The sequence below is a fragment of the Myotis myotis genome, unplaced genomic scaffold, assembly GCF_014108235.1.
Source record: "Myotis myotis isolate mMyoMyo1 unplaced genomic scaffold, mMyoMyo1.p scaffold_m19_p_3, whole genome shotgun sequence".
Taxonomy (NCBI): Eukaryota; Metazoa; Chordata; class Mammalia; order Chiroptera; family Vespertilionidae; genus Myotis; species Myotis myotis.
The window spans coordinates 165,332,914-165,404,817 of NW_023416335.1; the positions used below are offsets into that span (position 1 = coordinate 165,332,914).

Genomic DNA, 71,904 nt, shown 5'->3' on the forward strand with positions numbered 1-71,904 from the left:
CACTTAATTTAATTCTCACAACAGCTTTTCGGGAAAAGAAGAGTGACATTAATACCAATTTGATAGATGAGGTTAAGGCTCTAATATGTCACCAGAAGCACAGCCAGAACTAAAAAACCAACTCTTTTATTTTAGTTCTTAGTTTAGTGCTATTTCTAGCACATCTTTATGCCCACTATTTAATTTAGCAGTCTTTTTTGTTTTGTTAATCCTCACTAGAGGATATTATTTTCCACTGATTTTTAAGTGAGAGTGGAAGGGAGGGACAGGAAGAAAGAGAGAGAGAGAGAGAGAGGAGAGTGATCAATGTGAGAGAGACACATCGATTGGTTGCCTCCTGCACGCACACCAACCGGGGTCAGGGATTGAACCTGCAACCCAGGTACATGCCCTTGACTGGGAATCAAACCTGAGACCCTCTGGTCCAGGAACCGAGGCTCCAACTTCTGAGCCACACCGAGTCTTTTTAATTATAAATGTCCTACTTAAAGAGCACACAATAAACTGTTACCATCTTGTAAGGCCACTTCTTCCCTCCCCCTCAATATCAAGGACAGGAGGATTTAAATGTGAGCTACAGAACTTGTTAAGCCTTGCCACCACCACCACCCATTGTCAAGCAGGATTTCAGAGGCCCTCAGAGCTCTGGCACTTTTGGAAAGATAGCCCCTCTAGCCTAACTCAGTCCACAATAGGATTGAAGAAGACCCACACAGCTCAGCACACTTCTGGTGAAGTCATCATCCTACCACACACACCTCATCTACTCAAGCCCCATCAACCTTTACACCTCACCTCACTGCTGACAAGCCCAGTCTCAAGAAGGGGGCTATAATTAGAGTGCTAATTCCAGCATGCCCTATATCTCTGCTTACAACACTCACCAGAGGAATCCTTTGCCTCCAGGCCATCCCTCACCATGAAGATTCTTGCCCTAGTATAGTCCCTACATTGCCTAATTTGAATCAAACTAACCCCCAAAACAGCCTCTAACTCAGTGATGGTGAACCTATGACACACAAACTTATTTTTTTGGTTGATTTTTCTGTGTTAAATGGCATTTAAATATATAAAATAAATATCAAAAATATAAATCTTTGTTTTACAATGGTTGCAAATATCAAAAAATTTCTATATGTGACATGGCACCAGAGTTAAGTTAGGGTTTTTCAAAATGCTGACACGCTGAGCTCAAAAGGTTCGCCATCACTGCTTTAACTCCTTCCACTGAGACCTCTGGAATTTAGGGTTGGTCATTAACACAATCCCTTGCTATAGACTGAATGTTTGTGTCTCTTCCCACCCAATATTCATATGTTGAAACCTAACCCTCAATGTGATGGTATTTGGAGGTGGGCCTTCAGGAGGTGATTATATCTTGAAGGCAAAGCCCTCATGAATGGGATTAGTGCCCTCATAAAAGAGATTCCAGAGAGTTCCCTCACCCCTTCCACCATGTGAAGACACAGTGAAAAGACGCTGAATCTGACAGCACTTTGATCTTAGACTTCTCAGCCTCCAGAAATGTGAAAATTAAATGTTCATTGTTCATAAGACACTCAGTCTATGGTTACTCATTACAGCAGCCCGAACAACAAAGACACTCTTATATTCTTCAACCTCTTTGATAGATGTTTCTTTCACCTCCATTATCTAACTGAAACCTGGCTACCCTTTGAGGACCAAGCACACTTCCCTTGCAGTCCTCTCTAGGGGTGGCTATTTTTTCTCCTACGAATTATATACCAATGCTTTACAAACATTAAATTGCTACCCATTCGTGTGTAGTATAAATGGAATACTTTTAAAATAAAGTAATAAAGTAGAAAACATTAGTATATGCTGCATGTAGTTAAGATGCATATTGTTTCATGAAAGTTTTGTTTCGATTGGATAAGTGATTGCTTTCAAATAAATATTTATATTCAAATAAATATCTATATGAAAATCACTGCTTTACACCACCTAAGGTTAGAAGTAGAGGAAGTGTTCTCTTTGCTGCCTCAAGTACCAGTTCCCTCCTTCCTCCCTAAGTAATGCTCTGCTACTTTGAAGCACATACCATCAACCCTTTCCGCACACTGCCCTTCCTTATTATTATCACCTACCATACCTCTGGTGATTCTCCTTCTTTCATTAAAGACTCCCTCAACTGGATTGCTATTTCACTCTCCACAACCCCATCATCATTCCTGGTGACTTCAATATCTATGTGGACAATTCATCTTATGCCCTGGGTTAAATTGCACAAGTGTGATTATTAAAATACTGAAATATTTTCACAGCCCTTGGCACCTCCAGGACCCGGCACCAGCGCTTTAACCTACATTCATTTTGATGGATTCATGTCCATGCTATTACCAATAGTTAAATACTTTGAATACTATCCCACCTAACTCCCTAGGGCCTAGCCTCTCAGCTCCTTGACTTTCTCTTACCTTAAATGATATTTTCCATCACTGCAGAAACTCACTCTTATAAGTCATTACCAACAACTGCAACCCCTCCCTATCTCCAGTTCAAGCACCCCACTTTGCCACCTACATCTTCAGCTCACTCCATTCCAATAGTAGGTCTACCTCATTGAGACTCAAGAATACATTTATCGCCCTGACCGGTTTGGCTCAGTGGATAGAGTGTCAGCCTGAGGACTGAAGGGTCCTGGGTTCAATTCCGGTCAAGGGCATGTACCTTGGTTGTGGGCACATCCCCAGTGGGAGGTGTGCAGGAGGCAGCTGATCGAAGTTTCTCTCTCATCAATGTTTCTAACTCTCTATCCCTCTCCCTTCCTCTCTGTAAAAAATCAATAAAATATATTTTTTTAAAAAGAATACATTTATTTTTCATCCCATCTTGGCACTGTCCATCACCTACTAAAGTCCTCTTTTCACCCATTATCCAGCTTCAATTCCTAGGTGTTATCATTTATTGAATTCTTACTATGCATTAAGTTGTTTATTTACATCACCTTATTCACTTTTAAAACAACCTGACAAAGTATGTATAATGACATCCATTTTATTAACAAACACACACACACACAAGTCTGCCCAAGATTATAGAAATAAAAAGTAGAGGTTCTACAATTTTAAATGGCTGAACCACTATTTCCTTAACCTTAAACTAGGGATAAAGATAATTTAACTCATTGAGTTGTGAAGATCACATGTACACAAACGCACTTTGTACATTGTAAAGTGTTCTACAAATGTTAGTTATAATTATTAACTACTGACTAGACAGGCCCTTAACCCTTTCTCTCCACAGGAGTCCTAACCTGAAACTTCCCTCAGCCTTCCTCTTTCCTTTATAGTCATGGACAATAGAGGAGGCAAAAATTTCCACTGCTCTGTGGATAGAAAATTCATCTCTGATGTCAAGCTTCAAACCTTTGAATGGAAGAAAAGCAGTGTCATAAATAGTGGTTAGGTCCTAATTAGTAATTGAAGGTATGGTTTCATTATGGAGAAACAAGCTTTCATAAGCCAAGCTGATAATTCATTACAAAAAATAAGACTAATAAAGGAACTTTTATAACACAATCCCAAATTGATGAACACTTTCTTATTCAAACCACATCAGAACAAAAGTTCAGAAATGAAGGAGCCAAGACTGACAGGCAAGAGACTCAATCTCTTAAGGTTTTTTCAAGTCCTGTAGAGAACTTGGAACCTTAAGTGTCTGGGGTGCTCTTCCTGAGCCCCAGGAAGAACATTGCTGTGTTCCAAGAACTCTGTATTCCACCTGCTAGAATCTGGCTATTGGCCAGTTCATCCCATTCTGTTGTTCCAAACTCTATCAGCAGGGCAGCCAAGGATCAAGAATGGTATAATTAGACCCACTGGGTATATCACTTCCTTATAGTACTAAATATAGTGACTCCCTATTACTTGACATGGCAAATAAAAATCCCTGACCCACTGTCTAATCTTTCTGTCAATTTCCCCATTTCATTTTTTTCTATAGACATCCCCACAATTCTGTTCTTCATCCCATAGCATGCCACACAGCATGTCCATTTCTCCCTTCTGATTCTATCCAAGATGCTCTTCCAACATGTTGCATTCAAAGCTGATCTTGAAACAATTCCACCAGAAAGTCTTAAAAAGATGGAATCATCTGCCTACTACTCAGTGCATGCTTAATTACTCCACCTTGTAACATTACTAGTATGTAGGAGTTTGGACTTGTCCATATGTTACTGTGAAAGGTTAAGATACCACTCTGGTGACTGGTGCACCAGATTATAAGTCTAAGGCCAGGCCCAATTCCCAATTTTGCCTTTTGGCTCACTTAAGGCCCTGAACTCATGCTGAGATATGCTGAGATAATATCTACACCCCACAGTTTCTTGATTAACAGCTAAAGAGATGGCACATTAAAAGCATAATATAAAGGTATTTCACCTCCCCCCAGTGATGTTTAAGAGAAGGTTCTGGCATAAAGTAGATATTTATTAAATATTAATGACTCATTATGGTGCCATTAGGCCAAAGCTTACTTTTCTCAGTTTTGTTTGTTTTGGATACAGTCTCACATCAGTTTATTTCCCAAAGAAGAGAGTCTATGCTGTTTCTCATATATATCTACCTGCCAGCTCTCCCCAAATATTCCTTTCAGGTAAAGTCAGATTTAGGTACTTGGTTATGTTCAATTTAATATTGTGTGGCAGAGGCAATGCTAAGTGTTCATCAAACCCCATTTCCTTTTCTACTAGGCACACACACTTCACTTCCCAGCCACCCCTGCAGTTAGGCTGGGCCATGTGACCACACACCTGAATTCTGGCTAAGGGAATAGGGTGAAAACATGCACACCATTTCCAGGGCTGGCCCCTGATACCTCAGGCACAGCTCTCCTCCCTTATCTGAGGCCTACAGATTGGATGATTCCAAGGCAACAGGGGATGTGGAGCCACAAGGTAGAAGCAGCCTGAAGTAGACACCCCACCCACCGGCCCCACTACACACTCTGACTTGTGTGAAACAGGCCTTTATTGTGTTAAGCCACAGAGATCTGGTATTGTTAGCCTGCCCTATTGTTAGTAATACGCCTTGTATTTCTCACCAGTGCTATCAATGAAAACAACCCCTGGACTTAGTTCCAGGACCTGAGATACAAATCTTGACTCTAACACTCCCCCCTCCCCCCATATCCTAGAATCTGCTCTATACCCTTTCCCAAGTGCATGTCTAGCACATTCTCCTCCTCCTCATTATGGAGCCCTCCCCACTCTTCTGCCTCAAGACTTCTGCGAGCTCTTCTCTGACCTCTCTCCCATACATGTTCACTTCTTTGCTCCCAGTGCGAAGTATATTCCTCCATTTTAGCATCCATTACATTTCATTGCAAATATTTGTTGGCTGAGTCCTTAAATCCACAGACAGTTCCTTTGCAGCCATGGGCAAACTACAGCCCGCGGGCCGGATCCGGCCCATTTTGAAATGAATAAAACTATTGAAAAAAAAGACCGTACCCTTTTATGTAATGATGTTTACTTTGAATTTATATTAGTTCACACAAACACTCCATCCATGCTTTTGTTCCGGCCCTCCGGTCCAGTTTAAGAACCCATTGTGGCCCTCGAGTCAAAAAGTTTGCCCACCCCTGCTCTAGGGTCTTTGACTCCCAGCATTTAGTTACAGTGCCTGTCACATAGGAAAAAAAATAAATATATGTTAAAGGAATGCTTGTCACCTATGACCTTAAGTGAGTTACATATTTTTGAAGTTTGTTAGATTTTACAGAGAAGTTGTGGTGAGAAATAATGCAATTTGTAGATTATAAAGAAGATTCTAATGGTAATGTGTTTATTATGTTTGCAGGCCTTTCTCATCTTTCCCAAATTCATCTTAATGCTTCAAAGTAGCTCTAATAAAAGTATAATGCAAGCCACATATATAAAATTTAAACATTGTAGTAACCACATGAAAAAGTTAAAAGTACATAAAATTCATTTTAATACGTTTTAACCCAATATATCCAAACACTGCTTATTAGCTATTTTATATTTTGTTAATGAAGTCCGCACCACAGGAGCTCAGCAGCCACATGCGGCTCGCGGCTCCGGCAAATTGGACAATGCAGCTGCGAGGCCTCTGGTCTTGGTGAAGTCACCCCGGCCACCCCCACTGGGAATGAGGGGCTCCTCCGCGGTGCTCCCCTAGCCCGCTGTTCCCGCTGTCCCCCTTTCCCCGCTGTCCTGACCCCCGGAAGGTAAGCCCGCGGGTGTCCCAGGCGGGTGGGTTGTCTGGCATAGACCGAGCGGTGAGTAATGAGCCGCGCGCGAAGAACCCGGGGAGTCCCCGGGCCGGGGCGGAAAATGGCCAGACGGGGAGCGGCCGCCGGCCTCGGTCGCCGGGACCGGGACGCCGGGGCCCGCGTCGCCCCGGGGTGGCGACCTCCGGCGGCGGGAGCCGGCGTCTGGGCCCCGCGGCCCGCCCCCCGCACGCCCCGCGCCGCCGCCGCCGCCGAGCCCCGGAAGCGGGCGGGATTTCCTGTGCCCGCCCCGCCGCGCGCGCCGGGCCGTCTCCGCCAGGCGCTGGCTCCGCGGCTGCAGCTCCGGCGAGGCGCCGGGCGGAGGGAGGGGCGGGCGGGGCCCGGAGGAGGCACCGGGCCGCGGGCCAGGCCGACCGGGTGAGTGGGGGCGGGCGGGCGGCAGTCGCGAGTGGAGGGAGGGACGCCTGGCTCCCCGGGGCGGCGGGTGGGGGCCGGTCACCCGTGGGGGCGGGGAGGAGAAGCGCCGCGGCCTCCGGGTCGCTGACTTCCCCGGGGTCTGCCCCCCCGCCCCCCGACATGGTTGCCCGCCCGCCGCCCCGTGGCCCTCGTCCCCGGCGTCGCTGTCACTCGCGCGCAGGTTGCCCGGGGCCCTTTCTCTTCCCTCGCTCTTGCCCCAGTTCTCGGGAACCCTGTCTTCTGACCCCCCCTCCCCGGCTCCCGCTCCGCCCGCCTCGGATACTCTGAAATCGGACCCTCCGGGGCACGGCGACCAGAGGAGGGAGGAAGCCACCCTACCCCGGAGCGGCGCCAGCGGCCCACGCCCGCCCGGGCCGGGGGCCAGGCTCTCCGCCGAGCGCGCTCGTCCCTGTGCCCTTGGGCTACGCGTTTCAAAACCGTGGCCCTTTCTCTGTCCAGCTGCACTGGCTGCAAAAACTAACTTCTGCAGGTGCCTGCCGCGCCCTCCTCCCTCCGCCCCCCAGATCTGTGAGCGAGAGGAGGGAGTGGAAAACCTAGAACTCGACTCCAGTTAGGCCTGGGGTCACCCTGGGACCGGGAGAAAGCAGTTAGGGCGGACACCTGAACTGTCAGGTGCGTGCTCCGAGAGAGCGAACATCTGGAGAGGTGCAGGCTGAGGACAGGCGCCTCCGCCCGCCCCCCTGTGCCGAGGTTTTTTGCCAGCACTTGCGCCGGTGTGGTCAGTGGTCTGCGGGGCCCACAGCTGGCCCCGTGGGCTCTGCGGGAGAGGCCTCCGATCCAGGGACTCTGCTGCTGGGAGATGATGGAGAAGTAGGTTTGAGGCAGGTGCCCAGATACTTAGCTCGAGGTGAAGTCCAGGGGGAGGATTTGTGAAGGGAGCTAGAGAACACGGAGGACCTCTGTGAAGAGGATGAATTGGTGCCTTATACGTTAGAAGTGGAGCGGATACAGGGGCCAGAATTCAAAGGAGAAAACGAAAATGGACGTTTCTCTTTCTTGCTTTATTGGGAATTTTCCTTTCTTAGGAGATGTCTCTGAAAAGGAAGCCTAAACTGGGACTCAGTCCAGGATGCTCCCGTGAGGCCCTGGGGCGTCTGGACTTCTGAGACTTAAGGGGAATTTGTTCCCTTTCTGTGCATTGGGCTTAGGGTTCCCACCTACCTCTTTTGTCGAAGAGAAATGGCAAGAAAATAAACAGCTTGATATCTGTCATTACCCACTCTGGGATCTTGGGTTCTTGCAAATGTTGTTGGGTAGATATGAGTGAGCCAGAGTAGTTACCAAAGCTCTGCCAAAGGAGCAAGGGACTCTGTGAAGTGTCATAGACTGTTTCTCTGCCGTAAGACAGCAAGGCCTGTATCACACAACACAGGTGGGACCTGCCCTGCTCTTAAGATGTCCAGAGAAAAGGAGAGCCCACACACCCAGTCCTGCGCACTGCTGGATTATTATGAAGAATTTTAAAAACCTAAACCTCTTCTCTCGCCATCAAAAGAAGAGATCTGGCCCTGGCTAGTGTGGCTCAGTTAGTTGGAGCATTGTCTTGTACACCGATCGATGGTTCTCTCTCACATGATTGGTGTTTCTCTCTCTCATGGATGTTTCTCTCTCTCTCTCTCTCCCTCCCTCCCTCCCTCCCTCCCCCTTCTTCTTCCCTCCTGCCTCTCTCTCTTTCTAAAGTCAATAAGCATGTCCTTGGGTGAAGATCTTAAAACACACACACACACACACACACACACACACACACACACACGAGATCTGTATAGAAATCGAAAACGTTTCTCTTTTTATTCATTGGTAGTATCATTCATTAGTCTTCCTTAACCAACACAAAACTATGTCCATGTTTAACTTTTCCCCAATGGCCATATTTCCTGTTTTCTTCACTTCTGTTTTGTTTCTGTTAGAAACAAAAGTGCTCTTGACATAAATACATGCTTTGACTGGGACTTTTACATATAGTAATAATTTCATTCTAAACTAATCAATGTGAATGGAATTTGTGGCAGAAAATCTTATAAGTGATTATATCCATTTTTGTTGGGTGCAAGTCTGTGTGCATTCCTTCCTGCATGTTTCCAGATTGTTTACTGTATTTTCAGTGGTTGGAATTAGTGGATAGCTTTTGAATTTCCAGGATTGTTCCTTTTCTTTTTTTTTTTTTTTTTTTTTTTTTTTTTCATAGGCCATTGCTCAACCCCCGAGCCACAGCAGCCAGCGGGGCTGGAGCAGGTTTTTTTTTTTTTTTTTTTTTTTTTTTTTTTTTTCTTTTTTTTTATTGCTTAAAGTATTACAAAGGGTATTACATATGTGTCCATTTTATCCCCCCGCCCTAGACAGTCCCCTAGCCTCCCCTATCCCCCAATGTCTTATGTCCACTGGTTATGCTTCTATGCATGCATACAAGTCCTTTAGTTGATCTCTTACCCCCCTACCTCCTGCCCCGCAACCCTCCCCGGCCTTCCTGCTGCAGTTTGACAATCTGTTTGAGGCAGCTCTGCCTCTGTATCTATTATTGTTCAAAAGTTTATAATGGTCTCTATTATCCATGAATGAGTGAGATCATGTGGTATTTTTCCTTCATTGACTGGCTTATTTCACTTAGCATAATGCTCTCCAGTTCTATCCATGACGTTGCAAATGGTAAGAGTTCCTTCCTTTTTAGAGCAGCATAGTATTCCATCGTGTAGATGTACCACAGTTTTCTAATCCATTCATCTACTGATGGGCACTTAGGCTGTTTCCAGATCTTAGCTATGGTGAATTGTGCTGCTATGAACATAGGGGTGCATATATCCTTTCTGATTGGTGTTTCTGGTTTCTTGGGATATATTCCTAGAAGTGGGATCACAGGGTCAAATGGGAGTTCCATTTTCAGTTTTTTAAGGAAACTCCATACTGTCTTCCATAGTGGCTGCACCAGTCTGCATTCCCACCAGCAGTGCACAAGTGTTCCTTTTTCTCCACATCCTCTCCAGCACTTGTCGTTTGTTGATTTGTTGATGATAGCCAGTCTGACAGGTGTGAGATGGTACCTCATTGTTGTTTTGATTTGCATCTCTCGGATGATTAGTGACTTTGAGCATGTTTTCATATGTCTCTTGGCTTTCTGAATGTCCTCTTTTGAAAGGTGTCTATTTAGGTCCTTTGCCCATTTTTTGATTGGATTGTTTATCTTCCTTTTGTTAAGTTGTATGAGTTCCCTATAAATTTTGGAGATTAGGCCCTTATCGGATATGACATTGGCAAATATGTTTTCCCACACAGTGGGTTTTCTCGTTGTTTTGTTGATGGTTTCTTTTGCTGTGCAGAAACTTTTTATTTTGATGTAGTCCCATTTGTTCATTTTCTCTTTAGTTTCAAGTGCCCTAGGAGCTGTATCAGTGAAGAAATTGCTTCGGCATATGTCTGAGATTTTGTTGCCTTTGGATTCTTCTAGAATTTTTATAGTTTCCTGTCGTACATTTAAGTCCTTTATCCATTTTGAGTTTATTTTTGTGTATGGTGTAAGTTGGTGGTCTAGTTTCATTTTCTTGCATATATCTGTCCAATTTTCCCAGCACCATTTATTGAAGAGACTATCTTGGCTCCATTGTATGTTCTTGCCTCCTTTGTCAAATATTAATTGAGCATGTTGGTTCGGGCCGATTTCTGGGCTCTCTATTCTATTCCATTGATCTATATGCCTATTCTTGTGCCAGTACCAGGCAGTTTTGAGAACAGTGGCTTTGTAATACATCTTGATATCTGGTATTGAGATCCCACCTACTTTGGTCTTTTTCAGGATTGCTGCAGCTATTCGAGGTCTTTTTTATTCCAGATGAATTTTTGGAGAGTTCGTTCTAGATCTCTGAAGTATGCCGTTGGTATTTTAATGGGAAGTGCGTTGAATTTATAGATTGCTTTGGGTAGTATGGACATTTTAATGATGTTGATTCTACCAATCCATGAACACGGTATGTTCTTCCATCTGTTTATGTCTTCCTCTATATCTTTTTTCAACGTCCTGTAGTTTTCTGAGTAGAGGTCTTTTACCTCTTTAGTTAAGTTTATTCCTAGGTAGCTTAATTTTTTTGGTGCGATGGTAAACGGGATTGTTTTTATAATCTCTCTTTCTGAAAGTTCACTATTGGTGTATAGAAATGCCTCGGATTTCTTGGGGTTAATTTTGTATCCTGCTACATTGCCAAATTCATGTATTAAGTCCAGTAGCTTTTTGGTGGAGTCTCTAGGGTTTTGTATGTATAATATCATGTCGTCTGCAAATAAGGACAGTTTTACTTCCTCTTTTCCAATTTGGATGCCTTTTATTTCTTCTTCTTGCCGAATTGCAATGGCTAACACTTCCAGTACTATGTTGAACAGGAGTGGTGAGAGGGGGCATCCCTGTCTTGTTCCTGTTCTTAGGGGAAATGGTGTTAGTTTTTGTCCATTGAGTATGATGTTGGCTGTGGGCCTGTCATATATGGCTTTTATTATGTTGAGGTATGATCCTTCTACTCCCACCTTGCTGAGAGCTTTTATCAAAAATGGGTGTTGAATTTTGTCAAATGCTTTTTCTGCATCAATTGATATGACCATGTGGTTTTTTTCTTTCAATTTGTTTATGTGATGTATCACGTTTATTGATTTGCGGATATTGTACCATCCTTGCATCCCTGGGATAAATCCTACTTGGTCATGGTGTATGATCTTTCTGATGTACTGCTGGATCCGATTTGCTAAGATTTTGTTGAGGATTTTGGCATCTATGTTCATGAGGGATATTGGCCTGTAATTCTCTTTCATTGTGTTGTCTTTACCTGGTTTTGGTATTAGGGTGATGCTGGCTTCATAGAATGAGCTTGGAAGTGTTCCTTCCTCTTGAATTTTTTGTAGTAGTCTGAGGAGGATAGGTTTTAGTTCTTCCTTGAATGTTTGGTAAAACTCCCCTGTGAAGCCGTCCGGTCCTGGGCTTTTGTTTGCTGGAAGCTTTTTGATGACTGCTTCAATTTCTTCCATAGTTATTGGCCTGTTGAGATTTTTAGATTCTTCCTGATTGAGTTTTGGAATGTTGTATTTTTCTAGGAATTTGTCCATTTCCTCCAGGTTGTCTAGTTTGTTGGAGTAGAGCTGTCCATAGTATTTTTTAACAATCATTTGTATTTCTGTGGGGTCTGTTGTTATTTCGCCTCTATCGTTTCTGATTTTGTTTATTTGGGTCCTCTCTCTTTGCTTCTTGGTGAGTCTGGCTAGAGGTTTGTCAATCTTGTTTATCCTTTCAAAGAACCAGCTCTTGGTTTCATTGATTTTCTGAATTGTTTTTTTGGTCTCTATGTCATTTATTTCTGCTCTAATCTTTATTATCTCTTTCCTTCTGCTCACTCTGGGGTTTTCTTGTTGCTCTCTTTCTAATTCTTTGAGTTGTAGAGTTAGATGATTTACTACCATTTTTTCTTGTTTGTTGAGATAGGCCTGTAGAGCTATAAACTTCCCTCTCAGGACTGCTTTCATTGTGTCCCATAGGTTTTGGATTGTTGTGTTTTCATTGTCATTAGTTTCCAGGATGTTTCGAATTTCTTCTTTGATTTCATTGGTAACCCAATCAATATTTAATAGCATGCTATTCAGCTTCCAGGTGTTTGAGTATTTTGGGTTGTTTTTATTGTAGTTTATTTCTAATATTATGCCATCGTGGTCTGCGAAGACGCTTTTTATGATTTCAATCTTCTTGAATTTGGGGATACTTTGCTTGTGACCCAATATATGGTCTATTTTTGAATATGTCCTATGAGCATTTGAGTAGAATGTATATTCCCTGGCTTTCGGGTGAAGTGTTCTGAAGATGTCTATTAAGTCCATCTGATCTAGTGAGTCATTTAGGATTGCTGTATCTTTGCTGATTATTTGTCTAGAGGACTTATCCAGTGCTGTCAGTGGTGTATTAAAGTCCCCTACTATGATTGTATTGTTGTCGATGTCTCCTTTGATATCTTCCAGGAGTTTTTTTATGAATTTGGGTGCTCCTGCATTGGGTGCATATATGTTTACCAGGATTATATCTTCTTGTTGTATTGATCCCTTTAGTATTATGAAGTGGCCTTCCTTATCTCTTGTTATGGCCTTCACTTTGAGGTCTATTTTGTCCGATATAAGTATTGCTACCCCAGCTTTCTTTTCCTTTCCATTTGCCTGAAAGATATTTTTCCATCCTTTCACTTTCAGTCTGTGTGAGTCCCTTCTAATGAGGTGGGTTTCTTGTAGACAGCAGATGTATGGGTCATGTTTTTTTATCCATTCAGCCACTCGATGTCTTTTGTTTGGAGCATTTAGTCCGTTTACGTTTAAAGTTATTATTGAAAGGTAGTTGTTTGTAGGCATTTCTGTTTTTGTGTGGCTGTTTTCTTTCTGAGCTTTTTATTTCTTATTTTTATACCAGTCCTTTTAGCATTCCTTGCATTGCTGGCTTGGTGGTGATAAACTCCCTTAGCCTTTTTTTGTCTGTGAAGCTTCTTATTTCCCCTTCAAGTTTGAATGATAGCCTTGCTGGATAGAGTATTCTTGGATTCAGTCCTTTGCTTTGCATCACTTTGTAAATTTCCGTCCATTCTTTTCTGGCCTGATGTGTTTCTGTTGAGAAATCATTTGACAATCTAATGGGAGATCCCTTGTATGTAACTTTCCGTCTCTCTCTTGCAGCCTGTAAGATTCTCTCTTTGTCCTGAACATTTGCCATGGTAATTATGATGTGTCTTGGTGTGGGTCTTTTTGGGTTCACCTTGTTTGGGACTCTCTGGGCTTGTGTGACTTTTTTCTTCCCCACCTCAGGGAAGTTTTCTGATATTATTTCTTCTAATAGGTTTTCTAATCCTTGTTCATCCTTCTGTTGTTCTGGTACCCCTATTATTCGTATGTTGTTTCGTTTCATGTTGTCCCAAAGCTCCCTTAGGCTCTCCTCCTGTCTTTTCATTTTTTTCTCCAATTGCAGTACATTTTGGGTGTGTTTTGCTTCCTTGTCTTCTAAATCACTAATTCGGTCCTCCGCTTCTCCTAGTCTACTGTTGATACTTTCAATGGAGTTTTTCATTGCAGCTATATCGCTCTTCATATCTTCTTGGGTCTTACTTAAGTTGTTGATTTTTTCATCTGTTTCTTCTAGCTTCTTCCATATGTTATCGATTTTTTCATCTGTTTCTTCTAGCTTCTTCCATATGTTATCGATTTTTTCATCTGTTTCTTCTTGCTTCTTGCTGAGGTTGTCGATTTTTTCCTCCATCCGGTTTATGCACTCTAGGACCCTTATTCTGAATTCTTTTTCTGTCATGTTGCATGCCTCTGTATTACTTAGCTGCTTTTCTGGAGAGTCCTCCTTCTCTTTCCTTTGGGGGTTTCTTTGTCTACCCATGTTTGATCTCACTGACATATCTAGACGTTGAGTCGTTCAGTGGCTGCTCCCTTGGTGGCAGTGACTCCTTGGTCTGCGGTTCCTCTTCGGGCGGTTGCGGTAGCAGCTGCTCTTCAGTTGGCAGCAACTCCTCTGGTGGGTGCTGTTCACAGCTGTGGTGGCTCTTCTGGCTGGTGGGGCGAGGTTTCACGTACAGCTGCTGTTCCTCAGCAGAGGGTGTGGTGCTCAGGAGGTTGCTGTTGCTTGGATCTGCTGTGTTGATTTAAAGGCACAAAATACAACACAACAAGGCACCACGTACCAGGCACTATACACAAATATATTCACGATATTAATAACCCCAAATAAAGGTGACCACCTGAATTAAGAGAATTAGGGGATAAGGAAGAAGGAAGAGAAAAAGAGAAAAGAGAAAAAAGAAAAGAAAATTAGGGACCAAAAAAAGGAGTGCAAAAATGAAAGTGGGAAAAAGGAGGGGGGAAAGTAAAAGCGAGAAAAGAAAGGAAAAGAAAAAAAAAGAGTGAAAAGAGAGAATGAAGTGGAAGAGGGGAAGAGACTTTTTATATGAGGAGAATGCTCCTATAGAACAGCCATTAATCCCAACAAATTCCAGCAACAGCTCCCTGGAGATAAATGCAAACTAGAAACAACCAATAATATAACGATGAAAATAGAATGGAGAACACTAATCCCAAAATAAAATAAAGAGAAAATAAAATGGCACTTTAAAAAAAATGGTAAAATGGTAGCAGTAATAATACTGGTTAAAAATAAGAAGGTAGTAATTAAAAGGGTAAAATCAGGTGATGGAAAAAAGAAGAAAAAAAAAAAAAAAGAAGAGGAAAAGAAAAAAAAAAAGAAAAAAAAAAGAAAAAAAATTGGTTTATTAGTTAAAAGGTGAAAAAAGAAAAAAAAAAAATATTGCAGTAGTGAAGGTCCTTCGGTTCTTCTATTCTTCAGTGTGGCTCGCCTTAGACCTGCCTGGTATTCAGGAGAGTGTTGAGTTTCCCTGCGATACACTGTTCCTCTGTGTTGTAAACCACAGTCCTTATTTTAAAGCAAGCCGCATTTGTTTCCCAGACTGCCTTATTTTGTGTTTAGCAAAGAGTCAGTTTGTGGGTCAGCCTCTGGGTGGCAGTGTCTGGGGTTGGCCTCTGAGGCTACAGGGCCTCTCTGTCCAGTGGAAGTTCACTGCCCAGAGCTGGCTGCGTAAGAGTTACCAGTGCTGTGTTGTTGCTGGGATTCTTGTTCCTTTTCTTAAATGAAGTTCTTGTAGCCTTCAGGGATATTCTATTTCTATCACAAGGTTCCCAAAATAGCCATTAGTGAGTTTGCTCTGTGGCACCTGTTCATTTCTTAGTTCCTGCAAGAAGCTTGGCTCAGGCTCAGTTGATTGGACTATATCAAGTTTTTAAAGTTCATCTTCCATCAAGCTCTTATTATCCAGTTTCATCTTTTATCCCTTGGCTGTCTCCCTAACTCCCTTAGGAATATCAACTCTTTCCATTTTCATGGGATGAATTTGTTCCAGGTCACAATTTGGGTTCGCAGCAAAAATGCTTTCAGAACAGACAGCAGCCCTAGGGCCAGGATGGGAGTCGATGAATGTCCAGCTGGATGGAGCAGAGCCCCAGGTGGAAAGGGGAAGCCAAGAGGAGGGGCCATGGAGAATGGCACCAGGGCCCCTGGAACACCTGTGCTGTGACCTTGAAGAAGAGCCACAGTCCCTTCAGGAAAAGGGTGAGAGTCTGAAGGATGTGGGTGTGGGGAGCAGAGTGCAGAGTAGTCTCCTAATCTCTGTTCAGAAAGTAGAGTTGAAAATCCCCAGTTGCCTTGAACTGAACAGCATAATCAATATCACAGCTAGTCCGTTCTTCCTTGGCCCTGGTCACAGGAATGTAAGGAGCTCCTGTATTCCACATGCCGCACAACTGGGTTTTCTCCGTTTCTTACAAAGCCACTCCCTCCACATGCTGCAAGTGCATCTTAGTGGCAGCAAATGTGGGAGACTAAGGAAGTGACAGCAACACTGATTACTATTGGAGAACACACCCAGTAAGATACACTTTACAAGATGAAAATTACATTTATTTATTTATTTATTTATTAAAATATATTTTATTGATTTTTTACAGAGAGGAAGGGAGAGAGATAGAGAGTTAGAAACATCGATGAGAGAGAAACATCGATCAGCTGCCTCCTGCACATCTCTCACTGGGGATGTGGCCGCAACCCTGGTACATGCCCTTGACCGGAATCGAACCCGGGACCTTTCAGTCTGCAGGCCGACGCTCTATCCACTGAGCCAAACCGGTTTCGGTGAAAATTACATTTAAATAATATAAATTCACACCATAGCCACTTGGTAGAGATGGATGATAGGAAAGATCTACTAAAAGCCACTCAATACTCTTACCGAACATTTTGAGCGAAGGTCTCTTCTATATTTCTGCATTTGAGTTTTACCAATGGGCATAGATAGAGAAAAACCATGACCCTTAAGCCCCTCTAAAATGGGGCCTAGGCTCTTATTTGGAAAGGATGAATGGTACACCTCTAATGGTTCCTTTTTCCCCTCACCAGCTCAGTCGGCTCCCTGGGTTCCTGCCGTTTCCCAGGAGGGGAGCACCGGAGATTGGGAGATGGCAGCTGCACTTCTTGCAGCCGGATCACAGGTGGGCTGTGTGCTGCCTTTGGCCTCTCCCAGGGGTCTCATCACTGCTGCCTTTCTGTAAGCCTTAGCATTCTCCCACTGAATTGTTATTTCACATGATCACGAATAGTATGTTCATCTTATAAGTGAATAGATTCTATCCCTTCCCAAGAGGCTCAAGATATCCTTTAAAAATGAATGAAGATATAACAAGAAGAGGAGAATTCCTAGAAGTTAGGTGTGTTGTTGTTTTTGTTAGATGGCTGTGCTATCCACAGGGAGATTTTAAAGAACAATTCATTAATATTCTTTAAGAGATAAATTTGTGAAGATTAGGAAAAGAGAACCTGAAGAAAGCTTGGAAGAGCATAAAGTGGGCAAGATTGGGTGGATGATGGGGCATTTATGGAAAAGGGCAGGAAGAGACTAAGGCACATGTGTAGGGCCATAATGCTAGTAAATGGCAGAGCTAGGAGTTATTTGGCTCCAGAATCTGGACTCCTAAACACCATACTATGCTGCCTCGGAAGATAAGGATATGGCATGGTGGTGGGTGTGAGGGTGAATGTTTTACCTATATCCTTTAAAAAAAATTTTTTTCTTTATTGATTAAGCTATTACATATGTGTCCTTACCATATCTATATCATTTTGTGCTGATAGAAAAGGAATGGTCAAGTGAGGAAGGAGAGCATAATACACAATTTTTTTCAATGGAAATAATAAGGCCGGTGAGAAGAGACTGGGCAGACACATACAGTTAAACAGAGAGAGCAATGATTTTCTGGTGTCTCCGACTTTTAGTCCCATTTGGGAGACACCTCTGGAGACACTAACCTCACTTACCATTACCTTTACCCCTCTCCTCATTTCCCCTTCACCCAGGGGCCTACCCAGGGGCCACTGGGTAATTATTTTTCCAGATATTCTCTTGCCCTCTCTCTTCTACTGCCCCATCCTTTTATATTGGGATCACATTTTCCTTAAGGAACAGCTGGTGACAGATGATGCTACATTTTGTTTCAGGGCCTGGTAACCATCAAGGATGTGTCACTGTGCTTCTCTCAGGAGGAGTGGCGGAGCCTGGACCCTTCTCAGACAGACTTTTATGGAGAATATGTCATGCAAGAAAACTGTGGGATAGTGGTCTCTCTAAGTAAGCATGATCTTCCCCAGCCACTAAAAGATTGTCCTCTGGGAGGATGAGCCCTGTGCTTTAAATATGTTGGATAGTGTCTATCAAGGGTTCTTCACTTGTCAGGGGATCTGTCTTCCTTCCACCAGAAAAAGAGCACTAGGACTAATTCAAGGAGAATAGAAGTGAGGCATCATTTTTAAAGACAGCAGCAAAATAATGCTGAATCATGGAGAAGAGAACTTTAGGCTCCTCTCAGTTGGAAATTGGCAAGTTCTTACAAAACAGAGCAGGACATCTAAGAGATAGAACTGAGTCCTGGGAAACTCAGAAACCTTCTAGGGAAAGATGGGAGTTGAGGAGGGGGAGGGATGGAGAGATAGCTGTGTTAGAGCTAAATAAATGAAGTTGTGACCAAAAAGGACACTTAAGTTGGAAATATTTGAAATATAAGTGGCAGAGAACACACACATTGGGGAATAGTGTGTGATATTCGGGGGGGGGGGGGGGGGAAAGAAGAGCAACTTAAAAAATGGGAGGGGTGAGGAGAGTGAAGCTTGTATCTGGCCTTTTATCTAGAGTTCTAAGGAATAATATAGGAAACAGCTTTTCTTAGAAATATAGGATCACACTTGTACTAATTGACATCCCTATTTTCCTTTCCCATGGGCAGGATTTCCAATTCCTAAGCTGGACATGCTTTCTCAACTAGAAGGAGGGGAAGAACAATGGGTCCCTGACCCACAGGACTTAGAGGAGAGGGACATCCTGAGGGTAACATATACAGGTAAGAACCTAGAGTGGACTTTCAGGCACGGCCTTCATCCCTCTTGGAATGTGATCATTCCATGTCCCTCTAATCCTTCCTCTGCCTTGGAGAACTGTAGAATCGAAAGGTTTAGAGGTCTTTTTTTTTCAGAAGCAGAACAGTATAGTGGAAAGGTATTAGAAGGCAGGTTTCTGGAGCTAAACTTTGTGGATTTGAATTCAGGACCTTGGAAAAGTGATTAACCTCTCTTTGGGTTCCTCACGTATATGTTATTGTGAGATTTAAATATGTTAACATAATAGAACAATACCACCAGGTACATAAAAAGCACTCAATAAACACTAGTTGCTGCTATGACTGTTGGTGGTGGTGCTGTTCAGCTTCCCACCTCTTACAGAAAGGGCTTCTGCAGTGTCTCTGGTATTGCTGACAGGTGGCCAGCCAGCCCACGATGACTGCAGCACATTCCTTAACTCTCCATTTATGCTTAGGCAGGAAGATGGTAATAGTAAAAATCAGTGGTAAATAAGTAACAGTAATAAATAAATAATCACAATAGCACAGACCATTTACTAAGTGGTTACTATGTTCAGGTATTGTGCTATCTATCTTATAATTATTTACATTTTACAAAAGAAATGAAGACTAACAGAAATTAAGTAGGAAAGCTGAGATTCAAAATTAGGTAGTCTGTCTCCTAAGCCTAGGCTTCTAACTTCTACACCTCTTGCACTGTCTTGTACAACATTAGAATCTGTTCTCTCAGTCCTTGTTGGGTGAGGTTTAGGCCCTAATAGACATCATATAACCTCACCTGTGACTTGGGTCCTGAGGTCCTCTCTGGTGACTCCCATCTTGGGGTTGGTATTTTCCCTTCTCCACAGGAGATGGAAGTGAGCATGAGGGGGATACCCCTGAACTAGAAGCAGAACCTCCCAGAATGTTATCTAGTGTGTCTGAAGATACTGTTCTCTGGAACCCGGAGCAGGAGGAGAGCTGGGATTCCATGCCCAGAAGCTCCAGAGGAATGCTCCTGGGCCCACCATTTCTTCAGGAAGAGAGCTTCTCAAGTCTTCTGTGTAGCACAGAGATGGATTCCCTGTTAAGACCACACACATGCCCCCAGTGTGGGAAACAGTTTGTGTGGGGCTCCCACCTTGCCAGGCACCAGCAAATTCACACCGGGGAGAGGCCCTATAGCTGCCTCAAGTGTGAAAAGAGCTTTGGGCGAAGACATCACCTGATCCGGCACCAGAAAACCCACATGCACGACAAGCCCAGCAGGTGTTCTGAGTGTGGCAAGAATTTCCGATGCAGCTCCCATCTGGCCAGCCACCAGAGAATGCATGCGGAAGGCAAATCCTGCAAAGGTCAAGAAGCCGGAGAGAGCCCTGGGGCTAGGAAACGGCAGCACACCCCACCGGTGCCAAAGTGCCACGTGTGCACCGAGTGTGGGAAGAGCTTTGGCCGACGGCACCACCTGGTGAGACACTGGCTAACCCATACTGGGGAGAAGCCCTTCCAGTGCCCTCGCTGTGAGAAGAGCTTTGGCCGTAAACATCACCTGGACAGGCACCTGCTGACCCATCAGGGACAGAGTCCCAGGAGCAGCTGGGACCGAGGGACATCTGTCTTCTGATTTCTGTTTTTGCTGTAGCTGTGGTCACATCTATCAGCTGGTGCTGCCAGGAGTCTCTGCCAGAGCTGCCCCTCTTCTGCCCCCGATGGCCAGGATCATGAGCCCTGGCCTCATCCCTAGAAAGGTGAGGTTTCAGCATGGGCCAGAGCATTTTTCACCACTTCTGTGAGATACCACATAAAATAGAGTTCTTTGGGCAAAATTTTTGGGAAACAATGCTTACTACATAGGCTGATATTCAGCCTGAGCCCATTCTCAAGGGTACAGTGGTACCAGCGGTTTATGGCTGAGGTCCATTCTGATGTGATTGGAGCCTATGCCATACCAGTTGTTAAATATTTTTAGTATCACCACTGTATACTATAACGCTTATATTCTCTTTACATTATATATGGAGAGAGAGAAAGACCATGTTGGCATAGTAAAGGCTCTGAAAATGTATGCAGTAAAGCAAATTTTAAGCCTCTTAATGCAATGTTTCCTAAATGTATTTGACCTCAGTATTCTTTCTATCTCACATCCCACAGAACTGGTGACTCCATGAAACGCTCTGATAACACTGGGTTAGAGTAATGAGGAAACAGAAAAGAGACCCCTTTTTTTATCAAAGTGAAAGCTGAAGGGCAGATCTCATTCCTGTGTGGGTCCATCACCTTTTCCCCAATCATCCAAATATACATCCACACCTCTCAACCCCACCTGATGAAAAATAGAAATAATAACCTTTTCACCCATGATTCCTAGTCCTTTATCCTGCACATATGTATATCCAGCTGAGAGATCATACTACCATGCTAAGATATGGACCTTATACTCCCAAGTAATCCAGACTCACACAGAAGAAAAAACTTCATCTCCTTGGACAGTTCCCCTCTTCTCTCGACTGTGTCTTTATGTGTCGATGTGTATCTGTGTGCAGGGTCTTTGAAGAGAGCATGCAAAGTGCAAACTGTAAAAGCTAGATTTTCTAGGGGCTGTGTTCTGGTGATGAGGGTAGTGGGGATTTTATGGGGTTTTTGTTTTGTTTCAAGATAGGAAGTAAGCTGATCTATTAAGGGAGCCCTAGTGGAAAGGATTATGTGATGGGTAGTGTTGTGGAAATTGAGGTATAAAGACTTCTTGAATGTCACTGAGATCAAGACCAGTGGATATATATTCCATGTCCGAATCTCTGGGCCACAGATTGTTTTTGCTTGGGGGGAGAGAGAAAGAAACATCCTCAGCGAGGTGGGCTCTTGTTGATTTCAAGCAAGATGCATATAGAAGCTTTATGCTGAGTGAGGGTTTTTTGTTTTTGTTGTGTGGTGTGTTTTCTTGTCTTGTTTTAAGTGCTGAGAAATTAGGGCAGGAGTCACAGTGCTTACAGGTTGTTTTCATTACTCTTATGTGACTTTGATGGCCTCATCAAGGGGACAGAGTTATTCTTGAGGATCTTATTCTCTCTGAAACAGAACTTTAGGGGAAATGGCTGTGGTTTAGTTTTGCAGCTGATGCAGGGTAATGAGCTTTCCAATTGGTTTTCCTCACAATTCTGGGAAAGTGACCATGCTAAGACTCTTAACTCCAGGACTTGCATAATATTCTAGCATCTGTGCGTTGATGAGTTGATCATTGTTTCTCTTTATTGATGATGTGTTAATACCAGTGTTATAATTTAAAAATTATCTTGTATGTAAGAGCAGTTTGGGATTAGGGAGGGAGAGGCGTGGAGTGGAGCAAAGAGGATGAAAGTCAGTATTTTTCTCTTTTTAATGCTTAAATTCTGGTTTTTCCTTAATAGACTTATCTTTCAACCACAATTGGTGGAATTAACCAGAGAGGTAATAAAGTGAGCTGCAACAGTCTAATTTCATGACTGTCCCATTTGCTTAGGGAACATGGGGTGAATCACAGCTCCTCAGAGCCCTGGACCCATATGGACTTGAAAATAAGGTCATTTTGCTGAATGGGCTTCTTACAGTGGATATGACTTGATCAGCCCAGTCCCTGCCTTCTGCTGCGCAGAGCAGTCTTCCTTCTTTGCCTGGAATGCACTTCTCTTGCTTGTATTGATATGACTAGAGCAAAATGGCCAGTCCTTTGTAAGGCGCCTTGTTCTAGGTTCTCATAGACAGGAGTGTTCTAGGATCAGTATTAGGAGATGCCCCAAGGAATAGAAAAGTATTGCCTTCCAGTAGTAAAACTGGACTATGCCATTTCTTTTACCTTCCCACTCTGCCTCATTCATTCATGCAAATCAGCTTTGTTAAGCAGTGGTTCAGAACCTGTTTTGGATCACATACTGTTTTGAAGATCTGATAAAAACCAGGAACTCATTTTTGAAAAAATATACATTAGCAATTCACTCAGTTTTTCATACACATTTAGTCTACCCATGGAATCACTTAAACTGGGGTCACAGAAAGGTCATTATAGTATATTTATGTCAAGAAGTACAAGGCAATGGTCACTAAATATTTTAAGTAATAAGATACCAGAGGCAGTAGGATATAAGAATAGTCTGGTCTATAATGACTAGAAGGGTATTGCTTACAATCTACTCTATTTTTTTCTTAAAGATATGGTATACTAACAAATCCAGCTCCTCACAAACATTGTTTTAAAGACTTGTAGGAGGTGACTCTCCATACTATCAGATCACACTCTTAGTAATTAGATGTTAGCCTCCAGCCTTTAATCTGTTTTAGTAATTGTAAGGCTAGAAAGTGAAGCCCCTAAAGTGTAGGTGCAGTCGTAGCACCCAGCTGAAAGGCATCGTGGAGTCTAAGGGTCTTCTGCAGAAGGGGCATCCCTTTAGGTCATTTCCGGTGTACCACTCTTCTTCTCTACCTCGGTCCAACACCACTTCCTTTGGACAAAAAATAAAATAAGCAGCAGCCATCATATGGGCAAGTAGATTTGAATGATTTTTCCCACAGAGAATCAGCCTCAAACTCCCATCTTCCAACTGCCTCTGCCACATGTCCATCCAAACTGCTTTAAATAAAAAATGTCTCTGTGTTCTCTCTGGGCAAAATGTAAAATAGGGAAGTCCCATATAAGAAACCTGTCACCTTTTCCCCTCTGTGGTACCTCTATTCAGGGCGCAGGTATCTTCCCCTTTGCATCCCATCAAAGAAGTATCTCTAAAGAATCCCTTACACAGGAGAATGTGACCCAAAGTGTTAGCTTTACCCAGATCTGTTTACATTTTAAGTGTTCTGATATCTGGTAGTGGAAGTGGAAGGAAAATCTGTTCCCCTGTTAAAATGATGTTATGCCTTTAGGGAGCTGAAGGGGTGATATAATTTGGGACAAAATCCTTCCCTTTCCAGCACTTGTGCAATCAAACTGCTGTTATCTATTTATATCAAGGACAGGGGTGAACCCTGACCCAGAACCATAGGTACCAGAAGATAGGTCTTTCCATCTCTGGATGGGAGTGAGTGGGACTAGGCAGTAACAGAAAAGTAAAATCTATTCTCTTAGACCCCTTAGAGATCCTGAGCTGGCAAAAGTTCTTTCTTTTCCCTGGAATGCTCTAATAGGCCTACGCTCTCAAAATGTGTGATCTTTGGTCCAGCAGAATCAATATCATCTGGCAGCTTGTTTTAGAAATGCAAATTCTCAGGCTCTACCCCAAACACACTGATTCAGAAACTAGGGATGGGGTAATGCAGGGGAGCCCAGCAATTAGTCTTTTAGCCTGTCTTTCTGGATCTCTGAGTTATGCTAATGTTTAAGAACCTCTGGCTCAGAGATTCAAATTCCATTTCAATCAGCGGTACAGCACCCTCTTCAAATGGGGAAAGAGGAGATCTTTACATATGTTGCCAGATTGATTTTCTGCAGCCTCTCCAAGCTAGTTGTTTTTCGGTTCTGTTCCTCTTGAGTTCCAAGGCCTTCCTTCACTCTTTAGTCAATGAAAGGACTGTGTCAGTCACCAGTTTCAGAAACTGGTGGGGCAACTACCACGTTGCTTTGATTGATTGGGGCTGGAGCTTCTAAAGTGGACACAGGATTTGTGGGTCCAAAAATCTGAAAGGACAAAAGGAACAGACACACCAAAGAGGGGAAATCCAATGTAAAGCTGAAAAACTGACAACCAAGGAAATGATCCTCCTTTGCTAGTTATCTGGTCCTTTTCTGGGCCTAATAGTTGCCCTGGAGGCAGACTAGGTGAACATTGAGCACAGAGGTAGGGAGTAAAGCCAACTGTCCCAAGCCCTTAACCCAAGTTTTCCAACTTCAGAATGCATTAGAGAACAATAAGGTGCTATGCAAGGAATTTCTAACCAGGATTTGGTCTACTGTATGGGCAAGGGCAACAGAGCATCAGGGAGCCCTGAGGACATAAGAGGGAACCAGGCTCATTTAGTAAGATGTGAGTGACTCCAGGGAGATTTGAACCCAGACTCTACTAGGTAGAGGTTGTAACCCATTAAGCCATGGCACCTATGTAAAAAATGCATTCTCCTGCCCTGGTCAGTGTGGCTCAGTTGGTTGGGCACAGAAAGGTTGCCAGTTTGATTCCCAGTCATGGCACATGCCTGGGTTGTAAGCTCTATCCCTACAGGGGATCGTACAGGATGCAGTTGATTGCTGTTACGCTCTCACATCAATGTTTCTCTCCTCCCTTTCCCTCTCTCTCAAAATCAGTAAAAAAAAAAAAAAAAAAAAAATCTTTAAAAATTGTCTATTTAAAAAACACAACATTCTCCTACTTTGAAGATTCTGTCCAATTCAGGCTTCAGGAAGGGATCGTTACCTCCTCCAGCTCCTCTCCTAGGCCTGCTCATGAGGATAGGCTGAAATGAAAGTTGCAAACCTGCCACCCCTATGGGAATCTCCAAGGCCAAAAGGTTAGAATGAACCTACCTCTCTTTGGGGGAGGTGATCAGCCCCTCTCCCCTAAGGCAGAAAAAAGCTTGGCTACTGCTTTCTTCAGCTCCAGACCTCAGGCTCTCTCCCTTTTTCCCTTCCTGTCAGCACTTCCATATTCCCAATAAAAGGAGCTCATCCCCCACTCTTTTTTAAAGGACATGTTTTATTTATTTATTTATTCACTTATTTATTTATTTATTTTAAAATTTTATTTTAGAGAGAGAGGGAGAAACATCAATGTGAGAGTGAAACATCGATTGGCTGTCTCCACACACGCTGACCTGGGACCGAACCCACCACCTGGGTATGTGCCCTGCCTGGCGGGGAATCAAACCTACAACCTTTTGGTATATGGGACAACGCTCCAATCAACTGAGCCACACTGGCCAGGGGAGCTTCCTACACTCTTAACTCCCACTTCTCTTTTTCAGATTGATTGGTTTGGTTCGGTATTTTGTTTTGTTTTGTTTGGGAAATACCACACCTTCCTGAAGGTGTTTGTTCTTCCCAATCCCTGTCTTCCTTCCATCATAGTTCCTCTCTCTTGTCCAGTTTCTTTTCTATCAGCCTTAAGCCTACTAAGCAGGGTCCATTCCATATACTTCCCACTTTCTTTTCTCAAATTCTTGGCTTAGCTGTAACAGCTCAGCTGCCATCTCACCATTCTGCATCTCTCATATCCGGACTTGGCCAAAGTTGCTGGTACCGTCAACTCCATTCCCTATAGGTTCTTCTTCCCTTGATGTAACTTTTTACTTTTCACTATTTTGATTTACTCAGTCCCTTTTTATCTCTTGTGGCTCCTGAGAACTAGTTCCAATTCTACAAGCCATTTTTTGAGCTCTTCGCTACATGGTAGGCACTGGCTGTTCCAGGCCTGGGGGATTGTGATCATGGACTTGTACTCAGCATGTTCCTCAGCGGAGCCCTCTCCTGCCATCACTTTCCTGCCATGCCTCATGACACTGTGCGCCAAGGTGCTCTTTTCCAGGAAGCATTGTGGGTATATGCCTACTTGCCATCCAGCCCAATTGCTCCGTGCCTGCCAGATTTCTAGCAATTGTCTGACTTAATTCCCTCAGATGGACTGTGAACTTCCCACAGATTACTCAGCGAAGGACCTTCGTCTGTATCCTTAGGGGTCTATAATACGCTCTTTATGATCCCTGTCATTGAATAAAGAATGTATTGACTCAGTCACTGACTTCCTTTGTTGGTCCTTTCCTCTACTCTCCCCCCATTCTCAGCAATTCAGTCCTGATTAAAAAACCAACACAAAAACTGCAATAGAGTAGGGACCCGAGACAGATCAGGGAAATCCCAGGGGAAGTAGGGCAGCCATGTGTAAGTCCCCTCACTGTCCTTCCTGAAATATAAACCTTCAAGGCATCACAACATAGGCCTCTCTGCCTCCCTCCTGAAGTCCTGGCTCCCAGATGTCACTCCCCAGTCGGGGATTCAACTCATCTTGGAGACTGAGGTAGCAGAGCATAGAGCTGGGCCAGGCTTAGGGGGAGGCCAGGTCAGATGATTGAGGAGGGCTTAAGGCACAAATTTAAGGAAGCCCTTGGTCTCGGTTATTCAAGTGCCAGGTCTCCTCTTGGGAGACCCTTAGAGTGCTGAGCCCTTAAAACTTAGCCGAGTCTGGAACCAGCTGGTGGTGGTGACTGCAAAATGACCCCCCAGGCAAATTCACAATATTTGGTGATTTGGGGGGAGCCAGAGGAAATGCACACAGATGGGGTTAGGCACGAACTGGTCTACCAGATGCATTCACTTTAGAGGGTGAAGAGGTCGGGCATTTGGCAGGTTATGAAGAATATAGAGTAAGAAATAGCATGGGAGAAAATATGGAAAGTTGGCAGGGGAGAAACCACCAGTCTTTGACCCACTGACATGGCCTTCCAGCCCTGGGGCTTCACTGGGGCAGAGAGAGGGAACCGCTTGGCAGGCCTTGGCATAACCCAAAGGCTTTGCTCTTCCTGCGTGGGAATTGCCTTGAAGAGCTTCATGCCTACTGTTTGTGGGGCTGCTTCCCCTCTGTAGCTTTCCCAACACCAGCCAGACTGTTGTGCTGCCTGCCTCCATGCTTCATATTTTTCCTATTTTCTTGCAGTTCACTCTCACTCTTCCTTAGTCACTTAGAGTAAAACTTTTGACTAGTCTGGTCTTTCCCCTAACTAAAAGGGGGAGGAGGGAAGAACTTGATAAAAGGGGGAGGAGAAACATAGCTGTGATTGTTCATGGAGGTGCCTGTTCTCTTAGCCAGCTTCAGTGGACTGCTGAAGGTCTGACTTCCTTCTTACTCTCAGATCACTGCCTTTCCCAGACTCATCCAAGGCCTCACACTGACACCTCCCTCCCCTCAGTCTTCAGTTCCTCTCTTCCAAGTCCTTTCCTGACATGTGCCCCTATATTAATTTCCAAAACAACCTATCTTCCTGTCCTTGCTGGGCACTTAGATTTTGGCTGGAATAACCTCCAGCCCAACCAGACAGCCTTGCCATGTTAGAGTTCCCCAGAGGGGGAGAAAGAACAGGTGAACTCTATTGCTTTGAGAACACTGACAAATGGAAGTGTTCACATGTTCTGAAAACACCTCTCCACAATGTGTTTGAGAACATCCTGCAAGAAACCACTAAATCATTAAAACATTCAGTGTAGAATGAATTCTAAACTTCTGACCTTTACCTACATAAAAAAGATGTTCGTAGAGTTAAAGAGTAGATGGTGAGGCCCCATTCAAAATCTATAATTGTAGTGAAGAGAGCACTGAAATTACTATTAAAAGTCCATTTCTAGCCCTAACCACTTTGGCTCAGTGGATAGAGCATTGGCCTGCGAACCAAAGGGTCCCATGTTCGATTCCGGTCAAGTGCATGTACCTCCCTGGCCCAGGCCCTGGTCAGGGAACGTGCAGGAGGCAACCAATGGATGTACACATCGATATTTCTGTCTTTCCCTTTCTTCCACTTTCTCTAAAAATCAATGGAAAAACATCTTTGGGTGAGGATAAAAAAAAAGTCAATTTCTAAATTGTACATTTTCTAAACATTAGTTAGCTTTTTCACTTAAGATCTAAGAGATTGAGATGAAGGTGAAATTAAATAATGCATGCAAAAGCACAATCATCTTATAAACGAAAAAGCTGTAATTGATGATTTCGTTGACATTTCTACACAATTTGTATGATTCTGAAAACAAATACAAAAAAGTTATAATAAAAAGTCTAACTTCTGTGTCTCCTCTACAATTCCCATCACCTTCCCCTCACAACAGAGGACCAGTTTTTTATGTATCCTTTCAAGTTTCTTTATACAATACAAAGAAATACATTTTTCCTTCATTGGTATGGTCGTCTTGATTTTTCCCCCCACTTAATGTATCTTGGGGAGCTTGTTATAATAATACATAGAGAATCTCCCTTTTTTTCTTACAGCTTCATTCTATTTTACTGGAGGGAAGCTTCATGCTTTAACCAATGCTGCAATGCTGCACTAAATACATTGAACATAAATATTTTCATCAGTGCACTAATATCTCAAAGATAAATTCCCAAGTGTAGTTCAGCTGGGTCAAACGATATCTGAATTTGCAATTTGGAAAGCCAAATCCCCTCCATTGGGGTGGCAGAGATTTACACGCCCACTAACACTGTATGTGAGTGCTGGTTTCCCCACAGCCTCACCAATGGAGTAGGTTCCTAAACATGTTTGGATTGATTAAAATTATTGTTTAATGTGCATTTCTCTTAGGAGTAAAATTGCACATTTTTCATGTTTTTAAAGGTCATTTGTATTTTGTTAACTTTTTTTCAATAACCATTGAATATTTGATGCTAGAGAGCATTTAAGGTTCATTACAACTCTAAAGTCCAACAATTTTTTTTTTTTAAAGTCCAACAATTTTCCGATCATCATTGCACTGGGCTGTTGAGATAAAAGGGAAGCAAAGAATTGAGGTCACGGACGTTCCATTTACTCTGACTAAAGTTAAATACCCAAATATGCCACTATATTGTGAGCAATGAAAAGTGGGAATTATGTTTTATCCGTCTTTATTCCCAGCAAAAGGCCCAGCATATTGCAGGACTTAGTCATAGTGAACACTAGTGATGAGATTAGTTATTCTTGGGAATTCCTTCCACGGAAGTACCCAGCTAGGATTAGGATCTAGATGATTTTGATAGTCTGCCAATGAGTTAAGGTTATTTTTTCTATTTCATCAGAGCACAGCCACCCTAAAGCTTAATGAAAAATAATCAGAAATGATCATTGTTAGCTATATAAGATCAGGGTCTGTCATTTAATAAATTTGGTAAGTTTACTAAATAAATGAAGAAATCATAATATAAACAGAAGTGTGATGTTCTTAAGAAATCTAGAAAACTGCCGAAACCGGTTTGGCTCAGTGGATAGAGCGTCGGCCTGTGGACTGAAAGGTCCCAGGTTCGATTCCGGTCAAGGGCATGTACCTGGGTTGCGGGCACATCCCCAGTGGGAGATGTGCAGGAGGCGGCTGATCGATGTTTCTCTCCCATCGATGTTTCTAACTATCTCTCTCTCCCTTCCTCTCTGTAAAAAATCAATAAATTAAAAAAAAAAAAGAAATCTAGAAAACAAATTGTTACCAGTGTTCTTTCCTACCAATCTTAGGGGAAAAGATGTCCTAATTCTAGACCACCTGGTTCTTTAGGTAAAAATAACTGGGACTATAAAGGGGCAATACATGTGGCTATCATGAGAACACTTGATTGTTTGTTCTAATTGTGTTTCTCACTCTCTCTTTTAGATGGCTCTCTAGTCTTTTTTCTTTAAATTTTTATATTTCAATTACAATACAATTCAATATTACTATATAATAGTTTCAGGTGTGTAGCAGGGTGGTTAGATATTTATATAATTTATGAAGTGATCCCCCTGATAAGTAGTACCCACCTGGCACCCCATACATAGCTATTACAGTATTATTGACTATATCCCCTATGCTGTACTCCACAGCCCCATGACTATTTAGTAACTACCAATTTGTTCTTCTTAATCTCTTCAGATGGCTCCCTATTCTGATTCTGTCTCTGCTTGCTTCATTCTGCTGCTCACAGACAATGTAAGAGCACATATGTCTAATTACAGCAGGGGGAAATTTTAAAGTTCAAATCATCTATGAATGAGATATCAGACTCTTCTGGGAAAAGCTGATTTGGCATACTCTGCAACAAGCTCTCCAGGTTCTCACACTTTCCCACCTCTCACCTTCACTCACCTCTTTTCAGAAAAAGCACCTCTAAGGTGCTTCCCTTTCCCCCCACTCCTTTGGCTTCAGCTGGAAACATCATTTCCCTGAATCAACTACTCTGCTGTTTCCCTTCCTAGCAATCCTCTATCCCACAAGGCTTCTTCCAAAACCTTGGAATATCTGGATAGTGTTCCAATGAACTGAGCTACCTGGCCAGGGCTCCCTAGGAATCATTTCTGTGTCCTGTCATGGCCTATGGCATGAGAACTACTCCCATCTATTCTTAACTCCCACATTCAGAACTAAAAGGAATCATACATTTGCTCCATATTTTATATATAGTGCTCAGTACATGTTGTTTTTTCGGAAAAGCAAAAGAACTAGCTATTCATTATCTAACCTTCCCCATCTCCTTGTGTTTCTGATATGCATTCTATGAATAGTTTACTCTCTAGGAGTTGGTACTTTCCCAGTTGAAAATTCCCTTATTGAATTTTGTCAATCAAAGCATATGTGATATTTAAGTCCTTCTTATTCTACTGACACTTAAAATCATCCTAGTTCAATACCAATTTTTCTTTTTCTCTTCCTTCCTTCTCTCTCTCTCTCTCTCTCTCTCTCTCTCTCTCTCTCTCCTCTCTCCTTTTCCTTCCTCCCTCCCTCCCTCCCTCCCTCCCTCCCTCCTCCCTCCCTCCCTTCCTTCCTTCCTTCCTTCCTTCCTTCCTTCCTTCCTTCCTCTTTCTTTCTTTCTTTCTTCCTTCCTTCCTTCCTTCCTTCCTTCCTTCCTTCCTTCCTTCCTTCCTTCCTTCCTTCCTTCCTCCCTCCCTCCCTCTCTCTCTCTCTCTCTCTCTCTCTCTCTCTCTCTCTCTCTCTCTTTCTTTCTTTCTTTCTTTCTTTCTTTCTTTCTTTCTTTCTTTCTTTCTTTCTTTCTTTCTTTCTTTCTTTCCCTCTTCTCTCTTCTCCTCTCTTCTCTCTTTCTTTCTCTTTCTTTCCAGACAAGGAAACCATGTCCATGAATGGTTAAGTAGTAATTCAGCTAAGGTCGGAGTGGCAGAACTTTGACTAGAACCTGGTCTTGTTAAGTACTGACCCAGCAGTTTTCTGCTATAGCACATTATCACTACATCAAGAATTGTTTATACTCGTTTAACTCTCAGTGATGAGACAGACCTTCCCTGTCCAAGCCCTGTGCTAAATGTTTCACACACACACTCATTTACCGGAGGATTAACATATAAAACATTTTAAAAATTATCATCAGGGCAAAAATCTAGAAAGCCATTTACAATCAATTCTGGGAGAAGGGACTTTTTCCTAAAAGGAATTTCAGGTAAGAACACTTTGGGTCAGTGAGACCACTCAACTTAAAGGCTGTCTCCTCTTGCCCCAGTGATTTCTCCACTTCTCTCCTTCCCTGCCCTCTCCCCCAAACTCGATATGGAGTTGCTAGGGGGTCTAACATTAATTCAATACTTCTGTCTAATACCATGAATTACTGGTTTTCTTCTACCTGTTTTCTTTTGAAAGGCATGTTCCCGGGTCCTGTAGCAGGAACAGACTCTCTCAATGACTTTACCTGCCCTCACCTCACATGTCCCTGCTACAAGGTCTCACCTCCACAACCCCACCACGCCCCCCAGGGGATAAAGAGGAAACAGACACAATATGGTGATTTGAAAGGTCTTGTGAATAGTTTGTCCATTTCCATGAGTGTGAGAGCGGCTCTAATTGGAACCCTATGGGGAAAGGCTTCTGTGCCTGGAGGAAGGGAAGTTGCTCCCACACTAAGGATTCCACGCTGGCTGCCAAGGGCTTTCAGATGCTGCGGCAGTCTGAGCGAGCAGCCCTTGGGCCCGTTTTAACCGAAGCCGACCTCGGGATGGCCCGCCTTCCCGGCTTCCCAGGCTCCCGCTTCTTCTCTGCCCTGGGCCTCTTCTCTCGGGACCGAGGCCTGTCTTTCACGAGCCTTCCTCTGCCCCTGTCCATCACCTTGGCCCTCGTGCCGTCCTTGGCTCTGGAGCGCACCTGGCCCCGGACTCTCGGCCTCAGCCTCCGCAGGGCGCTGTTCACCCTGGCGTTGCGTCTCCAAACTTCCCGGGCCCTCCTGGCCGCCTTGCGGCAGCGCACGCGGCGGCGCCTCCGGGGGCTCCGCAGCCCCGAAGGGGTCCTCCAGGACCGAACGCCCTCCTCCAACCTCGGGCGCCCCGGCTTCCTCTTGGGCTTTGGAGGCTTCCAGACCCTTAAGTAGCCGGTGTGGCTGCCGCTGACCCTGATGAGAGTGCTCCTGATGCCAGGCTTGCGCGCGGAGCCGGAGCGGCGCCGGCACTTCCTGCGCACCTGGTAGCCGGCGTTCCCCAGCTCCTTCCTGAGAGCGGCCACCGTCAGCCCCGCGTGCGAGACGATGGCTCCGAGCAGCAGCTGGGACACTTGGAGCACCGAGCTCGAGTCCCGCCTCGGCGGGGCCGCGAGGATTTTTTCCGTGGGCTGCGGGGTTTTAACTTCAGCGCCTTGAGATCCGCCACTGGGCTCAGCCTTCTCCGCCTCGGCCTCGGCGTCGGCCTCGGCGTCGGCCCCGGCTCCGGCCCCGTCCACAGCCACAGCCACAGCCCCGGCTCCGGCCACAGCCCGGGCCCCGGCCACAGCCGCCTCCGCCACGGCCCCGGTCGCCTCTGCCATGGCCCAGCTCTGCTCCGCGGGGCGCTGGGTTGGGGACTCACCTACAAAGACCGAGCTCGGGCTGGGGGGGCTGGGCCACGTCACAAAGGCGGGCCAGCCTGGAGGTTCAGAGCTAGGAGAGGGCTGGCAGCTCCCTCCTGGGCAGGGGCCTTTTTGACTTTGAATCACCTACCACTTCCCTCTGGGTCTAAACCACTGCAGATCTTCCACGCAGATGCACCGGAAGAACCACCTTCATAATCCCCCCGAGTTTGTTCCCTGCTCTTATGCTCACACTTCTCATTGATCTTGATCTCGACCACTTTTTGAAGTTCACTAGTTTTCTGTGAAGATTAGTGCACAGCATCTACCCATATGTCCCTAGGGCGAGAGACACTGCTCTCAACTGTCCAAAACAAGTCCTAGATGTCTCCGAGAAGTAAATGCGGTGGCCCACAGCACAACCCCGCCTAGAAAGGCCCACTGTTAGTCCCTTCAGCCGTGTCTGCAGACATGTCTCCTTGACTCTCCACCACGGAAGGCACCACAGTGGTACCCACACCTGGAAGTTCAGATGCCTCATTCCGTTGGATTGGAACAATCAGATTCCAAGTAGTCCAAGAACATTGGTCTAAACATTATTCGTTGAACAGCCTTTGAGCTCATCTCCCTCCAGTGCCTCCTCTTGGATTGTCCACCCCCTTTCTCTGCCTAGCTGAATCCTGCTAATGATTTCTCTCCTCTTAACTACCACAATTGCTTTTACACTCCTATACTGCTTTTTCTTTACTTTAAAGTATTTTGGCATTAAAGGGTACAGTGTGCCACAATATTTAAAAAACAAACAAACAAACAAACAAAAACCCAACAACCCTAGAGTTGAAGCTGGAAAACAGATACATATCTTAATTCTTTTCTTTTCTTTTTTTTCTTTTCTCATCTTTTCTCTTTCTTTCTTTTTATGTTTATTGTTTTTAAGAGAGAGGAAGGGAGAGGGATAGAAACATTGATGAGAGAGAAACATTATTGATTGGCTGCCTTCTGCCTGCCTCCTTCTGGGGATGGAGCTCAAAACCTGGGCATGTTTTCCTGACCAGGGAATCAAACCCTGATCTCCAGGTTCCTGGGTTGACACTCAATGACTGAGCCACACTGGCCGGGCCATATCTTAATTCTTCAACAGCCATATGACATTGATAAATCCCTTAATATCTTTGGATCTGATTTCTTTTTTTTTTTTTTAAAAAAAAAAAGGCAGTAATCCTTCCCTACCAACATCACATAATTATGGCAATGGATCAGAGAAGGTGATGGTAGATGACAAGAGGCATAAATTGTTTTATTCTGACTGTGTCTTTCCAACTAAATAAAAAAATTTCCTGAGAGCCAGACAGTCTTTCAATTTCTGTGTCTCATCCTGTACCTAACACTCACTATCTCATCATACATAGCAGGCATTTGATTGAGTCTGCTAAAACTTCTTTCTGGTGCCGAGGCTTTCTCTGGATCCACAAGAAAACTCCCAGAAAACCAGTAGAGCAGAGTAGGATAAATTTCAAAGGGTTGGAAATGAAGGGTCCAAGGAAGCTAGCTGCTCAAGGATTTCTTAGTTTGGACACTGTTTAATTGGGACTAATTCATAGAATAATTCAAAGAATACTTCAAATTGCAAAGTATGTCATACTTTTCCAGAGGACAGTCACATATACTCAACAGTCTACTGTGACATAGTTTCTTCCAGGAATCAAAGTTCTAGGAAGTAGCTTAGACCTGCACTTCTTAAACATTAATGCACACTTCATAAAGTGCAAATTCTAGTAATTAGGTCTGGGATGGGGCCAGATGACATACTTTTTAACGAACTCCCAGGCAGTTCTATCTGGTTAAAATATAAGTGTTGGGGTGGGGGTGGGGGGTGGAGTAGACAATGAGAAGGGATGTGGCAGGAGATGAGATTGGAAAGGTGGCATAGGGCCGAGATGTGAAGGACAGATACCATAGTGACACATCTGTAAGTGGTCACAGAGCAGTAAGTGGTCAAGTTTGGATTCAAACTGAAGTCTATTTAATTCTAAGGCCTGAGTTCTTAACTACAATACTGTGCTTGGTTTCCCTTTCGCCAAGATTGACCCTCCCAACCTTACATATCTCTATTATCTCCATAATCACAGCTCAAAATCATGAGTATCTACGAGCATTCACTGTACCTTCTCCCAAAAGAGTAGTGTGAACCTGAGGATCTCCAAGGAGAGGGGACTAACACATGGACCAGTGATTCCCAAAGTGGGCGCTACCGCCCCCTGGTGGGCGCTGCAGCGATCCAGGGGGCGGCGATGGCCACAGGTGCATTTGGGGGCATATATCTTTCTGTTTAATTGCTATTAGAATTTTAAAAAAATTAATTTCCAGGAAGCGCAGAGTAACATTTTTTCTGGAAAGGGGGCGGTAGGCCAAATAAGTTTGGGAACCACTGACACAGACCATGCATCATGGAAGAGTTGCCAGACGGAGAGGCAGAGCCACATGGAGCAGGATTCTCCCATTTGTGTAGTCTCTTGATCTGTCTATACTTCCTGGTTGCATAGGTCAGTGGCCACAGGATGGGGCAACCACCAGGAGAAAAAAGAGACAAAACTGTATACTTGAGAGTAGGAGGAAAGTAAGTGAAGTCTGACCTTCCAACCAGCTAATTCCAGATTGGCTGCACACAATGGTATCATCATGAAAGACAAGAACCAAGTCAAAAAACCATTGTATTAATACTCCTGTGATTATAAGAGAGGCCAATTAGCCTGAAATGAAAGAAAAATAAATATATGAAAAACATATCAAAAACACCTATGGCAAAAAAAGGAAAACATTTTCATTTATATATAATCATTTACTTCTACATAGATTTCTGTATAAATGTGCTGTAGGTAATAGAGGGGTAACAAAAATTTGAGGTAGGAAACAAATGCCCACTACCATTCAGCTGGCTCAGAGAACAAGAAAACCAGCTGACGGACATTTTTCATAGACCGACCCTTTAGAGTTCTTGTCTTTCTCTTTAGAAAAAATCTACTTGCAAGCCTTCTTCTTCTGGTACCCCAAAAGGAAAAAAAAATACTGCACCCCCCCCCCCAATTTATTTAGGAAAAGGGTCAGTATAAAGCAGCATTTAGCCCCTAATCAGGAGATACCAACCCAAGATCCAGAAAGACAACTATCCCTTGCAATTTGAATGGTCTCTGATTATAAACCAGAAGTTATCACTTAGCGAGGACATCATCACCCTATTGTGAGAAAGAGCAACAGCTCTTAATTTCTGGACGCCTTCTGGGTTGCGGATGGGAGTTGTGGGGGAGGGAAGATGCTAGGGGATAATGTCAAGCTTAAATCCTTCTGCTTCAAGATCCAGAGCAAGATTGCTTTGTTCTCAGTTGATAACAAGACTCTTCCTCGAAGCTTCTCTGAGATCTCTCGAGGAACTTGGTTGATTTAGAGAATACGCAAGCTTTACTATACTAAAATGTAAGAACATCAGAAATGTCAATTAATCTCACTCCCTCATACAGAGTTATACAGCTCTAACTTCACCAAGGATAACTCCATGCCAGAGCGCAGCAAAAATTAGGAGCACACACTGATCTAACCTCCATCTGTAACTCACTGCCTCTCCTTAATCCACAGGCCTGAGTTCCAAGGTGTTAGGTCTTTCTGACTCAATTATCTTGCAGTGACTCAATTTACCTCTCTCCAAACAGATAACAGAAATGTGTTCAACAGTCTATTACAACTCCCTCACTCACTGACCTTAAACTGCTAGTTCTTTTTTCTGGAAAGGAACTTTTCTTCTCATTTTGTCTTATATTCTAAGACCTTTTCCCCTCCTGAACTACTATGTGCCTCCCACTTTAATGCAAATGATCCCAAAATAGTTATTTAAGCAAATAAGCCTGCTAGTACTTTCAGGGCTTTGGGGAAGACTACAGTGGTTCACAAAAAGGAATGTTAAAAATAAAATAACAAGATTCCTTAAGAGCATGGAGACAGCCTGGCAATTGAGCATTCATTCTTTTACTCTTCAGCATAATTTTTCAGAAATGAGTTCCAGGTGATCACACTGGGAGGCCCAGGCAAATCTCTCAGCAATTAACCTGAAAATATCTTTGATGAAGCAATAAAAAATTATCATTTTATTAAATCTCAATCCTTGAGTACCCTTCTTTTTAACATTCTGTGTGCAAATAAAGCATTTCTGCTATGTGCTGAAGTTTAGTGATTGTCTCAAGGACAAGCCTTTGTGCAATTTGTTGCAAGGTGAATTAGCCACTTTTTCATGAAACACCATTTGTACTTGAAAGAACAACTGAAATACAAACAATAATTATTCAAAATTAGGTATTTACCAAACATTCTCAGAAATGAATAAAGTGACTCTATAATTTTATATAAAACAACTGACATACTTTATTGCTAATGGTAAAATCCAGTTTGTAGACAAAAAATAAAATTTTAGAAGAGCTGTATCAGCTAAAATAAATTTGACACCATCCCAACACTTTCTGTTGAGATCACTGGTGATATTAACAATTACGATTTTTGGACAATGCATAGTAAAATATGTCGGTTTGTGGAAGATCTGCATAACTCAATGAACTAATATTTTCCAAATGGCCAATGCACTGCAATTTTACAATGCAAGGCTACAGAATTATGTGTGGGTAAAAGAAGAGAGACCATTAGTTTTTTATGTTACGGGGTAAGAAAAGTTCACTGATATGGTCTCAGATTTCACATTGCAACTAACCTTTTTTTTAAAGAGAGTGGAAGGGATCTCATTTGATATGCACATGAGAACTCACACTGGAGAAAATCCCATTATTGTAATTAATAGAGAAAATCCTTCAAGAAGCTTTTCCCTTACTGTATACAATAGAATAAAAAATGGAACTCAGTAACTTTGGGAAAGCCTTGAGTGTTACTTCACCCTTAGGAAACATGACAAACCATACCAGAGAAAAGCCCTATGAGTATAACCCAGTATAGAAAATCTTTCTGCTGTAGTTCTTAACTTACTGTGAATAAGAGAATACTCAGTGGGGAGAATCCCTATGAACACAATGAGTGCTGAAAGGCATTCATTGCTCTTTCATCCCTTAGGTAACAAAATGCTGGGGTCCCACCCCAGCAGGTCCAGAGGTCCCCAAAGGTGTGGACGGAGTCGGCGAAGAAGGAAGGACACGGAGACAGTGTTCAGTTGATCAGCAGCTTAGCCAGGATCTCCAGCCAGGATCTCCAGCCAAGTTCTGGTCTGGATCTCCAGAGAGGTTCTGCTTCGGATCTCCTGCCAGGGTCTGTGTCCATGCTCTCTTGCTAGGTTCTCCAGCCAGGTTCTGAAGCCATGTTCCCTTGCTAGGTTCTCCAGCCAGGTTCAGTTACCAGGTTCTAGTCAGGTTCTCTTGCCAATTTCTGTAGTCAGGTTCAGCCCAGGATCTTTTGCCATGTTCTCTCCAGCGAAGTTCTTCTGTCTCTAGGCTCTGTGTAGGTTCTGTGTTCTAAGTTCTGTGTGTAGGTTCTGTCTTCTGAGTTCTGTGTTCTAAGTTCTGTGTTCTAAGTTCTGTGTCTTGCTGTCTTGTTACATCTATATTTATACCAGTTGATTCAATCCTATCAATCTCTATTACAAAGGTTAGGGCGTTTCTTATCTCCATTCCAGGGAGTAAAGATTATGTAGCTTAAGCATGATTGTTCATAGTTAAAGTGATTAATTACCCGCCTGGCACTTAGTTAAGAGGTTTTATTCCCTCCCTAACTTCAGGGGAAAATCCCTACCTGGGGAAACAATCTTTCTCAGAGACCTTGGTTAAAACACATAGTGCCAAGAAGGTGAGCAAACATATTAAGAACAGTATGCCATATATGCCAGGTCCCTTGAAACAGCAAGCATGGACCGGCTCCCGGCAACAAAAGACCATTCACAGTGGACAGAAATCTTATGACTGTAACAATGAGTATGGGACAATTTCTCTCTCCTTAGGTAATAGAGATAAATACTGTAAATATCACCAATGTGAATGAGCCTTCCATTTTGCACAAGATAAGTTACACAACAGGAACACATAAGGAATGTGACCCCTCATCATTTACATTGGAGAAAATTCCTTTAATGTAATTAGCAGGGCCAACTTCATGAACATGTGACTAATGCTTGCCATACAGGGCTCCATGCTTGAAGTTTGATACTGAGGTTGTCATCTTAAAGTTCTTAATAATATTATTGTGAGTTTGTGTTTTATGTGTGAAGAAGCCTGTGCTGGAATCCTGGAAACTTATGCACAGTCCTGCCTCCTGTCACCTCACCACCTCTTCGGGACAGGTTCTACATATCAATATACATGAGAGCTCTCGTATATATTATTTACATGTTATTATATTATTTTTATAGCTAAGTATTATTCAAAAAGTCTCCTTTGACATTAGCATGCACAAATATGCCAAAAAGAGGAGCAGCCTTTTCTACAAAACCTCAAAGAAAGAAATCCGTGGACCTATGGACCTAGGCTAGAAATCTAGATTATTTACCAATACTACAATCACAAATCGGCTATAAACTTAATAGATTAAAAAGCTAACTTTACAAAGCACTTAAATTGATTCAGAAGTTATATCATTAGAAACGTAGAATTCATTAAAAAAAATAAACCTTGTGTATTTAAAGAAACATTGAATTCTACTATTCACATAAACTGCCATGAAACAACAGCCAATGCTGGAAGACAATACCACATATTTCAACACCCACCCTCATCACCAAAGAAGCAGCTTTGTCCCCCAACAACCAGATTGTTCTTCTAAAATAACACTGGATTCTCATTGACCTATCAGTTTCCACCTTTATTAGGTTCAGAAAAACTGAGATTCTCTTTCTTTGCTTCTGATTTCTAATTTCCCTTATTGGATGCTTGATTAATGTTCCCACTCATAGTTCCTATCCCACTTTCTTATATACTTCCTCCTTCAACCATCAAAAGAATAAATAAACATTAAGTTTATACTTTAAAAAAAACTATATTAAAAACCAATAGGGAGGACAAACTGCCTAGTAACAGCCTCACAATAACCTGGGTCCCAGGTGTGGGTTACTTGCTCCTGGTTTTCCATGGCAGTCTCCTGAAGTGTGCAAGATGAAGACTGAGAAGGCGAATTGAACTATCATTTGACTTGGTGATTGTTGGGGGCCATCAGAATACACTTGGTTTAATTTATGTCAGCTGGACCCAGGGAGCAGGCAGAGCCACTCCCTTGGGGGCGTGACCAGTCAAAAGATTGGGCGCCACCCAGTTTTACTATCCCGCCCAGTATTAAGAGGATGGATCTCATGATGTCGAAGGCCCACTCAGATGTGATATAACTTCCTGTAACTGAGACTATAAAACAAACACGCTGCTTTGGGACTTGGTCTTTCTGCCTCTCCACCAGAAGAGGACAGAAGCCCACCCAGGACCAGCTTTTGATCTATTTTATGTCTGTCTTTCATTATTTCTCAATCCCAATAGCGCCTCCCAGATTGCAGGAACCGGTTCAAGTCTCCTTCTCTGTGGGGGTGCGGAGAGAAAACAGCCCCAGGTAAACTGCATGTTTTATATTCTGGCGCCCAACGTGGGGCACAGCGGGAGCTGAAAAGCAAGGAGGTTAGGCTTGTTATTAGGGATCACTCCAGAGTAATTGCTGCCGCCACAGTACCTTAAGGGCGTTTTAGGAGTGTATTGTTTGGAAGTATAATTTAGCTGGGTGTAAAAATGGGTAATTTCCGGGTCACAGGAGAGAGAGAGCTCTATTAGCAGATGCTTAAAGCTATGCCAAAGGCCCGAGATTTCTCTGTTAAATGTAGTCAAATTCTTGATCTCTTAAACTTTATTCATGACCCATCAGCACTCCCAAACCGCGGCGAGAAGGTTTGAATTCCCAGCGCCTTCCCCATCTCGCGCATGCAAGCCGGCCTCCTCTCCCAGTGGCCACAGGAGCCCACAGGCTTTCTGCACCTCCCTTCCGGCGGGTGGCTCCGCGCTTTCTGGGATGCGGGGGTAGCCCAGAGCAATTCCCAGACAAATAAAGACTTTCCCACCTGGCCTGGGCACGACTCAACTCAGGCCCTGCAAGAGACAATGGTCAATTTGCGTTTGAATGCCTGCTATCACGCAGTTAAAGTTCTAGCTTTGATCTAAATTTCCCTTGTAAAGTATCTGTAGTGTAGGATTAAGTTTGTCTAACTCTAAAGTATGTGCTTTTACTGTGTAAGTCTGTCTAGTTCTAAAAAGGGTAATATGATTTCTAGTGGGTTTTCAAGCTAAGTCTAAAAAGAAAAGAGAATTAATTCTGTAATTTTACCTGGCAGCTGGGCACTGAAGCGTCGGCCTCTCTCCGTGGCTCGCGTCGTGCTGCGAACACTCGGCCCCAGGCACCCAGCACCAGAGGCCTGCTTTGGGTCGCACTCCTCTTCCGGGAACAGACCCATGGCCCAGCGTGGGGAACTCGACCTGACCGGCGCCAAGCAGAACACCAGAGTGTGGCTGGTCAAGGTTCCTAAATATTTGTCACAGCTGTGGGCTAAAGCCCCTGGAAGAGGTGAAGTCGGGAAACTGCGGATTGCCAAGAATCAAGGAAGGACTGAGGTGTCATTTACTTTGAATGAGGATCTTGCAAATATTCATGATATTGTTGGAAAACCAGCTTCAGTCAGCGGTCCTAGAAAACATCCATTTGTCTTGAGAAGTGTTGGAGGGCAAACATTAACAGTATTTACTGAGAGCTCATCAGATAAGCTTTCATTGGAAGGAATAGTGGTACAAAGAGATGAATGCCGACCTGCAGCAAGTGAAAACTACATGAGATTAAAGAGACTGCAAATAGAGTCTTCTAAACCTGTACGGCTATCACAACAACTGGACAAAGTTGTGACAACCAATTACAAACCTGTTGCCAATCATCAATACAATATTGAATATGAAAGGAAAAAGAAAGAAGATGGCAAACGAGCTCGAGCTGATAAACAATATGTTTTAGACATGCTATTTTCGGCTTTTGAGAAACATCAGTATTATAATCTTAAGGACTTGGTGGACATCACAAAACAGCCTGTGGTCTACCTGATGGAAATCTTAAAAGAAATTGGTATTCAGAATGTGAAAGGGATCCACAAAAACACATGGGAGCTGAAGCCAGAGTATAGACATTATCAAGGAGAAGAAAAGAGTGATTAAGAAGACTCCAAGCCAGCATGCTAACAGAACAACTAAGGGTGATGTGTTTAAGCATACGGCATTGATACTTGAATTGGAGCACCATGTGTTATAGGGGCAAAATGACTGACACTTTAATTTCTCTAGGTAAATTTTATAAACAATCATTCTTGAAAAATTACTAAAGTGGTTTTTTTGGTGTTTTCTTTTTTTGAGGAGAAATAACAAACTTATTTATAGACTTAACTTGTATTAAACTAGATTATTCATGATGGGGTTAGGAGTTGGGGGTTAAGAGGTTCTGTAATTAAAGCAAATCAAGGAAATTACCCATTGAGATAAATATTTTTCTGTATTATTTGTTTTCTTAACAGAACACTAGAATGCTGAGGTTGAGTATCACTGTACTAGGAAAATTTTTTATCCTTGCATCCCCTTTGTAAAGTAAAATTCTGATTAAGGAAGATGGTCTTATTTCCTACCCTGCCTCCAGTTGTCTTATCCTGCATTGTTCTGGTGCAGGAACCAAATCTTGTTTCACCATTGCCCTCCAGTTCCTAATTATTTGAGGCTGAGTGTCAAGAAGCAGATAGATAATAGTGTGATAAATCTGTATACAACTGATAATTCTAGATGCCTGTCATGCTTGTTTTGTAGCACATATCTTCCCCAAAACCCTGTCTTTTTATGTGTAGACTGCCCTGAAATACCTGGGTCGTCTACCCCTGCCTTTTGTTTTTGTGGTGACAGTGTCTGCCAGATGCAGTGTTCCCAGCAGAGTTATATCATTTGAAGTTATGCTTTGGTATTTCTTCAAATCTGGGTTTTTTTTGTTTTTGTTTTTAATATATTTTATTGATTTTTTACAGAGAGGAAGGGAGAGAGATAGAGAGTTAGAAACATCGATGAGAGAGAAACATCGATCAGCTGCCTCCTGCACATCTCCTACTGGGGATATGCCCGCAACCCAGGTACATGCCCTTGACCGGAATCGAACCTGGGACCTTTCAGTCCGCAGGCCGACGCTCTATCCACTGAGCCAAACCGGTTTCGGCCAAACCTGGTTTTTTGAGCTTAATTTTAGTTACCTTTTACCTCATCACACTACCTGCTTGAGTTTTTTAAACACTTAGTTTAGAGTTTCTTAAACACTTGTTACCTTTTCTATAGGATAGCTAATCTATGTGGTAGACTGGTGTTATTCCTGATCAATTTTTTGGAATTGCTTTCTCATTCAATACTAAAATATGGCTGTTGGTCATGGATGAGACTCCCTTCAACTTGGGTTTCCACCTTCTTTTATTTCAGGACTCTCTAGTGAAAGGGCGAGGACTACGCCCTCCATCTTGCCCCAGGGTAAGGGCTACGCCCTCCATCTTGCCTTGGCCATGTGCTCAGCAAGGCTTCTTCCCGGAAGCCCAAGCCTCTGCTAGCCACACCCAGGACTTCTTTAAACTAACCAATGACAATCAAGGGAAGTCACCATAGATATGACCACATCCTGTGTAACAAGACACCAACTTGCGCCTGGCCAATCGGCAGGGCCCACAGTCCTTTCTCCTCCCCTTACTCCAACCCCCCTATAAAACCTCTCTGCACACAGAGTTCTCTCTCTCTGCCACTTGGCTTGCCGTTGAGTCGGTAAGGAGGGTAGGGGAGCCAAGCCTGGGTTTGAAATAAAGACTCTTATGCTTTTGCATCGGACTCGGCTGGCTCCCTGGTGGGCTTTTGGGGATCCTGAAATCTGGGCATAACACTAGCTCTGATAAACATGCTTTTTACCACTGTGAGATTGAGAGGAAGGCTGATATACATCTGGCAATATGTCACATTGTGAGGACAGGAAGGCCAAATTTAATAGATGAGATTGTTAAACTCAGCCAGTACACGGGATGTTTTAATTGTCAAAATGTATGTAATAAGATTATGGTTGCTGGGCAATGGCAAGATTTGAAATTACATGTTGCCATAGTAACTTCTAAAGAGATAAATCTTAAAAAATAAAAAAAAGGTTTGCTCTATTGTAAAAAAAAAAAAAAAAATTATGTAATTTTAACCAAGTGTAATGATAAGCAAGTTATCTTTTCTATCTGAAAAAAAGGATTAAGCAGCCGCCATGTGGCTCTCATGGGGGCCGCCATCTTGAAACAGCAAAGGCCCGCCCCTCCCTCTGAATTAGCCATTAGCCAATCACAAAAGGAATGTCTACTGAGGCAATGGGATTTCAGAGGTGGAGTTTTAAGGCGGAGTTTTACTACAGAAATTCGAATGGGACAAGTGTGCTTGCCTCTCAGATTTATTTACTATTTTTTAAGAAGATATTTTTAATGCTTAATAAATTAGCAACCACGGTCTTAATATAATTTCAGTTATGTAATAGACCAGCCATCGGCAAACTATGGCCCGCGGGCTGGATCCGGCCCATTTGAAATGAATAAAACTAAAATAAAAAAAAGACCGTACCCTTTTATGTAATGATGTTTACTTTGAATTTATATTAGTTCACACAAACACTCCATCCATGTTTTTGTTCCGGCCCTCCGGTCCAGTTTAAGAACCCATTGTGGCCCTCGAGTCAAAAAGTTTGCCCACCGCTGTAATAGACCAATGTTTTGAGCAGTTGGCTTAAAAAGGCCAACAATAAAGCTCGTATTTTTTAAAAGGCTTGTAGATAAAAACATTTTGAAAGGTACAGAATAAAATAAACAATATTATTATTACGTAAAAAATTCAATAACCAAATTAAAAGTAATTAATTCCACAGTCAAGACTAGATCCTATGATGTTGAGAACTGTTTTAAAATGTTGATAATTTTTAAATTAAATATATCTTTGACAGTTTTTCCTGAATGCAATATTACAAGAAATAATGGAAGGACTGATTTTGTGCATCTCAAGGGCCCTGAGATTGTACAAAAGGATTTATTCCTTCTCCCAAAAAATGAAATAACTAAATTAGACCAATACAATATACTTGATTGTGTAAGGAAATTTCTGCTGAATAAAAGAAAAAATTGATTTATTAATTGCAATGTCTTTATTTAATATGTCTTCAATGTCATTAAAACTTATTACTAAATGTATGCACAAACCCACAAAGTCATTTTTCTTATTTCTTTTTTTTTTAATTAAATCTTTGTTGTTCAGATTATTACAGTTGTTCCTCTTTTTTCCCCCCCATAGCTCCCCTCCACCCGGTTCCCACCCCACCCTCTGTCCTTCCCCCTCCCCTCACTGTCCTCATCCATAGGTGCACGATTTTTGTCCAGTCTCTTCCTGCACCCCCCACACTCCTTTCCCCTCCCCACCCCGAGAATAGTCAGTCCACTCCCTTTCTATGCCCCTGATTCTACTATATTCACCAATTTATTCTGTTCATTAGATTATTTATTCACTGGATTTTTAGATTCACTTGTTGATAGATGTGTATTTATTGTTCATAATTTGTATCTTTACCTTTTTCTTCTTCCTCCTCATTTTTTTTTCTTCTTCTTCCTCTTCTTAAAGGATGCCTTTCAGCATTTCATATAATACTGGTTTGGTGGTGATGAACTCCTTTAGCTTTTTCTTATCTGTGAAGCTCTTTCTCTGACCTTCTATTCTGAATGATAGCTTTGCTGGATAAAGTAATCTTGGTTGTAGGTTCTTGGCATTCATCACTTTGAATATTTCTTGCCACTCCCTTCTGGCCTGCACAGTTTCTGTTGAGAAATCAGCTGACAATCATATGGGTATTCCCTTGTAGGTAACAGTTTCTTTCTCTTGCTGCTTTTAAGATTCTCTCTTTGTCTTTTGCTCTTGGCATTTTAATTATGATGTGTCTTGGTGTGGTCCTCTTTGGATTCCTTTTGTTTGGGGTTCTCTGTGCTTCCTGGACTTGTAAGTCTATTTCTTTCACCAGGTAGGGGAAGTTTTCTGTCATTATTTCTTCAAATAGGTTTTCAATATCTTGCTCTCTTTCTTCTTCTGGCACCCCCATAATTTGGATGTTGGTACGTTTGAAGTTGTCCCAGAGGCTTCTTACACTATCTTCATATTTTTGGATTCTTTTTTCTTTTTGTTTTTCCGGTTGGGTGTTTTTTGCTTCTTTGTATTTAAAATCTTTGACTTGATTCTTGCGATCTTCTAGTCTGCTGTTGGAACTCTGTATAATATTCTTTATTTCAGTCAGTGTATGCTTAATTTCTAGTTGGTCCTTTTTCATAACCTTGAGGGTCTCACTAGATTTCTTGAGGGTCTCACTAAGTTTATCGGCGGTTTCTAGAGAATTCTTGAAAAACCCTAAAAGTGTGGTTTTGAACTCTATATACAGTTGTTTGCTTTCCTCTCTTTCTGTCATTTGTGACCTGTTTCTTTGTCTCTGCATTTTTTATGCTTCCCTGTGTTGATAGAGTGGTTTTCTGTGCTAGGTGATCACACTTCTGGGAATATATCCTAAGAATCCTGAAATACCAGTCAGAAAGACTATATGCACACCTATGTTCATAGTAGCACTATTTACAATAGCTAAGATCTGGAAACAGTCCAAGTGCCCCTCAGTAGATGAGTGGATAAAAAAGCTGTGGTACATTTACACAATAGAGTACCATGCACCTATAAAAAAAGAAAGATCTCTTACCTTTGAGATAGCATGGAGGGACCTGGAGTGTATTATGCTAAGCGAAATAAGCCAGTTAGAGATCACATAATCTCACTTATATGTGGAAACTAATGAATAAAATAAACCAATGAACAAAATAGGTCTAGAGCAGGGATGGGCAAACTTTTTGACTCGAGGGCCACAATGGGTTCTTAAACTGGACCAGAGGGCCGGAACAAAAACATGGATGGAGTGTTTGTGTGAACTAATATAAATTCAAAGTAAACATCATTACATAAAAGGGTACGGTCTTTTTTTTTTTTAGTTTTATTCATTTCAAACGGGCCAGATCCGGCCCAAGGGCCGTAGTTTGCCCACAGCTGGTCTAGAGGCATGGAAGCATGACACAGAATGACAGATCTCAGAGGGAAGGGGGAGAGGGACTGGAAGAGAATAACCAAAAATCTTATATGTACATATAGAAGTTGAGGCATTGTGCTAAACAAGTGATTTATTTTACATGAGATTTTTATCAAAATGATAACAGATAGATAACAGATGTTCTATCTTATAGGAGAGGACACATAGCTGAGGATAATGACTGAGAGTATTCATTCTCAGAGAAAGCTACTAAGTTTACAAAAACACACCTCTTTGCCATCAGGCCAGCCACTAGCTGCACATTGTTCTTTGTTCTAAAGAATAATCAGGCACAGAACAGAATTGTGCTGTGGTTAAAAATACCTTTGTCAAACTGGGTTCCCAGCTTTAGGAGATGGCTGGGGGCAAATCATTTCACCTCACTGAGCCAAGGTGTCCTCAAAATAGGCAGATTCAACTACAGCCATTAGACCATCAAGAGCCCTAACTTGTTACAATTTTTCCTCCGTGGTCCTTAGCTTTGAAAGACTTTGCCTGTGTTAAGAAACTATTTTTTCTATTTTTTATTAATTAAATACATTTTTGTTTCTGATTAGCATAAGATAACCATGGTTGTCACCCTGAGTTGGTATGTCAGCCAAAAGAAAAAGAAAAAAAAGAAAAACACACCAAAATTTTATTTAACATGTACAGACTTAAGTAGCTATGTGATTAGTGTTAAAACATTTGAAATATTGAAAATTGTTTATGAACTTCTAGAGGTTTAGAGAACACAGGCTTGACACTACAGAAATGTCTGATTTTCAAGGTTATTCCTTCTAACACTGTATGATTCTCTGAAGATAAGGTTTCTGTAGGTGCGGTGCTGACATAGATTGTACTTGTACTACAAACTTGTACTACAGCAATCATAACTGGTTTGACTTAGGCTTGAGTCTGTGGGATAATATCAACGATATCTGTTTCTTTACTTTAGCCCAGAGATGAAGTAAGAATGAGAAGTGGAAATAGAGTTCATGAAAATGAAGTTTATGTCATCACACTGCTTGAAATCTAGGGCCTAGTTCAAAGAGTCAGAGCACACATTAGGCGGTCTCTGAGGCCAGATTCTTGGACCTATCATGAGTGATAAATGATCACTACACTTGGACCAGATAGATTTTTCAAAAGAATTATTTATTTTTAATGAGTTAGATAATGGAACATTATATAACAACTAGAGGCTCAGTGCACAAAATTCATGCATTGGTAGGGTCCCTAGCAGCCGCTAGCTGCTGGCCAGGTACTCCCTCCCTTCCCCTGGCAGGCCTGCCCCTGGTCAAACTCCCGGAAGAACTCTGGTCGAGGGGACAATTTGCATACTACGCTTTTATTATGGAGGATGGGGAAGAAAACTTCTATTAAGTGTGAATCTCAGTAAAGTGAAAAGAGTCAGACATGAGAACATACTATATCATTCTATATACAGGAAGTTCAAAACAGGCAAAACTAAGCTGACAGTTTATGCTCAAAATGTTTAGTGTTTTCAATAATAATTATGTTGGTAGTCTTAGTATTGTTATTTTGAGACTGTATGTGATATGGGATAGAATAACAGTAATTATGGGATTTTTAAATTTTGTTATCTCTTAAGAATCAGGATTACTAAAGTATAAAAGGAGATTCAGATATAATACAAAATTTAAGTTAAAAACTCTGTAGTATTGAATTGGAAATATCAATACAATATATCTATATCTATATCTATATCTATATCTATATCTATAGCTATATCTATATCTATATATACTGCTATGTCACCTCAAATGCCTAAAAAACAATGAGCAAAAGGATAAAAAAACAACCAGTAGCAATGAGCATCCCTAACTCTATACTGTGGTCTTGAAATAGCATTTTACATTTGAAGAAACCAGGGCTTCTTACAGAAGTGGCCAATTCCAGGTCAGGGGCAGGAAATGTACAAAATAAGCTTAGAATATCTTAATACACCTGATAGTTTGAAAGCTCTCAAAGACTGTCTCAGAAACCAAGTTGAAGATACTGGCTAAAGAAGGGATAATTTGAGCATCAGTAAGGATAAGATATATCATAGAATGTGTTTAAATCCTTGAGTTCATAATGACATTTTAAAAAGAAAGTAATTATTCACTCACGGAAGATAATAGGAAACCAATTCATTATTTTTTAACACTGATAATAAAAGGAAAGGACCAAGCATTTATTCATCCTTTCCCATATGAACTGTACCACTACATAACCAAGTAGTGGATGAAATAGATGAAGTGTCCCTTTTTAATACATTACAAAATGGAAAGGATATCACCATTTTGCAACTCCCAATGAACCTCTATATATAAAAGCCTAAGCGACCATTACAACTGGTCAACTAAACGATTGATCAACCGGCTGGTAGCTCAAAGCAGGAGCTGCCCCCTGGGGTCAGTGTGCTCCCACAGCCAACCTCCCTCTGCCGGCCAAGCTCCCGTGGTCCTTCCCCTACCCCGGACTGGACTAGACAGCCCTGATCAGCCCCAGTTGCCGGCCAGGTCAAGGGACCCCACCTGTGCATAAATTCGTGCACCCAGCCTCTAGTTAAGATATAAATGCATCAAGCATCAATGGCTGCTAACATCACAGAGAGACAACTAGATGTTATTTGCCTCCTAGTCTTTCCAAACACTCCATATATCTTTACATATACAGATGAAATGGCCCAGATGCTAATTTACAGAGAATACAGAAGATAAAGGAACATATTGAATTAGACATGAGTATGCAATCAGCAAAATCTAGATTGTGAAAAACTACAGGACAAATGGGCCTGGGCGCTCAGCATATATATTGTAAAGAAAAGAAAAATATGGAAGACAACTCCATAGATTGAAAGAGACTTAAAAGACAGAAAATATTTTTTAAATCGACAAGACTAAGCTATAGTGATTTGGGATGCACATTTGAATGATAAAACTATATTTTGAAAAAGCAAGGACTGATTACTATAAAAATCAGAATAATGATTATTAATGGGGAAAGAGAGAAGATTATGACTGGGATAAGCACATGGGAGGGATTTCTGGAGTGAGGGACTAAGTTTTATTTCTTCAGGGTTTTGCCCCTTCTGGGGTCCATGAAGTAATTACTGGTTCATATGACTACCCTTGTCTAGTCATATTGAGTCACATAATTCATGTAATTTGTGCTAATTAAATTAATTGTTTAATTCATGTTGACTTAATGTAATTCACATTACAATCTCAGCAAGGACTTTACATACTAAGGACAAAAGTCCCTAGAAAATGGAAAGATGCTGAATTTTCCAGTTAACCTATTGCACACTTGGTGAGGGGCACTTGCATGTGCATGTATTAGGGAGGGTTAGCACAACAACTTGTGTTTTAGTTAATATTTAACAATAAAGTTATGAACTTTAAATTCAACCTAGATTTTGTTGTATAACATTACTTGCTTCTTCTTAGATTTAGTGCTCATTTAGGGTATATTTGACAAATCCCCTTAAACATGTAACACCGTTTAGAAACCTTATCTCCTGCATTAAAGCCTATTACACCCTGAAAAGATACTGAAGCCCTTATTTGGGTTGAAATTGCACCACCTCTCTCTTTCATAATTATGTGTTTTGTGGACCACCATTTTGTAGTTACTCTGTTGATACCTACTACCTCCAGAAGTAAATTGTTCCCTTTAGCTGGTCAATGTAAATTAGGTAGAATAATTTGCCTTAGAAAGTACCGTAGTTACTGATATCCTCAAGTACCTAGAACTCTTCCAAGTATTATTCTTGGAGACTGTGGGGGCGAGAAGAAATAAACCGAAGAACTTGTATACTTATATGCATAGCCCATGAACACAGGCAATAGGGAGGTGAAGATCTGGGGGAGGGTAGGGACTGGGAAGAATGGGATAAAGGTGGGAGGAAATGAGAGACATCTGTAATACTATCAACAATAAAAAATATATAGTTTAAAAAAACAATATTCTTATTCACACTGAACAATTTATTTCTTTTCTTCCTGTTTTTTAGTTTGAGTTTGTTTGGTTACTTCTTTTTAATAACATTGATGGAGCCCAGTATTTAATTGGCTTAAATTGTAACTGTTACTTCAACACTGGAAGACATCAAGGCAGATCTGCCATTACACGAAGCCTGGTTTGCTCTGTTGGAATGGTTAAGAGCATGGGCTTTGGGGTCAGGCAAACTTGGGTTTGAATCAGAGCTCTGTCACTTATTTGTCGTTTAACCTTGGGTTAATGACAACCTCTCTCAGTTTCATATATAAAATGTGGATCTTATGAGGAATAAATAAGGCTAATATTTCTAGAGCACTTAAACAGTGTTGTTATAGCTTAAGAAGGCAAATAAATACAGTATTTTTTTGCCTTAGCTTACACATGTAGAAATCATAAACCCTCCTCTACTTTGAGACAAATCTCAAAATACACCTCTTCATAAAGTTGTCCAGATTCCTTCAACATAATATAACCTTTGCTTCTGCTTAGAAAACATTTTGTGCTTCATTAATATATTTATTTTGCAGCCTCAATAGATTCTAAGCTCCTTGGCTCAAATCCTCCCTAGAACTTAACACATTACCTTGTATCTAGTGTAGGTTCAATAAATATTTATTGAAATTTATCATTGATTACTTTTATATTTATGCTACTGTCAATGCCCTTCAGTCACAAGAAAACATGCATTTAAACAAATGAGATCTGGTACTCATTGTAACAAGGGAGAGCATACACCATGGGGAGTTGTGGGGTATCTAAGTAAGAGGATATTAGAAGAACTAATTCTGGGATTTGGGCTTTGGTTGAATAATTTTGGGGAGGGTGTAAGGAAGCAGAGGTTCTGGTTTTGGTATTGTCAAAAAGAAGGAGCAACTCTGTGATTGAATATCTAATAAATTTTATCTATAGGGAGGACACACTGGAGCAAACGTAAAGCAGTAATTGGTAAAGGGGAAGTAATAGGTTACAGGGAAATGTTTGACATTTTTTGCGGGGGGTTGTACAATGATCTTGTCTGAAGTGGGTGTTCTTGTGAGATTGTTTATGTCTAATAAGAGGACAGCATATAGCATAGCTGTGTCAAATCAGTGCCTGCATGTTGAGGGTAGGTTTTTCCCTTTCTCATTCCATTCCATTAATAGAAACCTCATATTTAATGTTTTTCACTCAAGAATTATAACAGTTAATTTTGCTTTGCTCTTGGTGTTGAACTTTCTCCCAGCAACATAAGGGCTTACTGCTGCTTTACCAATTGCACCTTTACCCATTTGATTCCTCCATCTCCTAGATAATAAGATAGTCAATCAGAATTACCCCACTTTCTGACAGACTCTTCCCAAACCTAACAAGTTCAAATCACAAAACAATCCCCTCTTAATCCCCTCTTACTGAGATGTGCCGCAGGTTCTTCATGGTGGACACTGCACAATCTTGCCTGTTGCAACAATAGACCCAGCTCTTATTTGCCTACAGATGTGCTTCCTCTTCTTTAGACTGGTGGGCACAGACATCTAGATGTCGATTGCTCTCATGCATGATACACATTTTTTCGTTGCATTTTTCTTGTCCCTTAACCTTGTTTATGCTACTTCTGTTATTGATAAGTTTCTAATTTTATGTTGTAAGTGTTATCAGTCTTTTCCTTTATAACTTCACTAGAGGCCCAGTACATGAAATTTGTGCACTGGGGGGTGTCCCTCAGCTCGACCTGTGCCCTCTCACAGTCCAGGACCCCTTGGAGGATGTCCGCCTGCCCGCAGCGGAGGCTCTCACAGTCCAGGACCCTCGCTCCTTACTTCTTGCCTGCAGCGGAGGCGGAAAAGGCTCCCGCCACCGCCATTGCGCTTGCCAGCCATGAGCCCAGCTTCTGGCTGAGCAGCGCTCCCCCTGTGGGAGCACACTGACCACCAGAGGACAGCTCCTGTGTTGAGCATCTGTCCCGTGGTGGTTAGTGCATGTCATAGCAACTGGTCGTTCAGTCAATTTGCATATTAGGTTTTATTATATAGGATAGCTTTGTGACTGTTATTCTCTTTTTTCTTTTAATACTTTTACTCTTTTAAATGTGTAGCTCTTTAATAATCCATCTGGATTTTAATTTCATGTGCAAGTAATGAGAGTCAAAGTTCTTTGCAAAAGTTCAGGATTAAAATTCACACCCATCACTATCTCTAGGCAGCTTTCCTTGACTCTCCCTCTCCATTTCAATAGTCTGGGTTAGGAGTCCTTGCATTTTGTTCCCATAGTACACATCTGCTGGGGTCCAACCCCAGCGGGTCCAGGGGTCCCCAAAGGTGTGGACGGAGTTGGCGAAGAAGGAAGGACACGGAGACAGTGTTCAGTTGATCAGCAGCCTAACCAGGATCTCCAGCCAGGATCTCCAACCAAGTTCTGGTCTGGATCTCCAGCGAGGTTCTGGTTAGGATCTCCAGCCAGGTTCTGTGTCCATGTTCTCTTGCTAGGTTCTCCAGGTTCTCCAGCCAGGTTCTGTAGCCAAGTTCCCTCGCTAGGTTCTCCAGCCAGGTTCAGTTACCAGGTTCTAGTTAGGTTCTCTTGCCAATTTCTGTAGTCAGGTTCAGTCCAGGATCTTTTGCCATGTTCTCTCGCTAGGTTCTGTCTCTAGGTTCTGAGGCCAGTTTCTGTCCAGGATCTTTTGCCATGTTCTCTCCAGCGAAGTTCTTCTGTCTCTAGAGAATGTTCTGTGTAGGTTCTGTGCCTAGGTTCTGTCTCCTAAGTTCTGTGTTCTAAGTTCTGTATTCTAAGTTCTGACTCTTGCTATCTTATTACATCTGTATTTATACCAGTTGATTCAATCCTATCAATCTCTATTACAAAGGTTAGGGCGTTTCCTATCTCCATTCCAGGGAGTAAAGATTATGCAGCTTAAGCATGATTGTTCGTAGTTAAAGTGATTAATTACCCACCTGGCACTAGTTAAGAGGTTTTATTCCCTCCCTAACTTCAGGGGAAAATCCCTACCTGGGGAAACAACCTTTCTCAGAGACCTTGGTTAAAACACATAGTGCCAAGAAGGTGAGCAAACATATTAAGAACAGTATGCTATATATGCCAGGTCCCTTGAAACAGCAAGCATGGACCGGCTCCCGGCACACATCACAATAACCATCACTTCTGTCAGAATAGACTGCTTGAGCTCTGGCTGCTCAGTGTATAGAGCAACAGCCTGTGGACTGAAGGGTTCTGGGGTCAATTCTGGTCAAGGACACATGCACAGGTTACAGGCTCAATCCCCGTGGGGTGTGCAGGAGGCAGCTGATCAGTTATTTTCTCTCATCAATATTTCTATCTCTCTCTCCCTCTCCCTTCCTGAAATCAACAAAAATATATTTAAAAAAGAAGAAGAAAAAAAGAAAGAATACATTGCTTAAGCCGAAGGGCAGCTTTTTTAAAAAAATTGTTTTGCCTTTGTGTCTAGTATGTTGCCTACACAATAGTTCAATAGAGTTCTGGATTGATCAACTGTCCTTATTTCATTTCTGAGAGCAAGAGCCAGATCTTACTTGGTGGGCCTCTATCAGTGATTGTTGATTTGAAACGGAAAGAAACAGAATTTTCATCCCTGTGTTGTTGCCATGGTAACAAGGCAAGTTTTTCAGGTCTGTAACATCAGTTCGGCACTATGATTGGCTACGAAATTGGCTGCTTATCTTACTCCCATTCACATTTTTTCTCCCCACCTACTACACGAATCTAATTATCTAAGCTGCAGGAATAATTTCTGTTCGGTTTTGCTCAAGCACCTCTCCTGGTGCACCTTTCCTTGGGCTGCTTCTTCTTTCCCTAAAGCTGATGGGACATGTGCAGTGGACTCAAGGGACCACAGGCATCGGACACAGGGACCACGCTGGGTCCAGGACTATCATAAGAGGTGCTGGAGAAAGATTGGGCACCTCAGTGCGGGGTGGGGGTGGGGGATAAAAGTGGAAAATTTTCATCCTGTTGCGCACACCTTTCCTGTACTCTGAAAGCTACATGTGCCTGAACTACACTCCAATGGCCTTGCCTATCCCGCGCCCATCTTGTGCTAATGATCAGAGCACGACCGCCCGCTAGGAGGGTCATCTGAGAACTGAAAACCAGAGGGGCGGCTTGTGGGAAATACAGTCTCAGGACCCTCTGTGTTTTGAGATGGGACCTGAGAGGCGCTCCCCTTAAAGATGCTGTTGCAGTCATTTGCCTCTGAAGGGAAAGGCTGTTGTGTTCCTTAGTAATGAGATATAGAAGAGTGAGTGAGAGGCTAGTTATAGACAATCTGGGATAGAATTTGGTGGCCCCTTAAATGTCAGCTCCTGAGGAACTGGCCTTACTTTCTCCTTAAGTCCCTTTCCTGGAAACTGCTGAGGGTTTCAGAATCTGACTAGGACTTTTCTTTTGCTCACCTAAGCATTGGGATTAGAGAGTCAGGATGGTGTTTGCTTTTGTTTCCTTCTCCATGAGAGTGCTAACTGGAAAGCCCAAATATATGAAGATGCTCAGTGTTTCCAGGGGATGATCAGGATGGTCTCCATCATGGCTTCCTTGCCCTTTGGGTTCCATTTGGATTCTAGCAAGAGGGGCACTGGCTGGAGATGAGAGGTAGAATAGAGAGTGAGTTCTAGGTATTTATTCTCCCAGCAAGCTCTCTGTGAATGTGCCTTTACTTGGAAATAGAGTCTTTGTAGATGTAATCAAGTCAATATGGGGTCATACTGGGTTAGGTGGATCCCTATCCAATGACTGGCGTCTTTATAGGAAGAGGGAAATTTGGACACAGATTTGGGAGAAGGCCATATAATGGTGGAGTGTCTACCATCCAAGGAATGCCAAGGATTTCTAGCAACTACCACAAGGAGAGAGGCATGGAATGAATTTTCCCTCAGGGCCTCTCCCTCTGGACTTCTAGCCTCCAGAACTGTGAAAGAATAAATTTCTTTATTAAACTACACAGTTTGTGCAGTTTGTGGTAATTTGTTATGGCAGCCCTAGGAAACAAATTAATGATTAATGAGAGTAATTTTTCTTTGGTGTTAGGTTAGAAAATCATAACTCTGTGCTAAATGGCTCCACCAGTATTTTAATGTGATTTTTTTCCTGATTATCATCATAATACTTGATATTAAAACTATAGAAAAGTTTTTTAAAAATAACATTAGGGAATATTATTCATAGTACTTCCATGGTTATTATTTCGTTATTTTCCATTTATTCCTTGTCTAAATGTGATTTTCATATGATATATAAAACTCTTATTTTGGTTTTTCACTTTAAATTATAGGTATTCATGGAGTAAACAACTTATAAATATTTTGATGACTGCATAAAATGTTATTATATACATGTTCCTTATTTTACTTAACAATTCATCTATTGTTGATTACTTTGATTGTTTTATTTTGTTGTTGCTATTGTAAACAACCTGTGATGCAGGGTACTACTATAATGAGATGAAGGTCTTATTTCCAGAACTGGATTTAATCTGACTGCTGGTGATTGAGATAGATTAGAGAAGTGCACATTAATAGGATGACCCAAAGTCAGAGACCAAGTTCTCTTGACTAATCCCAGAAGTGACTGCAAAGGAAAGACTTAGGATAGGAGCATAGAGGGCCTTCCAGAGACAGTCTTTAAGTTACATAGCAGGGAGAGCTGGCCCTGGAATTGCCAGGTTACTCATTATGCTGGGAATAAGTTCTACGGGGACTTCTCCTGGACATGTGCCCTTTTCTCACTTTTAATAAATCCCAGGTGTCCCTGATCTTCTTTGGGCTGTCATTTGGGGAGTTCCTGTAGGCATCTTTCTAACTAACCTCCTGAGACTCATTTAGAATAAAAGCAAAACTCAGGTTGACCTTAATTGATCTGAACGAAAGCTCCCTGCAGGGGCTTGGAACCTCTGAGATCTCTAAGTAGCAAATACTAATAGGGCACTGAGCATTTCAATGTGACGCTACCTTCTCCTCCCCTTAGGCCTATTCCCAGAGACACCAGAGAAGGAGAGAGGATGAGGAGGAAGGATAAATGGCTCAACCTGGGCAGAGACTGGCTGGGAACCAAGTGCCTCCTCAGAGTGTCCTCAACACTATTACTAGTTTCCCCAGGTAGAAAAGTTTGGAAATTCAAAGTCATTTCTATTGACTTAACTGGAATATGCCGGGGAATACTTTGTATTATAATTCATTGAGGTAATAGCAGGCTTTCACTTGAGATTATTAAATCTGGAAAAAGATCAATCCATTATTTACATCGTTTTTGTTGTTGTTGTTAACTCCAGAAAGAAGTATGGCAAGCTCATACATCTGGAGAAAGAATATTTGTAATGAGATTGGAAAACTTTCAAGCAGGATGGGCTTCTCCCCAAAAGGCAGAGTCACAGGGAATTTATCCAGGTACCCAATTTATGGAGATCCCTTCCCCTCATCCTAGAACTGGAAAATATTCAGATCATTCTCTCATTCTTTCATTCAAAACACATATGTGCTAAGCAGGGTCTGTCTATTATGGGAGACATGAATAAAATATAGGTAAAAATCTGGCAGGAAAGAGAAGTTATTCAAAACAATTACTACAAGAGTTAGGGAATGTTAAGTACCAAAAATGAAGCACAAACAGAAATCAGAGGATGTTCAGCCATGGGAGGCTATACTCAATTTTTAACTAGATAGATAAGGAGAGGCCTCAGAGAGGTCTGGACATTTAAGCTGGGCCTTAAATTTTTCAAATGTTCTCTCCTTTCTTTCTCCATGGCCACTGCCCTGGATAACATCTTCGTTATCTCATTCATTCATTCATTCATTCACTCAACTTTTTTTTTTTAATCCTACAAAAGGTCAGGGTCAAGGCCAGGTGTGGATACAACAGTGAACAACACATAATTGGCTCTTGCCTTCATGGTGCTTACACTCTAGTTGAGGAGATAAGTAAACAGACAAATAGAGTTATGATATAATTCAACAAGGAGGTAGGTGGAGAACAAATGTTTAATAACATCTTTCCACCAAAAAATTTTAAAACCTTATATTAAACAACTCCGGGTGACAATGGACATACAATCAAAATGACAGAATATCTAAAAAGTAACTATAATGAAAACATTACCTTTAAGAACCTATGAAGTTCATTTAAATAGTGATCAAAGACAACTTCCTGGTCTTAAACACTTGTATAAACAAAAATAAATCAATTAAATTCCTAATTTAAAAAGAACGATAAAGTAAAAGAAACAAAACATAAGGAATTAAGAATAAGGATAAGCAAAAATTAATGAAGTAAAGAAAAAGATATATCTACTTAACTGAAAACCCTGTGTCTTTGAAACAAATAGATAAACTTCTAGCTAACCTAAGGAAAAAAGAGAAACACAAAAAGAAAAGATAAATATTGAAACACAGTAAATTTACAGAATCTTTAAGGTATACTGCAGACCTTGGGAAAATAAATTTGAAATGCTAGATAAAGGTAGATGCTCTAAATCTAAGGGAATCTACAAGAAAACAAAAACACAAGCCCTGACGGGTTTGGCTCAGTGGATAGAGTGTCGGCTTGCGGACTGAAAAGTCCTGGGTTTGATTCCGGTCAAGGGCACGTACCTTGGTTGCGGGCACATCCCCAGTTGGGGGTGTGTAGGAGGCGGCTGATCGATGTTTCTCTCTCATCGATGTTTCTAACTCTCTATCCCTCTCCCTTCCTCTCTGTAAAAAATCAATAAAATATTTTTTTAAAAAAAGAAAAAACACACACAAAACAAACCCTATAGTTCATATCATACTTAAGGCAAGATGTTGAATATTTTTTCCCTCAGGTGAGGAACAAAACTATTTCCACTCAGTACAGGCTGGGGCAAAAGTAGGTTTACAGTTGTTGGTATGGAAAATAATATGATAATAAATAATAATACAAAAATAAACTCCATGTTTTACATACTCACCACTGTAAACCTACTTTTGCCTCACCTTGTATTTTATTCAATATTACACTAGATTTCTAGCCAGTGCAATAAGGCATGAAAAAAGAAGTTGAAGGCCTACTGAGCAAAAAGGAAGAATTAAAACAGTCTTGGAAAAAACTAAGATGGCGGCATAGGTAAACACCGGGAAATTGCTGCCTCCCACAACAACTTCAAAAATACAACGAAAAGACAAAATGGACATCATCCAGAACTACAGAAGGCTGGCTGAGTGTAAATTCTACAACTAGAAGAAAAGAGAAAAGCACACTGAGACTCAGAGGAGCTGCAGAAGTAAAGTGCAAAGGTACGAAGGCTTGAGCGCGCGCGGAAAGGGGCTGGTACCTGAGGACACGGCTGTCTTTTTGAATCAGGAGGGAGTCACAAGCTCCCAACTGCTCTGAACTCCGGTTCTGGGAAGTCTCTGGGACCCGGGGAGAAACTGGGCTGTCTGGCAGCAGGCAGAACTCTGAACTTGAGGGCGGCTTTCCCTCAGAGGTGCTTGCAGCAATTATCGGGACACTGAGATGCGTGGCCCCTTAGGGCAGGGCTGAGGACCAGCCATAGCTGCTTGCTCCGCCCTTTGATTCCCTGAGACCCCGCCCCACCCAGGCTGCGGCAGAGGCTTTTGCATATGAATGCCCTGGCCCTTTGCAACCTGAAAATTACCTAACAAATTGCAGCTGGGCCAGACAGACCCAGAACTTCCAAGAGAAGGCCCAAGGCCCCACAGCAGCTTGCATTGCTTCACAGCTGGGCCTCATCAGGGCACCTCCAAACTCCAAAAAAGGAAGGGGAATCTGTAGTTCTCTTCGTAGCTCCTGCTGGGTAACCTCAGGAAGAGGCTAAATTAGCACCTCCTTAGATCCAGAGCCAGTGTACCCAGTGGTCAGAGGGGGACCATCCAGATTACAACTCCTCAGATCCATAAGGGACACACTCAGGGTACAGACTCAGTGAGCACCAAAGCCCCACTGAAGCAAGTCTTGCCCCAGAAGGGTGTCTCCAGCACAGAAGTTCTCCCACTGCAGACACAGCTGATTCTCACTGCCAATTGGCCTGGAGGTTAATTCCTCCCAGTGATCCTACAACAATCAAGGCATAACTACAACAAGACTGTGCACAAAGCCCAGAAGGGGGTGCACCAAGAGTGTACACCTCAGGTAACTGGGGAGGCTGAGCCACTGGGCCCTACAGGACACCTAGCACACAAAACCACTCTACCAACACAGGGAAGCATAAAAAATGCGGAGACAAAGAAACAGGTCACAAATGACAGAAATGGAGGAAAGCAAACTACTGGATATAGAGTTCAAAACCACGTTTATAAGGTTTTTCAAGAATTTTATGGAAACCGCCGATAAATTCAGTGAGACCCTGGAGGATATGAAAAAAGACCAACTAGAAATTAAGCATACACTGACTGAAATAAAGAATAATATACAGAGATCCAACAGCAGACAAGAGGATCCCAAGAATCAAGTCAAAGATTTGAAATACGAAGAAACAAAAAATACCCAACCGAAAAAGAAAAAAGAAAAAAGATTCCAAAAATACAAAGATAGTGTAAGGAGCCTCTGGGACAACTTCAAGAGTACCAACATCTGAATTATAGGGGTACCAGAAGAAGAGAGAGAGCAAGATATTGAAAACCTATTTGAAGAAATAATGACAGAAAACTTCCCCTACTTGGTCAAAGAAATAGACTTACAAGTCCAGGAAGCACAGAGAACCCCAAACAAAAGGAATCCAAAGAGGACCACACCAAGACACATCATAATTAAAATGCCAAGAGCAAAAGACAAAGAGAGAATCTTAAAAGCAGCAAGAGAAAGAAACTCAGTTACCTACAAGGGAGTACCCATACGACTGTCAGCTGATTTCTCAACAGAAACCATGCAGGCCAGAAGAGAGTGGCAAGAAATATTCAAAGTGATGAATGCCAAGAACCTACAACCTAGATTACTTTATCCAGCAAAGCTATCATTCAGAATAGAAGGTCAGAGAAAGAGCTTCACAGATAAGAAAAAGCTAAAGGAGTTCATCACCACCAAACCAGCATTATATGAAATGCTGAAAGGTATCCTTTAAGAAGAGGAAGAAGAAAAAGGAACTCTTACCATTTGCCACAGCATGGATGGAACTGGAGAGTGGATAAATACCACATGATCTCACTCATTTGTGGAATATAATGAACAACATAAACTGAATAACAAGGACTGATCCAGAGATGAAGAGGCATTGATTGGACTGTCGGGCCTTGGAGGGAAGGTAGGGGAGGGTGGGGATAAGGGGGAAAGATCAACCAAAGGACTTATATGCAAGCATATAGGCCTAACCAATGGACATGGACAACGGGGGGGGGGGGGGGGGTGAGGGCATGAGCGGGGGTGGGGGTGGGGGGTAGGGGGCAACGTGGGGATAAGGACACATATGTAATATCTTAATCAATAAAAAATATATTTAAAAAAATAAAAAATAAATAAAACAGTCTTTAGCTGGGCTGGTGTGGTTCAGTAGTTGAGTGTTGATCCATGAACCAGGAGGTCACGGTTCAATTCCTGGTCAGGGCACATGCCCACCTTGTGGGTTTGATCCTCAGTGTGGGGCATGCAGGAGGCAGCTAATCAATGATTTTCTCTTATCATTGATGTTTCTATCTCTCTCCCCCTCTCCCTTACTCTCTGAAATCAATAAAAAAATATTTTAAAAAAAGTTTTTTAAGAAAACAATCTTTACTAACAGACAAGATAATTGTGCACATATAAAATCCACACATTTATGGACATCCTATCTAATAAAAGAGAAACATGCAAATTGACCATACCCCCGAACGCTTTCCATTGGCTAATCAGCAGGATATGCAAATTAACTGCCAACCAAGATGGCGGCTGGCAGCCAGGCAGCTGAAGTGAACAGGAGGCTTGCTTGCTCCAGTGACGGAGGAAGCCAAGGTTCCCGGCCTGCGGCAGTCCAGCTCTGAGCTCTGGATGTAACAATGTTGCAATTATAGAAGCTAAGCAAGCTCCAGATAGCTGCTTTCAGTCGGCAGCGGGCTCAGAGCTTAGAGAGGCAGTGATGGCAACAGAGTTTCAATTATAGAAGCTAAACAAAGCCCAGATATCTGCTTTCAGCAGCCGAGGCCTCAAGCTGGAGCCGGCCTCAGAGCTAAAGCCGGCTCTCAGCTCCAGTGACAGCCATAGAAAGTAAATAAATCCCAGAATAAAAGAAAAAGAAAAAAAGGAGAGGCTGGGAGCTTCAGTCACCTGCCAGCCTGAAAACGGCCCTCAGCCCCTCATCCAGACTGGCCAGGCACCCCAGTGGGGACTCTCACCCTAAAGGGGGTGCAGGCAGCCTAAAAACAGCCATCAGCCCATCATCCAGGCTGGCCAGGCACCCAAGTGGGACCCCCACCCTGATCCAGGACACCCTTCAGGGCAAACCAGCTGGCCCCCACCCGTGCACCAGGCCTCTATCCTATACTACAGGCAGGGTGGGACAGCGCGAGCTACCATCCGGGCCCCATGTGCAGCCCTGGGCAGCGGGGCATAAGCCCCGCCCCCATCCGGGACCCCTATGTGCCACCTGAGCCCCCAGCCGGGACCCCCGTGCCGCCTAAGCCCCGCACTGCTAAGCGCCTCCCCCAGCTGGGACCCTATGACTATTGGAGAGCAGGAAAGTGCTGCTGGGCCCTGGTTTGCTGTGGTGATCCTGCCATTGGTAAGTAGAAGAGTGCGGCCTGTAGGCAGCCCCCAGCTGCGCCTGATCCAGGAGCAGGAAAGCCTGGCCTGCGGGCAGCCCCCATCTGGGCCTGCTTCCCCATCGCCATGGCGATCCTGGAGCAGGAAAGCCCAGCTTGCAAGCAGCACCCCCATCCTGGCCATAGCTCAAGGGAGAGTACAACATGCAGTGGAGGCCAGGAGCCTGAGAGATCAACACAGAGGGGCTTCTGCTCCAAGCCTCCATGGTGTGGCTGGGGGCAGGCTCCCAGCAGACATACACACACACACACACACACACACACACACACACACACACAGTGCCTGTTCTGAGCCTCCAATGTGGCTGGGGGCAGACCCCCAGTGGGGACACACACACACACACACACACACACACACACACACACACACGGCAACTGCTTCGAGCCTATGTGGCGAGGCTGGGGGCAGGCCCCAGCAGACACACACACACACACACACACACACACACACACACACACACACACACACGATGCCTGCTCCGAGCCTCTACTGCCAGACTGTGGCCATCAGTAGGACATCCACTGAGGGCTCCCGGACTGTAAGAGGGGCAGGCTGGGCTGAGGGAACCCCTACCCCCCAGTGCACAAATTTTGTGCACCGGGCCTCTAGTATGATTTATAATAAAGCTAGCACTGTAAAGCAGTGGGGAAAGGATGTTTTTTCAATGGGTGGTGCCTAGACAACTAGTTATCCATACTGGAAAAGATGGACATCAGACTCCTACTTGATATATATAGAATACAAAAATACTTTTTATTTAAATTTAGATCTAATTGGTAAACAAAACAATAAGCTTTAGAAAATAATTAGAATATTTACATGATATTGAGGGAAAATCTTCTTAAGACACAAAATGTGCTAACCATAAAGCAAAATCTTAAATATGACCCCATTAAAATTAAGAACTTCTGGGGGAAGTAGGAGAGGGTAAAAGGGGGAATAAATGGTGATAGAAGGAGACTTGACTTGAGGTGGTGAACACAGATGATGTATTGTAGAATTGTACCCCTGAAAGCTATATAATTTTATTAACCAACTAGTGAACTGGTGCACAGATTCGTGCACATTGAAAGGAAATTAATTAGAAGGTGGCCAGTGGGGCAGGGATAGGCGAGATGGGCCAGACATGCCCTGGAGCCAACCTCCCTTGGTCCCTCCCTGGCTGGCTGCACCTGGGATGGTGCCGGGGCTTGAAGGGCATCTGTGGAGTGAACAGGGTCCCTCCAGCAGGTGGGGTCCCTCAGCATGGCCTGCAGGGATTGGGCCGAAACCAGCTCTCCTACATCCCCCGAGGGGTCCCTAAGTGCAAGAGGGCACTCTGAAAAGTTGCTGTTGTACAGGGTGTGGAACACAAATGCAAGTGTGCAATAAACCAGATTCAGGGCTGACAGTGCCCCAGCAACAACATAACCCATAACTGAAGGTGGAATCACATGGCCCCGTGAAGAATCAGGCTCCCTCCTCTCTGGTTTCGGGTGCGTCACCTGAGAACCGCCGCTGCCAAGTCACTGCAGCTTGGCAGCTCCTGTGTTGAGTGTCTGCCCTCTGGTGGTCAATGTGCGTCAGAGCTACCAGTCGGATGGACAGTTAGCATATTAGATATACTAGAGGTCCGGTGCACAAAAATTTGTGCACTCGGGGGGAGGGGATCCTTCAGCCTGGCCTGTGCCCATTTGCAGTCCAGGACCCCTTGGGGGATGTCCACCTGTTGACTTAGGCCCACTCCCCGGGGATCAGGCCTAAGCTTGCAGTCAGACATCCTTTTGGCACCAATGAGCCCTCAGAGGATGTCCGACTAAAGGCTTAGGCCCTCAAGGGATTGGGTCTAAACTATTAGTTGGACATTCTTAGTGCTGTCACGGAAGTGGGAGAGGCTCCTGACACCACCTCTGCACTGGCCAGCCATGAGCCAGCTTCTGGCTGAGTGGCACTCCCCATATGGATGTGCACTGACCACCAGGGGGCAGCTCCTGCATTGAGCGTCTGCCCCCTGGTGGCCAGTGCGCATCATAGCAACCAGTCATTCTGCTGTTCAGTCAATTTGCATATTAGCCTTTTATTATTATTACTAGAGGCCTGGTGCACAAAAATTTGTGCACTCAGGGGGGAGGGTGCCGGGAGCCAGTCCATGCTTGCTGTTTCAAGGGACCTGGCATATATGGCATACTGTTCTTAATATGTTTGCTCACCTTCTTGGCACTATGTGTTTTAACCAAGGTCCCTGAGAAAGGTTGTTTCCCCAGGTAGGGATTTTCCCCTGAAGTTAGGGAGGGAATAAAACCTCTTAACTAGTGCCAGGTGGGTAATTAATCACTTTAACTACGAACAATCATGCTTAAGCTACATAATCTTTACTCCCTGGAATGGAGATAAGAAACGCCCTAACCTTTGGAATAGAGATTGATAGGATTGAATCAACTGGTATAAATACAGATGTAATAAGACAGCAAGAGACAGAACTTAGAATACGGAACCAAGAGAGACAGAACCTAGGCACAGACCCTACACAGAACGTTCTCTAGAGACAGAAAAACTTCGCTGGAGATCCAGACCAGAACTTGGCTGGAGATCCTGGCTAGAGATCCTGGCTAGGCTGCTGATCAACTGAACGCTGTCTCCGTGTCATTCCTTCTTCGCCGACTCCGTTCACACCTTTGGGGATCCCTGGACCTGCTGGGGTTGGACCCCGGCAGGAGGGGGGTCCCTCAGCCTGGCCTGTGCCCTCTTGCAGTCTGGGACCCCTTGGGAGATAACGACCTGCTGGCTTAGGCCTGCTCCCGGGTGGCAGAGGGCAGGCCCAATCCCTAGGTGCAGCCCCCTGGTCGGGCTCAGAGCAGGGCTGATTGGGGAGTTGGGGCACTGCCCCCTGTCATGCACAGAGCAGGGCGATCGGGAGGTTGTGATGCCACCCTCAGTCACGCTCAGGGTAGGGCCGATTGGGGGGTTGGGGCACCATCCCCTGTCACACTCAAGGCAGGGTCAATGGGGAGGTTGCGGCTCCACCCCCTGTCATGCACAGAGCAGGGCCAATCAGGGGGTTGGGGCACTTCCCCCTGTCACTCACAGAGCAGGGCCCATCAGGGGGTTGGGCTGCAGCCACTCTCACACTCAGAGCAGGGCCAATGGGGAGGGGGGAGGTTGGGGCGCCGCACCCTGTCATACACAGAGCAGGGCCAATCAGGGGGTTGGGGCGCCACAGCCTGTCACACACAGAGCCGCAGGGCGATCAGGGGGTTTGGGCGCTGCCCCGTCATGCTGATCCCGGTGCTGGGAGGCATATTACTCTTTTACTATATAGGGTAGAGGCCTGGTGCACTGGTGAGGCCGGCTGGTTTGCCCTGAAGGGTGTCCTGGATCAGGGTGGGGGTCCCCACTGGGGTGCCTGGCCAGCCTGGGTGAGGGGATGATGGCTGTTTGCAGCTGGTCACACACCCTTCAGGGTGGGGGTCCCCACTGGGGTGCCTGGCCAGTCTGGGTGAGGGGCTGAGGGCTGTTTTCAGGCTGGGGGTGACTGAAGCTCCCAACCGCTCCTTTTTTCTTTTTTTCTTTTTTATTCTGGGCCAGCTTTAGCTTTGAGGCTTGGCTCCAGCTCTTAGGCCTCCGCTGCTGAAAGTAGGTTTCTGATCTTTGCTTACAATGTTGCGATCCTGCGTTGGACTAAAGCAGGTTTCTGGGGTTTTGTTTAGCTTCTATATTTGTTACATAGTTGCTTAGAGTTGCAGCTCAGAGCCCTGCAGCGGCAGGCGGGGAACGTTGGAGTCCTCCATCACTGAAGCAAGCAAGCCTCATGTTAGTTTCAAGCTGCCTGGCTGCCTGCCGCCATCTTGGCTGGCAGTTAATTTGCATATTGCCCTGATTAGCCAATGGGAAGGGTAGCGGTCGTACACCAATTACCAAGTTTCTCTTTTATTAGATAGGATATAGGATGTCCCTATTTCCCCCCTTTTGCCCCCTCTACCCAGCTCTTGCCCCCCACTTCTCTCTGGCCATCACCATAGTGTTGTCTGTGTCCATGGGTTGTGCATATATTTTCTTTGGCTAATCCCTTCTTTAAATTCACTTCTTTAAATTTTTATTTTCAGATAAGTGCTTATAACTGCACTATTATATATTTTATTATATCATTTAGAATTAAGATATTTTTTAATTGAACCCTTGTAAATTTTAGCACAATTTAATAAATTATGCTAGAAGCAATTAGGAGATTTTTCATGTAATGCAGATACATTTCAATTAATATTTTATTAATTTTTAATTTTTTAATATTTTAATTTGAAATAATCTCATACATGTAAAAAAAAAACCCTATAAAATACTACAGCATATTATATGTACCCTTCACCCAATTTCTTAGGTGTTAATAATTTAAACATAACCATTATACAACTAAGAAAATTTGGAAAATATTTTTCTTATAATCTCTTTCATGTTACTTAATCCATTTACTTTTTTTTTGTTAATCTTCACCCAAGGATATTTTTCCATTGAATTTTAGAGAGAGTGAAGGGAAAGGGAGAGACACATTGATTGGTTGCCTCCTGCACATGCTCTGATAGGGACTGGGGATCAAGCCAACAACTGAGGTACATGCCCTTGACTGGAATCGAACCCGGGACCCTTCAGTCCATGGGCTAATGCTCTATCCACTGAGCAAAACAGGCTTCAGCTTAATTCATTTACTTTTAATCTATATGTGTCCTTATATTTAAAGTGGGTTTTGTTGATTCACCCTCATAATCTGTCTTTTAATTGGTGCATTTATGCCACTGACTTTCAGAGTGCTTACTGATAGAGTTACTGCCATATCAGGTGGCTTCTGGGGCTTCCGGGGCCGGCCTGTGGCCTGGAATCAGATCCGATCACGGGTGGCAGGCAGGTGGCTTCTGGGGTCGCACACGGGGGCCTGGATGGCGGCTCACGCTGGTGGCTCCCACTGTCCCGCCGTGCCTGCAGTATGCAAATTAGCCACCATCTTTGTTGGTGGTTAATTTGCATATCGTGCTGATTAGCCAATGGGAGGTGTAGTGAAGGTATGGTCAATTACATGTTTGTCTATTATTAGATAGGATATATATATATATATATATATATATATATATATATATACACACACACATATATATATTAGAGGCCCAGTGCACGAAATTCATGCGGGGGGGGGGGTGTCCCCTTAGCCCAGCCTGCACCCTCTCCAATCTGGGACCCCTCAGGGGATGTCTGACTCCTGGCTTGGACATCCCTCTCACAGTCCTGGACCGCTGGCTCCTAATCGCTCACCTGCCTGCCTACCTGGTCCCCCCTAACTGCAACCCCCCCCCCACCCTGATCGCCCCTCACTGCCTCTCTGTGCCAGCCTGATCACCCTTAACTGCCCCCCCTGCCAGCCTGGTTGCCCCTAACTGCTCCCCTCTGCTGGCCTGGTCACCCCCAACTGTCCCCCCCACCCCGCCAGTCTGGTTGCTCCTCACTGCCCCCCCCCGCCAGTCTAATCACCCCCAACTGTCCCCCCTGCTGGCCTGGTCACCCCCAACTGCTCCCCCCTGCCGGCCTTGTTGCCCCATGCATCCTGCTGTTCAGTCATTTGGTCATCTCTCACCCCCCTGCCGGCCTGGTTGCCCCATGTAGCCTGCTGTTCAGTCATTTGGTTGTCCCTCACTAACCCCCCTGCCGGCCTGGTCATAGGCAGCCATCTTGTGAGGGCATGACAGTCAATTAGCATATCACCCATTTATTATGTAGGATGGAAATATATATATCCCCAATAAATTCAGTTAAAAAAGAGAATGACTAAGATACTCCAAAGAATTACCCCCACTTCCTGACAGCATCCAATTTAGAGCAGAACCCATTTTGTTTAACCTTTCCCAGACTCATAAGACCAAACCTTGTATCCTTTCTTACACCCTGTTTCTGAGATGCCTCAGGGTATAATGTCCACCATAATGAGGTGGATGTTCTCCATCATTAAAACAAGTTAATTAAACCAACTTTGTCTAATTAAAAGAAAATGACTTATGTTTACCACTTCCCAAAGAAAGGCACAGATTTTTGTGAGTTGTGCATAGTAGCCTGTTAGCTATACATCTCTACCATCTGTTAAATATCAGTAACAGTGCTGAGCCATCAGACCTGAATTCTAGGTAGTCCCTTCACCAGAACTTTCATAAGATGTGGTAAAGACAAAGCTTTGTCTTTCTTATACAACAATCATATTTCTCACACACAAAAAAATCACCCTTTATGGAATTAATCATCTTAATTCAGGAAGGCTCTTTCCCTTCAAGATACTAGTATTCTATTATTCCCAGCTTCAAAAATTGTCATATGCACAAGAAATTTATTAAGTAATTTGGTCAACCTAAAAAAGTGAATAAGGGTGATTTTTTAATACTGATACTCCAGATGCCACAATATATAGGGCGTCCAAAAAATGCATACACACTTTGAATGATTATCAAGTCAGTGTTTATTAACACAGTTCATTTTCAAAATTTACAGAAATGAATAACTTTTTTGTCAATGCCTGTTTTCAAACTGATGACTGTTCTGGTCCAGCCACTGCCGATAACGCCAAGCAATGGAATTGCAAACATCAAGAATCATTTCATTCAGTATTTGTGCACACTCAATTCGTCAACTGGTGCTGGTTTTGTATTGTCAACTTTATCTTTTATGCATCCCCATAAAATAGTATAGTGGATACATTTTCTTTGGACAAAGTTTAGTCTGGCTTCACCCATTATTTCAAATTAGTTAAACCTGAAAAGGAGTGAAAAATTAAGTGAGTTACCAGCTATTAAAGTGTGTATACACACTTTGAATAATTATAAAGGCAGTGTTTGCACTTCAACTGCATTTTCAAACTTCCATTAGCATTTTAGGATGAATTTCCTTTATTCAAAGCTTAGTCTGGCTGAAAAGAAAGGAACATCGATTGAGCTATCAGTTGTTAAAATGTGTACACATGCTTTGGGGACCCCCTGTATTTGATATTGCTCTTTTAGACTTAGTGAAAAGAGAGTAAAAAGACTTCAAGGCTTCATTTGTGGTTATTCTTATAGAGAAGTGTGTTTATTGCCATAGCAGTAATCTCCCTCAGGAATAAATCCAAGACTGTGGAGAAAGGTCTGACTATCTCTCTGCATCTTGATTCAAAGCTAGAGGGAGATACATTCAAAGCTATCTCCATACTACCTGGATTAGAAGCCGTTCATTGTCTTTAGTTCATAGATTAACTCCAAAATAGCAGCCCTTCCCTAAAGATGCTCCTAGAAGAGGCTGACCCTGTGCCTCACTTTGTTATGTAGGAAACAGTCTCCGGATCTTTTGTCAGTGAGACATTTTTTGCCTCACTCTCTGGTTTCTCCTCATGTTGCACTAATGTCCTGGGCACCAGCAGTTTCTAAAGAAAGGCTGCTCTCAGCATGCAAAGACTGTCCCTTGGCACATGGCATCAATGATTGTTTGAGGAGATGGAAAAAGAGATAGAGATTTACATGTGGTATACTAACTCATTATCAGCCCTCTAGTCCCTGGCCAAGCTTACTGCACAGACCGAAATATTTCTACTGTAACTTTAGCCCATGCAATTGCTAAGTCCACCTGAATGAGGCAAGGGAGGAAATTAGAACTCCCTCTGTCAGCAGAGGTGCGCAGATTAGTCTTGATGGCACGGGAACACCATGTCCTGGGTTGCTTATAAGTTCTGGGTCTTACTAGGATTCTCATTCTAATAAACCAACTGTAAAAAAAAACGTTTATGAGACAAGCTGGAAATTTTCAACATGACTGGATGGTTGATTCAACTTGGGAATTGTTCTGAATAGACATTTTCCCAAATAAAACTTACTATCCTTTTGTATTTCCTGGGATCTCATGTTGGACTGGATCTCCCTAAGTCCCTCGGGTTGGGGGTCAGAGTGATCCCATTCTAGATAAATTCTACCTCTAAGAATGGGGGTTCCTTGTCTGGCATAAAGGGGTAAGAAACATGGAAATATTCTGACCCTTAGTTATTCCAAATAACAATCTTGGGTGGGGAAAAAAATCTGCCTGGAAAGTCTGAAACTAACTCAGAAAATCCAGGGCTCATTGCCAATTGGCAAGTGGTCTCCCAAAGGATCCTGGGACTGGTCTCATCTGCTTTAACTCCTGAGACCTGGTTAGAATGGATTGTTCATCTGTTCTAGTCAGTTTCCAGTCAGTGACTGGTGAGAGGCAGCCTCTACCCACCTGATGTTGAGAGCCTATTAGATGTCCTGCTATCTTGGTGTGTGTGTGCGTGCGTGCATGTGTGTGTTGTGTGTGATGACAGAGTGAGAGAGAGACTGGAGAACAGAGTCAGAGGGAGCTGAGAATCAGGAGCTCACACTCTATATGTGAGCAGCTGGTTTACAGTAGAATTCACTGCATCCTCACTCTGGGTCTGATACACAACCAATGTCCTCACTCATATCTTGAAGCCCACAGAGAAGGTCAGTGAATGTGCTTATTTCTGTGCTGAAAGCTGACTCTGCCTCTGCTGACATTCATCAGAGAGTTACACTTACTGGCTCCCTCAGAAACCACCTGTGTTCAGGCCACACCAGGGCTCTGCGCACAGTGGCCATAGATAGGATGTCACAGACCTTGACTCTGTTAACCTCACCCTTGCTCTGAATTTTCCTTTCTAGAAGTCTAGCTGTGCCTCTGCTTTCCCACCTCTCTCCAGTTAGTTGCCTCTTCCTCTGAATCTCCCCTTCATGTTTCCGTCAGGCTCTCTGAACCTGCCCACCTGCCTCTAACCAAGGGGCAGATGACTTGGATGGGAGGGCTGGTCTAGTTTTGAGATGATCTGTCTAAAAGGTAGAAAGAGCTCAGACTAATTCTCAGAGTTACCTGGTTTGACTGAGAGGATTCCAAATTCCTAGACTGGGAATTTGGTTCCATATCATCCAAGGGCATTATGCTTCTGTGGGCCT

The 71,904-nt window shown here is 43.1% G+C and overlaps 2 protein-coding genes across 4 annotated transcripts; one reads left to right on the forward strand and one right to left on the reverse strand.

Moving 5' to 3' along the window:
- Window positions 1–6,521: 6,521 nt before the first annotated feature.
- On the forward strand, window positions 6,522–43,136 carry ZNF641 (zinc finger protein 641). 3 transcript variants are annotated; one of them, XM_036299091.1, is made up of 7 exons: window positions 6,522–6,636; window positions 15,612–15,820; window positions 16,664–16,755; window positions 17,759–17,888; window positions 18,541–18,654; window positions 40,570–40,639; window positions 41,409–43,130. In XM_036299091.1, the coding sequence occupies exons 2-7, from the start codon at window positions 15,637–15,639 to the stop codon at window positions 42,271–42,273; spliced, it is 1,455 nt and encodes a 484-aa protein (XP_036154984.1). In that variant the 5' UTR covers window positions 6,522–6,636; window positions 15,612–15,636; the 3' UTR covers window positions 42,274–43,130. The 3 variants fall into 3 exon arrangements, with proteins under 3 accessions (XP_036154984.1, XP_036154985.1, XP_036154987.1); XM_036299092.1 differs by lacking the exons at window positions 40,570–40,639; window positions 41,409–43,130 and adding an exon at window positions 19,521–26,338; XM_036299094.1 differs by lacking the exons at window positions 6,522–6,636; window positions 15,612–15,820 and having other exon boundaries at window positions 16,694–16,811; window positions 41,409–43,136.
- LOC118650778 (testis-specific H1 histone) lies at window positions 32,047–33,101 on the reverse strand. The gene has a single exon (XM_036299095.1). The coding sequence runs from the start codon at window positions 33,047–33,049 to the stop codon at window positions 32,189–32,191; it is 861 nt and encodes a 286-aa protein (XP_036154988.1). The 5' UTR covers window positions 33,050–33,101; the 3' UTR covers window positions 32,047–32,188.
- Window positions 43,137–71,904: the final 28,768 nt, after the last annotated feature.

Bases quoted from the DNA above. Each gene is read 5' to 3' on its own strand.
- LOC118650778 (XM_036299095.1), bottom strand. From the start codon at position 33,049: ATGGCAGAGGCGACCGGGGCCGTGGCGGAGGCGGCTGTGGCCGGGGCC.
- ZNF641 (XM_036299091.1), top strand. From the start codon at position 15,637: ATGCTTTCAGAACAGACAGCAGCCCTAGGGCCAGGATGGGAGTCGATG. The intron at 15,821-16,663 runs GTGAGAGTCTGA...TCCCCTCACCAG, and splicing joins ACAGTCCCTTCAGGAAAAGG to CTCAGTCGGCTCCCTGGGTT. The intron at 18,655-40,569 runs GTAAGAACCTAG...CAATCCCAATAG, and splicing joins CCTGAGGGTAACATATACAG to CGCCTCCCAGATTGCAGGAA.